Source organism: Triplophysa rosa, linkage group LG9 (assembly GCF_024868665.1).
Source record: "Triplophysa rosa linkage group LG9, Trosa_1v2, whole genome shotgun sequence".
Lineage (NCBI taxonomy): Eukaryota > Metazoa > Chordata > Actinopteri > Cypriniformes > Nemacheilidae > Triplophysa > Triplophysa rosa.
The window spans coordinates 20,682,071-20,742,519 of NC_079898.1; the positions used below are offsets into that span (position 1 = coordinate 20,682,071).

Below are 60,449 nucleotides of genomic sequence, written 5' to 3' on the forward strand. Positions count from 1 at the left end.
TATTATATTCATTCATTACACACAGACTGATATATTTCAAATGTTTATTTATTTTAATTTGATCATTATAACTGACAACTAATGAAAATCCCAAATTCAGTATCTCAGAAAATTAGAATATTACTTAAGACCAATACGAAGAAAGGATTTTTAGAAATCTTGGCCAACTGAAAAGTATGCTTCCTGCTGCTGACCAACTTTATGGAGATGCAGATTTCATTTTCCAACAGGACTTGGCACCTGCACACAGTGCCAAAGCTACCAGTACCTGGTTTAAGGACCATGGTATCCCTGTTCTTAATTGGCCAGCAAACTCGCCTGACCTTAACCCCATAGAAAATCTATGGGTTATTGTGAAGAGGAAGATGCGATATGCCAGATCCAACAATGCAGAAGAGCTGAAGGCCACTATCAGAGCAACCTGGCCTCTCATAACACCTGAGCAGTGCCACAGACTGATCGACTCCATGCCACGCCGCATGCTGCAGTAATTCAGGCAAAAGGAGCCCCAACTAAGTATTGAGTGCTGTACATGCTCATACTTTTCATGTTCATACTTTTCAGTTGGCCATGATTTCTAAAAATCCTTTCTTTGTATTGGTCTTAAGTAATATTCTAATTTTCTGAGATACTGAATTTGGGATTTTCATTAGTTGTCAGTTATAATTATCAAATTAAAAGAAATAAACATTTGAAATATATCAGTCTGTGTGTAATGAATGAATATAATATACAAGTTTCACTTTTTGAATGAAATTAGTGAAATAAATCAACTTTTTGATGATATTCTAATTATATGACCAGCACCTGTATATATATAGATATCAAAAACTGCTCATAAAACATGTCAAAAACCATAGTATCACATAAGTCACATAAGCACTATAAAATGAAAAGAGAACACAAGATCATCATTTTTATTGTTACACTTTATTGTTCCTTTGCAACATCGGCCATGACCCTTTTGTCATATCTGGCGAGAATTCTGTAATGCTTCAATGTAACCTGAGATTCAAAAATGACTCCTCTAAGGAGCGCTTCAATTAATTCTGACATAGGTTTGACAACATGTGAACTGTTATTTTCTATGCAATAATAACAATTCAAGTAGAATAATAATGAACGGCGCTAACGTAAAACTTTGAAACAACTCTAACAGTACAGGATGAGAGCGATTCTCCAGAACTGGTGTTGTGCCGGACTCTCTGGTGAAGCTAATGAATCTCTTCCCCTACTTTGTACATGTACAGTGAAAACCGATCCATTGGAGCAAAAAACGGACTAAATCGAGCTCTTGTATGAAGATGGAGGGTGGACAAGAGGTGGAAAGCACAGGACCGAAAAACAAAAACGTTTAACACTGACCCAAGGCACATCTGCATGGTGTGACATGCGTTGTCTGTTTTGAGGATCTGGTTTGAGATGTGTCAAACCTTGTTGGAGATAAACAGGAGCTTTGCTTCTTGTCGTGTACGGATGGTTTCCTATCTGGGGTAACGGAGGAGATATGGCTGCATTGTGCTCTTTGGGAGGTCTGGGTTGGATGGGAGGAAAGCTAGACGTGGGAGAGAGAGAGATTCAAAACTGCACCTCTGGTGGTTCCTCGATACGGGTGTGCGTCACTAACTAGTGCTCGGCTATTAAACACAGCCGCTCTATGAGGAGGTAAAGTGAGAATAAACAATTTCCTTCTTGTGATTTTATGGAATAGCATTCCCCTTTGAGGCAGTCTGAATGAGGGCATTGAGTCCACGTGAACTAGCATCAAATCAAACATGTACTGCTGTTGCAGGAGATTTCACACACTTCAATATGCTACCACACAGTTTTCGAATACATGTCAAATACAAGCATAAAAAAGTAACGGGATAATAATGGTTAAATAAATACAACAACATAGGAGTAAAGACTTAAATTTGACTACAATAAACGCTTAGCTAAACAAAAAGAAAAACATTTTTGGTATATCCAGTACAGTGGAGGGGGTTAGTGGGTATTGTGTAGCCCTTTGTTAAAAACTGTAACAGTAAGCTTCGAAAGAAAAAAATCCAGTAGCTACTACTACACTTCTCAGGGTGTATATGGACATGGCATGTTGCAGTCTTTTTTCTTATTACTTATTTTTCGGCAAGATTTTTCGGCCTTTTCAGCATTTCTTTTATAGATTATATAAGCAGACTTGCAAAACAAATACTTTTTATTTATTTATTTATTCAAAGTGAATAATAACGTCTTGCTTTTACATCAAGGGCACACCGATGCCTCCTTAAGCCCCCCCGACAACACAAAAACCACCACACATCTGACCTTGCAACACCCAAAACTGCGACTACACTTCTATAGCCTCATCCAAAATGCCTCACGTGGAAAACAGGGGCTGGTAGAAAAAGGAGGATAGAATCTAACACCTGGACCCAGGTACGAATGAGGATCCCAGCTGTAGCAAGCTTCTTATGCCCCTCTATAGAAGAGGCAGGGAATAACAGCACATGGGACAGGATATGATTGGAAACTGGACAGGTGGGAGGGTAAAGGCATATAGGTGAGTATAGAGAAGTGGGCCGGGATTCTGGGGTCTTCTGGGAGGCTCCGCCGCTCCTGGGAGAATTCACCTCAATGAACGACAAGAGCTCCAGCAGCGTAGCTCACCGAGCTGTCCGACCAGTTTCGGCACTGGCTCGACTGTGCATAGTTTAAGAAAGAGAAGTTCATATCTATGCCGCTCTTTTTCAGTTCCGCCACGGCCTGTTTTGGAGAGAAGAGAATCACGGGAAGAGTCACAGAGGGCAATGTTGAAGAGATGCGTTTAGATCATTATAAAAGAATAGCAGACTGAAAATGACTGCAAAGTTGGACTAAAATAAGTTTGACAAAAAGAACAGGCGTTGGTGCTTGTGAAGTGCTAAACTATTCACTAAACGTGCTTAAAAGCGTTTTGAGCTTCGGCTTTAATAATGCAACACCAACGTATTAAAATGACTCTGGGGAAATACACAAAACCATTTCTATAACTCATTCATTATGTACTTACATTTAGAAGAACACCGATGGGATGGCGACCACAAATAGTATTATGATATTTCTTCAAATAATTGCTAAAGGAGATGGGGTCCAGCTGTTCTATAATTCCCATTCCCTAAAAAACAGAAATAAACATGCATGTATTTCATGCACACCAACGGTTTTATGATCTCATTTACAATTTTCACAAAATGATGTAACTGATTTTGTAAACATCTGGTTTAATCTGTGATTGTTTTCCAGAATTATAAATTACCTTACAGAAGCAAAAGCACTTCACCAACTTGTTAAGCCTTTAGCGACGTTGGGTTGCTATGAACATCTGCTATTGGCTAGAGCGTCTTGTGTGGAAAGTATTAAAGCCTGTCTTTGAATCACAGGGTGCCACGTCAAAGTAACCATAACAATGACTCTATAGCTTGGAGAAAAATTCCTCACCTTTTTTTCTTTGAAACGCTCAACAGATTAGCAACAGCAAATGGCACCGCATCCGAAAAGTTAATGGGCCAATTGCACGTGAACCTCATATGTCAGGCATTAAGTTAGTTAAGAGCGAGTGGGTCACAGAAACAGGTTTACCGTTTTGTCAAGGTGCTCGATGGATCTGTAGATCTCTCCTTGACTTTCGTCGTAGTAGGTGTAACGGAATCGTTGACCTGCGGGACGCAACAGATTTTCACAAGAATAAAATACCCACAAAAATAAAAACATGAATAAATGAAACCAGAGCAGGGCTTTAAAAAGATGTTCTGTAAACTCCATCGCACAGTGCTTGCAAATGTTGCTGGATTTAATGCTAACAAGAAGTGCATTTCACATTTCAACTAAGTAGGTGACAAATGAGCTAGATTTTCCAGTAGTGTGACAGTAGCTCAGCTGGGTTTTTTCCAGTCATAAGCTACTTTTTCCAATGATTAGTGCTGTGAAATCTGACAAAACGCTACATTGCATAAACTGAGTCGGGCGACATGAAGAAATAATCACACACTCCTAAAATGCACTTTCTTCTGTGGTGAAATGTGTGAAGTAAGTTTTTTGTTCTGTTGATCACAAAAGAAGATATTTTGTAGAATGTAGGAAAGCAAACAGTTCTGGGGCACTTTTAACTACCATTGTAATTTGTCCTACTATTGAAGTCAATGGGGTCCAAGAACTGTTTGGTTACAAGCATTCGTCCAAATATCTTTTCTCTGTGTTCAACCAAACAAAAATGTATGCAGGTTTGGAACAACTAGAGAGCGAGTAATTCATGACAGAATTTACATTTTTGGCTGAACTATCCCTTTAAGGCATTCCATTAGGGTGTTGTTTTTAGCATTTTAAATGTATCTTCCAAATTTGCTCTCACCCTAACTGAACGGAGATCTTTGATATGTTACTGCGAACATCAACCGATTACAATATTCTCAACTTTCCCAAAGAGCGTGAGCAGACACAAACCCCAGTGGCAGAAGTCAGAGGAGATGATAAAGAGATTGGAAGGGTCGGCCAGGTATTTGCTAAGAAGTTTCCCATATTCCTGTTCTTTAGACTCGCTCAGAGCTCCCACCAGCACAGGCACGATGCTGAACTCATCTTTATGGCTGTAATCGAAAAAAGAAACCCATCACTTGCCATGTTCCAGATGGGAGTTTGACATTTTCATATTTATAAATATTCTTTTGTGACTGCTGCTGACCTTTCGGTGTGTGTTGGAATGCCATGCCAAAATCATCAGAAACATGCTGAATCCACATTACTTTCACATCAAAACACATCTAATCTATAGCTCTATTGAGGGTTTGAGTTACATTTATACATCTGGCAAATGATTTTATCCAAAGCAACATACAGTGCATTCAAGGTCCTGTGCTTTTAATCAGTTTCTGTATTTCCAGGAAATCAAATCAAAATGACTTTGACGTTGCTAACACCATGCTTTACCAGTTAAGCTACGTCAACATTTACCCAGAGATAAGTAGAAGGAATCCAAATGATAAATGCTGAAGACCCTTTGAAACATTTCTACAGATTGTTAAAGGGGTCCTATTAAGCTCAAACAGCAGTGTTGGGTGTAACTAGTTACTAAGTAATTAGTTACTGTAATTTAATTACTTTCCTTAGAAAAAGTAAAGTAAGGGATTACTCTTATTTTTATGTAATTTAATTACAGTTACTTCTGATGTAATTGAACTAAATACTGTGTAATATATTCAATAGTGGAAATGACATAAAAATGATAGTCTAACTTTAAAATGTATGTTTAATGTATCCTTCTCACATTTGTATACTTTGGTCAGTTAATAAGAATAATTTATGAAGTTATTTATTAATTATTTTAATGAATTAAAAGAGCTGTTTCATGTCTATCAATTCTAATCACGGTTGATGAAGGATATAAAGTAATTAGTAATAAGTAATTAAATACTTTTTGGAGAGTAATTTGTACAGTAATCTAATTACACTATTGAATATGTAATTAGTAACTAGTAATTCATTACTTCTTCAGAGTAACTTACCCAACACTGTCAAACAGTAACATAACATTAAATAAATGTGAAAAGCACAATAGGACCCCTTTAAGGTTACAGTATGTGGGCATGGAACAAAAGAGGCGGTCTTGCATTAATAACAGCTCATCCATCACAGCACACTAAATTAAAGGCACTGCACTAGGTAAACACATCCTGACAACATAATTAGTGGATTTGGCAGAGACGTATGAGCATCAGAGGTGGACTGTGGGTCAATAACGCTGCTCTTAGCTCCTGCATAGAGATGAGGCAAAACTTTGATCGATGATTCCCTCTCTTTACATTTATTCTCTACGCAAATTCTTTCCCACAGACAGAAGTGCATATGTTATAAAGAGAGACACCTCAGCAGGGAGTCGTGTATACAAATCAGGAGGAAGCCACGAGGTGCCAAATTGCTAAAAATGTACTGCTTACATAGTTGCTATTCCAGGTTTGTTAGTCACTTAGGATAAAAGCATCTACTAAAATTTTGGCTTTAGTGTAGTGTTGTTCAATTGACTGTTCCAAAAGCTAGTGAGATGCCTAAAAAGGTGCGCTCACGGCTTCTCCAAAAATGAAAATTCTGTCATCATTTACTCACCCTCTTGTCATATCAAGCCTTTATGACTTTCTTCCTTCCGCAGAACACAATAGAAGATATTTTGAAGAAAGTTGGTAACCGAACAGCGCTGGCCCCCATTCACTTATATTGTATGGAACCTACTACAGCAAGCAAGTGAATGGGGGCCAGTTAACAACATTCTTCAAAATATGTTTTCTGCGGAAGATAGAAAGTCAGACAGGTTTGAAATGACAACGGGGTGAGTAAATGATGACAGAATTTTTATTTTTGGGTGAACTATCAATTTAATGTTTGTGACAAAATCATAAAACAAAACAAACCAAGATAAAGCCAGACAAATGTCAACTATAACTATACATATACACATTTCATACTACACAATACATTTTTTAACGTTTTCATGTTAGGGCTGTCAAACTATTAATCATGATTAATCACACCCAGAATAAAAGTTTGTGTTTACATAATATATGTCTGTGTACTGTGCATATTAATTTTGTATTTATAAACACATATATAGAAAATATTGACATATACAGCCCTATTTCATGTATTTGTATGCTTAGAGAAAGCTGTTAGCTTTGAACCATGATGATATGCATTAAAAGATTTTCTACATATGCCATTCCAAGAGGGTCATTTATGGAGTTCTGTTAGGATGCTGCCTATGTAGTCAGTATGGATTAAAGACTCTGGTGCTAATGTTACCTCTCCATGGCTTTAGCTGTATAAGGCAGGTGCATCTCAATACTGTGTTCATCTTCATCTGTCTGCAGACTCATCCTCTCAAACATGCCTGTTTTCCACAGGTCAGCATAAACTGAGAGAGAGAGAGAGAGAGAGAGAGAGAGATCCGTCTTGTGCCATCACATCATTGGTTTACATGAGGGAATTATAAACAGAACAGTCGATCCATGATAATGATACAATGCCACATTCCTATAAAAAGCATAAAAACAACATAGTTCTCATACTTCTATTATCCACATTTGTCACGTTTATGGCTAATGACAGCTATTAGAACACTATTGGCATCTTGGGAATACAATATTGTCATAACAAATAGTCATTTCCGAGGTTGCAAATGGGCACAGAAATCTCGTCGGGTTGAGAACGAATGAGCCAGAAAAACAATCTAGATGAACACCATATGCACTGCCATTCAATCTGCGTTTTATTCTGAGTTTTTCTCAACAGCGAGCAGGGAAATGAGATTCTTTACCCTTCTGGTCGATCCTCAGGTCATACAGTGGTGTTCTGTAGACCTCGGCCGAGGAGAGGGCACAGCGAGATAGCGGCACATGGTGAGAGGGACCGAGAATGAACACTCTGCGACTGCAGGATGAGAGCTGTGATTACCTCTCTCCCCACTGCCAACTCATTAAGACTACTTCAGGAGAATTTAACCAAGAGGAAAGGATGGACACTTACGTGACAGAGGGGTCCACCTGCTTGTAGGCGTGAGCAGCACACGCACCGCAGTAAGTGTAGCCGGCGTGCCTGCGGAGATAGAACTGGGTTTAGAACGGTAACACAAGAAAAAACATTATTTTGACCTTGTTTTATTTCACATACGGTGCTATTATGGCTCTGGCTGGACCCGCTGTAGATTGTGCTTGAGATAACCAGCCCTCAAGTTGTGCGTTAAGCTGGGATCCTAAAAGCAAAGACCGATAAATATGGCATTATTAAGTGCCGACGTTATTTCACAACTTTGAAACAGCACCGGGAAGATAGTTGGAATGGTTCCAAATTTAGCTTTTGCAGTATCTTTTTCATTACTGTAATACGGTACTCTACCAAAAATTGGCATCTAATCTCATACATATATATATATATATATATATATACGTATATATAATTTATATATTCACTAATATCTACTATAATAACATATATGTTAACACGTTTTTATTGTGTTTTAATGTGTTAGTTAGCTGTATTTCTTTATTATGGCTCAAATCAAAACAAACCAACTGCAGTTTGATTGATATTAATTGGACTGCACAATAAAAATACATGATTTTTAAAATATTTAAAAAACATAGTCATCTAATTTTGGAACCAAACTCTTCATATACATGTATATATTAATGTTCTTGACGGGTTTCATAAGATTAATCCATAATAAGATCATTAATTTCTGTCTTCTGGACCCTGTATTTCCTCTTTATGTCTAAAGGCTTCCCTGATCCTAGAGTGATTGCTGTTGTGTCGCCAGTGGACTTCTAAACCAACAAATAATGACTCAATATAAGAAATGGCTAACCTGAACATTGTGTTGACTCCAGCAACATTTCAGCCTCAGACAGAATCATTGTCCAAGTTCTAATGACTTTCTTATCAGAGTCTGACAGGAAGTGATAACACTTTTTAGGACAAATCGACATTTCAACTTTTCAACCGATTCTGTGAAAAACAAGCCAAAGATAGAACCAATTTGTTCAGGCTTTAACAGCCATTACTTAAATCTATAAATGTAATAAATCTTACTACATACTAATGATAATACAAACAGCAGCCAGATCTGAACATGAATAAATGTGTGACTGCAGTCATTTCAAAGTAAGCAAATTTATAAACAAATAAAATGCTGAATTTAACACTTATTTTTACCATTTGACCGATATGGGTTGAAATGTTCATATATGTGTGATAAAAGCTAATACAATTAAAGGGCTAGTTGGCCCAAAAAGAACAATGATGTCATTGTTTATTCACCCCCATGTTGTTTAAAACCTGTTTGACTTTCTTCTTTGAAAAGATTTTTTGAGATCAAGATTTTTTGAGCATTCAACGTTTTGTGTTCTGCAGAAGAATGGCAGTCAAACAGGTTTGGAATGAGGGTGAGTAAAGGATGAAAGAATTTTAATTTCTGGGTGAACTGTCCCTTTAAAGCAATCCATATGTTGATAGGAAAAAAAATCAATCCAAGGCTTACACCTCTGTTGATCTGAGAAAAGACATTATGCATTAGTCCTAGAATAAACATGCAAATGTCTTCTAATGATGGTGACAGCTTGCTGGATCCAGAGGATTGTTTTGTATGTGTGTTTGACAGGGGAATTCAGTGTGTGTATGCTGCACTGGAGCCCTATTGTCATGCATCCTTTGTCGTTACTGCATGAAGGAAAAAATATCACCGGCCCTCTACAGACTCTTATGTGCTGACTGGGCACAGTGAATATACTGGAAGAGAACGGGTCATTTAAATGCTGACAGATGAAAAATAATAAAGATGGATTGACTTCGTTATAAATCAAAATCACGGTTTTATTCTTCATGAAAACACAACTGTCAAGAACAGCAGAGTCATATGAACTTTATCAAATAGCATTAGCCGTTAGCAGGGTAACGTTACATCCAGTCATCTAAAATGCGAGTTTATATACCTGGATTTACCGATCTAGTACAGCAGGGCAGGGAAAAGTTAGTGTGCATGGTATATAAATCTCTGGCCTTACTTTGAGTAATCGGTGTGTATATAATGAGATACAAACATCGACTGTGAGCTAACCGGCTAACTATTGGCCTGGTTTTGTTCTTAAATGCCGATATACACAAAAGAGAACAAAAATAAAACACAAATATGAAAGAAAATGGCAAAAATATAACCTCACTTAAATACATGCACTTTACTGACCCTCGGATTGAGATGTGGTTCGGTTTACTAGTAATTTAAATTAACCAGAAATTATCATTCACAATCTTTATAATCCAAACAAAATACAATAAACTGGTCTATAAAAAATTACTTAAATCAAGACAAAGTAGAACGCATCTTATGATTACACGAATGCGAATACTACGTTAATGCTTTGATTCACAATCATTGGCGTGCAAACAAAGATGATCTTTAAACAAAAAATGTGATTTTTATGAAAAAAAGATGGTGCGTTGTGGTTTGCCAAGTATGACTGTTTTTCTAAAACATACTAGAATGTATAATGTTGAATAAATAATAAAAAGAAATACGTCCTGCGATCTTTAAACCTTTAAGCACAGCTATTTAAAAACCTCCAGCTGATCTCACAGGCTGCGTCTCAAAACCAAGTGAGCTGCCTAACTAGGGAGCATTCATGTCAAGTCACTGACGCATCTGACGGCGTGGGGTGCGTTTATGGTGCCCAGAAACGCTGTCTATGCAGGCAGCTCACTAGGTTTTAAGACACAAACACATACACACTGGCGTGAGCTAAACCGGACCTCGGGCCCGGGCGGCTTTCGGGTCGCTGGCACTACCTGAGGCCGTGTACCAGCTGCCGGCGTGGCTCGCTTCTCTGCACACCATCCGGTTCGACATCTTGGTGCCCGCGCCGCCTATCTTGGTCCAATAAAACCTCGTCGGTGGGGAGAAGAATGAACTAAAACACTGGAAAATATGCTAGAACGAAAAAGTACAAGCCTGTGCTGAAGCCGCGAGCTCAGGAAACTGGTATTTTAATCTTGATATAGGTTAGAAGCATGTAAGTGAAGAATCGCGAAAATATAAATGGCTAGATAGTGAGACTGTAAAGAACAAAGATCCGACCAGTTCATCCGCTCACAGCCAAGTTTGTCTCTGTTATCCGGATGGGTTGGTTTGGCCTAACTCGGCTTCCGTTTCGTCAGACAAACTGGGCGGAGAGACTTGATATACTGGATCATGTGAGTGGATGATTGGTCCGTACATTTAAGAGGTGTGTCTTATGTTATACAGATGAAGATTAAGCTTTACTGATTGCTTGCTTCGGTGTGTTTGGCTGAGAGTTATTGGCGAAAAATGCATGTAGGCAGGAGCTCAGAGCATTCCGCTTGTTAAATGTGTTTATACCGTTAAAACAACAGTGATGTTTGCATCAACGCACAAATTAACGGACACATGTAAAAAAGTTGTTAATACAAAAGAAAACGAATGCGTTTGAATTCATTGAGGAAAATTAAGGGGTTTGTTGATCGAAACAGAAGCACCTGCAAATCCTTGACATTTATTTTATGATATATCGTAGTCATCAGGGAAAACGTATTAGAACCCTAACCCCCTTTTAATAATCTATTTAACTGTTAAAACTATGTTAATCACGATTTATTTATTTGAGTCTACTGCAAAACTGAGGTTGACTTTACTGTTTGTCACAAGAGGGCGTTGTTGCATTGAAGATTCATTTGTAGGATTTGACCGTTCAAACTGTACTTTTAAATCGGTGTCTTTTTTGGGAGGTGAAAGCAAAAACAAACCAGAAACAACAAACAACATTTGATGTAAGGTGGGTGTATAGTAAAATCAATTTAGCGGTGAAGTTAATATTGTAATTATATGTACTTGTTATTATTGTATACTTTATTGACACTTGCAATATGGGAAAAGTGCCAACACAATTGAGCCCAACCAGCTTTCCCATTCCAATTCTGCCATGTCGCCAGGCATTTCCCCCAGGCGCAGGCAAATTGAAAAAGACAAACTCGCTGAGAAATGTCCCTTGTAGCTTCCCATCCCGGAACTGTCCTGTTTCCAAGGCAACGAGGACGCGATGACTGCTGGACGACAAACCAACTACTGAAAACCTCAAATATATTTATAACTTCAGTTATATTCCCCTGTGAGGTAATTTTACGATTACATTAAATAGTTAAATAGCAGCCTATTGTTATTTTCAGGTGAGCATGGAACAAACCTACTTTTATTGCTGGGTCTGTTAGATGTCATCCTGTCCTAAACAGGCTCTGTGTTTTCTCTTAAACTTTCTGTTAGGCTATTTTGAAAAACCTGGCTCTTCAAATGTACAAGTATCCTGTAAGTCGTTTACTGTAAATATCCCTACAGGTATTAAAAGGGACTCCATGGCTGATGTGAGCTCAGTTCAGTATTTCATTGAGCGGTTCTCTGTAATTTGCAACAAGCCAGTGTCCCATGTGCAGCTGGCATGCTGCTCTTCTCATTGTGCTGTTCCATGGCAGGACAAGAACATAAGGGTTTACACCACCGACAACCTGGAGGTCATTTGTGATGCACATATCTGTTCATAACTTTACCATAGAGATTACTTTAGCATATGATATATAGCACATTAATATAAAAAATGGTTGTTTTAATGTTTCCTGTAGCATCCATTGGAACTCACCGGTCACCATGGTGATGTCTCTGCCATGGTGTTTGGAACAGTGAAAGGTCGTTGGATTCTGTGCAGCGCTTCAGAAGAGTATGTGATTGTCTGGGACATTGATAGATGCTACAGACAAGTCAAAGAGGGTAAAAAGCATCCACAGTGTCCAAATATGAGTAGATTTGAGAAATAAGATTTGGTTTGATCTATAGTTGTGCTGGCTTCTGTGAGTAATTTTTTGCGTTGCAGGTGTAATTGCTTCAGGCAGAGTGGTCGGCACGTTGCTCGGCAGGGTTGTGCATCTGTCCCTGTGTCCGCAGACATCTAAAGTGGCAGTATGCTCAGGCTCCAGAGTGTTTGTTTTGAATGCAGAGGTATGAAATAAGATCAACCCCATTTCCGGGGAGTTGCAAAGGTTGCCACTGGGACCCAAAAACGAAACAAATGCCGTTTTTGATCCGTCTCCAGATGAAACACCGTGCAAAGCCTGCATACAGAACATTCCATTGTCCAGACTGTGATTGATAGCTCATAAAGATCAGAGATAAGATTAAAAATACTCGCATGAAAGCAGCAACCCAGCAGTAAAAGGGTGTTGAAAAAATATGAGTAAACCCCTTATAACTATCAATTTATAAGCTTTATTCTACATTTCTTTGTAGATGCATTTTATTCTCCATAACAATTTTGTTAATGTTGTAAAATGTTTTGTTTTGTTTTTTGTACACCACTGTATTTGTTTCCTGTAGAGGGAGGAAGTGCTCGCTGTGTTGAAGGCTCATCTTGGTCCTGTGACTGCCTCCGAGTTCTGTCCATGGGACTTCAATCTTCTCATCTCAGTCTCAGAGGACCGAACATTTAAGGTATAAAAATCATCTTCCGGACGAACTAAGCCTAAGAATACACAAGGACTACAAATACCAGCACTGCATAACAGTATACTTCCTAAAAACCAGGTTTGGGATGTGATGAAGGGTGATGTACTCTTTCAGTCTGCTGTGCTATCAGGTTTGTGTACCAAAATGACACCACAAAAGCTGCTTTTCATTTTAGCCCTTGAATATAGAGAATATGTCTTAAATGTTGTGAACTTTTTGGTTCACAGCATCTCCGCTGCTTAGTCTGTTCTTCGTGGAGCAAAACAGACAGCTCATCACAGGGTCTGGTGATGGACAGGTGAGTCATGCACACGTTTATTTAGCTACCTGTATATTAACAGATCATGCCAGTGGCTTCTATTGTTATACGAAGCCAATTATAAATGCTATACGAACCTTAACACAAACCTCAAATGTACCTATTTTGCAAGTAAAAATAAGCGACCCTCCAAATTTCCCCAAAGAAAGGTTTGTATAATAGTATCTCTTTGTTGTTCTCTGATTCAAGCTTTGGTGCCACACTCTCCCTGCGGACCACAAATGTCGCTTGGTGACAAAACTGGACCTTTCGAAGCTTGAACAGAAGCTGAAAAACCTCAGGAATATTAACACACCTCCAAATGGAAAAGATGGTTCGAAAACGCCTGGCTGCTCTTTTTCACATGCCTACCCGACTGTGGAAACCGATACATCTGCTTAAGGTGAAAGTGATCCTGTTAATCTAAAACTGTGTGCTTTTCTAGGAATAACCCATAATGATGTGAGAGGAACAGTGGAGACGGCAAAGCCTGTTCTGAGAATCTGGGCTCATGGACCACAGTATGGCCATGCTAGCATGCATCAGAGGTATTGTTTTTGGCTAATACTGCTAGATTTGTACGGTATGTACTGTTTGATAACAGTTAGTGTAGTTGCGCTGTTGTCATGACATCCCAGAGTGATGTTAACTGGACACCTGACTTCATTGGTTTGTTGCTTCTTTTCTATAATCATGGCAATTTCATTTTATTATGCACCATTGATAGATCCAGGCTGTCAAAACAGTAGTTACAGCTGTAGCAGGATGGTTGCTAAGAGGGTTTTTAATGTCATGTCAGTTATAGGGCTTTTGGGTGGTGACACGCCTTCAGACGCTGACATTGTTTCTTTATTAAGAATAGAGCACATTCTTCTGGCAGCTCGTGTGTGGACACAACCTGAAAGCTTTCACATGAAAATGAGAGATTATTTTGTGTTATATGCATTAAACGTCTTCAGTGGACGAAGCAAGGTTGAAGTCACAAAATATGTTTTGTGAAACTAAATTCCTACTCATTTGAATTAAACCTCCTACTTTGTTAATATTATTATTTTAGCTTCATCCTTTGCACTTTTGCAAACTTCAACATTTCGCATAAATCATTCAACAACCATATTGGAGAGGTGACCTTAGACCTCTGCCTCTATGATTTGTACCACAGTAAGTAAGATTTCAGTGCGGATGTAAATCAAATCTTTGAGCAATTTTTTTAATTCTTTAGTACTCTTCTGCATAAGAGCAAACCATGAAAACAAAAGCTGAAATACAAATTGTAACTCAAATAAAATATAAGCTTTTCATGCTCCATTGAAATGTTGTGGTATTGTGTGTCTGAATTCCTAGCGTAGGCTTGATGTGCTATTGTATTATAATTTGTATAGTTGGTTACATTTGTGTCTTTTTGAATAATGTCTTTTTGTAATCCATCTCTTGTTTATTTATTTTTCCATAGAGGAAGTTGTGTGTGGATTGGAAGTTCTGATGGGCTGTATCTGCTTGACCTGGATACTTCAGAGCTCCTCATTACCCTTCCGTTCAAAGGTTTCTGTGTGTTTCCTTATATTTTTTCTCAAAGAAAAGCAGAAGTATTCCCTTAATCCCCGGAGACCCACTGCAGAGAAAATTGCAACACATATTTTAACATGACTGATCAAATTTAACAATCTTCCAATAATTTGACCTGCAGTATTTTTCTCCTCAGTTCTGGATACATTTTGGATAGGACAGTTCAAAATAGTGTAAACTAATTTAAATTTGCATCATTTTTGTAAATATTTCATGCAATACTGGACTATACTGGTAAATGATGTTTTATGTTTCATGTTACGCATACAACAGATCCCACGCACTCATTCAAAGATAACTGATTTAAAACATATTCTAATAAAACTAGTGACAGTGTCAGTGAGCTGCTCTGAAATGATCAATTAAAATCTTTTAGCTCTCTGGAAAATCTTTGAGGCACATTTGGGGGGCTCAGTGAGCTGCAGAAATATCCCAGGATCATCATGAAACTTTAGAAGACTGCTCTAAGATGAACATCCAAATTTCAACCTCCCACGGTAGCTTGTTGGAAAGGCTTTTTAGGAAAGTTAGTATTCCAGTGGGGAAATGGACCTAACTAGAAACAGATACACAATAGTTGATCCAAATTTATAGGAAATTGTAGCTTTAGCACAAGCTAATGTAGATGCATAAAGAGATAGTTCACCCAAAAATGAAATGAAAACTACTATGGTAGTCAATGGTGCCCCAGAACCTTTTAAAATTCCCACATTCTTCAAAATGTCTTCTTTTGTGTTGAACATAACAAAAACATTTACACAGTTTTGAAAGAACGGTAACGCTTTAGATTACGGCCCGCAATGTACTGCATAGTTAAACAGAATTTACAGTGTAACTAATTGTAACAATAATGTACGTCTACAGTACATATCTGTAGGTAAAGGGGAATAATATGCAAAGTTTGGGGAAGAAGTCAGAAAATTCAAAAAAACTTTTATACTTTAAGTATTTTAAAACTAAGGGGTAACTATTTTAATATTACATGGTATGCATGACCTGCAGTTTGCTATACATCAATCTTAGCGTGAACACACACTACATTTTTGTAATCGCAATGTACCCATAAATAAGCTACTTTGGATATTAATTAAGTACGAGGTTCTTATTTTATTATTATAGCAAACACGAAATAAGGGAAAATTATGTGTTCAGTTTTTGTGCAAGCAAAACAGCAAGAATGAAGCACGCTGTCTGTCAACTGTAAATTTGACTTTTGAGTTTTGACTTTAGGATTAATTTGAATTTGATTGATTTTAGGATTGTTGGTCACAAATCATTTCTTTTAATTATGAGTTATTATGAGTTATTTTAATGAGTTTTAATGTGTAACGTACAAAATCTATTTTGATATTTTAAGTTAATATGGCATGCAGTTCCCTCATAAATATTTTTTTAATTTTCCCAACTCTTACCCCTTTATTCCCCAAATTTTACTTATTGTTCCCCTTTATCTACAGATATGTACTGTAGAGGTACATTATTGTTACAATTACTTACGCTGTAAATCCTGTTTAATTATGCGGTACATTGCGGGCCGTAATCTAAAGCGTTACCGAAAGAACTTGAGGGTGAGTAAATGATGACAGAATTTTTTCTGTGAACTATCTCTTTAAGGCAAGGCACAATGTTGTCTGTGCATTTGAATAACTAAATGTATAGAATAAGATGAGCATATTTTAAGACCCTGGTCTCATGTAAAGCTGTAGAAAGTTTTTTGCAAGGTGATAGATTGAAGATTGGTGTCAAAACGAATCTGTAAACTGATGCAGATTTTCTCCAACCAACAGGTGACTTGAGCATATCAATGGCAGGGTCACTGGCCATCTCCCATGGATGTGCTGACAATGTAAGCGCCAGGTCTAAATATCTACTGTCAGTTTAACAGTATTCAGTCTTATTTGTCATATCTAGATAACAGTCTGCTGACATATTGTTTCTGTTTTTATAAATATAATAAATCTCAATTTTAAACACTTGAGTAACAAGATCTTATTTACTGAAGCTCCTGCAGTACTAGCTTCTATTTTTAACTTTAAAATCCGCTTTTAATTTCACATGTGTAGCACCTTTAGCTTTTTTTACTAGTCTGTAATAGCAGTTTATGGCTTCAAAAAGCCAGAATTATTTAAGATGTAAAGTTTTACAAGATTTGGCTGTGGTTTGCATTCTGGGAGGAATGTGGGTTTCTTTGCTCTGTGTGAGACACAATTATGTGTTGCAGCAAAACATGACAACTACCCTCAATCTCTCTCTTGCTTTCTCTCTCTATTTCTCTGTAGATATTATGTTTGCTGACCTCTCTGTTCGAGCCTTCAGTCGTTCTGTCGGAGGTTAATAATGCTCAGCTGGATGAACTCTGCTTTGGTCTGTTGAAAGGCTTTTCTGTGGAAGAGCAACTTTCAGTGGTGCCTAGGTACTAAAATCATATGGTGCTTTTTAAAAAGTCTCAGATAAATGTCAGGGTCAGTCGACCATCAGTTCATTTACCCAGTGTTATTAGCAAGAATTATTCTCGGTAGACATTAGAAATTATACGGGTTGCTCAGCTGCCGCTATGGAAAATTAAAGTATTCTATTATTTCCAGCAATGGAGTAGTAGGCTATTTAAGTTGTTCCCCCCAAGATTTTTCTGCCAAAGTTGTTCCTTTATATTCATCCTTTTCAGCTCCCCTCTGGTGCCTGAGTCCCCTCTAAATGCTGAGTTGACAAAACTAGGCCTGAAACCCCAGAGAAAAACAGGTTTGTGTTCACAAAATCACACACACACACACACACACACAAACACGTTTGTTAAATAAGTAAATCACCACCTTTGGAATAACCAGTATTTTATAAAACTAATGTTCTTGTCATCATGGTTGCCTGGCGTAATGTCTGTTCATTTTTAAAAGAACGTTGTGCTAAGATGAATTTGGATTCATGTTAAATATTTTTGAAATACGTGGGAAGGAAACCATGTGAGGAAATGTCATTCTTCGTAAGTCAGTCTGATGCCGAGGTCCAACCCCTGACGCAGCATTTTAATAACCACAGCAGAAACAGACAAGCCAAAACTTAAGTCACAAAAATAATGTTCAGCTCAAAATGAAATGAATATTTAGCCCGTTTACTTTCCTAGTACTTTTGTTTTAATTCAGCATAGCATTTTATAGCAAAAGTAAAATCTTGTCTTTTATAATGTTTCATCAAAATGTAAAAACTTGTTCGACTTCAAAACATGTTTTCACCAATTATTAACTAATAGCACATCTAAAAAATTCATTTGTTAAAAAAAGAATGTTTTTTTTGGGCTTATACGTATGTCTACTTCATGTAACAGCAATCCATCATCACCTTTCTCTCTCTCTCCTTCTCTCTCCCCCTTCAGAGTGGTTTGTCTTCCAACTGTGCGTTATTTCTCTTCCTTCCTAGAGTTACACGTCCTCTGAGGTTTAAATTTATTCCATAGGTTTTTTGGGGGGGGCCTTAAGTCAATACTCTAACTAGGACACTTACTTTCTTTATACTGCTGGCGATCTTTGACATGCACTGTTCGTACATTTTCAACTATTTGTGTGTATGATTGAGGGTCTGATGTCTTAAAGGCTGATCTCAGTACAGTGTAACATCTCTTTGAAGAATGGGTTATGTCAGGAGGTGGTTTTTAGACTACGACCCAAAACCACTAGCTCCCTTTGGTACATTGTTGAAGTACTGTGTTCCAATATAAACTAAAATCGTTTGGGATACCGCAGCAAAAATTATGATCGATGATTAAATGTATTACTTCTTAGCACTTCTTAGTGCTCTTTCTTTCTTTTTAATACAGTGATTCTGATTGTAACAGCTGGGATTTTCTGACGCAGAGGGACTTATTTGCTTTAGTATTATTATGGTACTTACAGTAATGATTGTGCTCAATTATTGATTGGCTTGGATAGTAGGGCTCCAAGCCCAGATCAGTTACTTCAAGAGGTTACTTTGCTTTGTCTGGAAGATGTAACTTTGAGTTTAAACCACGAAAATATTTTCTTTACATGATAACTGATTTCCGTCTGCAGCTATACGATGATGTCTTTACAGTAGTTGCATTAGCTTTTCAGAATAGACAATGACAGGTAATCCACAGAGTGATAAGAGAGACCTGAAACTATAGCACATGTATGCAGGAATTCTGTTTTCTGGGCCAACAGCCAGTTTAGCAGACATTGTACAGAAATAATTCACCGTAGAATGCCGCTCCACTATTGATCAATCAATTTCAAAGAGGTATAATAATGCAAGTTACACTGATCAAAGTAAAGACAATTGATGTTGACAAATGATGATGCGCTTGTTTCAAAACAAAGCAGGACTTACGATGCAGATGTTTAATGTTCATACTGTATACTGGCCAAGCCTCATGAGGTCATCGACCTGGTTGCATTTTATCTTAGGTGGGAGCTGTCAGAAAAGCGTGAAGAATCAGCCATTGGTTTTTCACACGCAAGTGAAATCATCAGGATACAATGCAGCTGCTTGGTAAGTCAGTAGACCACACAGAAGAATGCACACGGGGGTCACCAGTTTTACATATTGCATGGTTTTGAAAATTCTTGAAATAGCCAGACATAATGACTGTCAAGCCAGTTACTACAAACATTTTAATGGTCTTTTAATGTATATAATATGATGCTTTTTATTAACTTTATAAAAGCAAAAGTGCTTATGGAACTTCTTTAGAAGTAAAGCTGTGTTGTGGTAGCTTTAAGAGTGCCATTTAATGACTCAGCCCTATTTTCTCCTGCACCGTTTTACTGGAGCAAAAAAAATATGCCTTCACGTATTTTATTCTGAGGTCACTAGCATAATATTTATTTAAATGCAGTTTTGCACCGTTTCTATAGCACTGTTCACACTCACATTACAGCTTACTTGCCATAACATCATTTGCTTTAACACTATGTTGTAATGCTACATTTAATTTCTTTAAAGTGATTGTTCACCCAAAAATGAAAAATCTGTCATCATTTACTTACCCTCTTGTCATTTCAAACCTTTATATCTTCTTTAGAAGAAAGTTGGTAACCGAAAAGCACTAGCCCCCATTCACTTCTATTGTATGGACACAAAATCATTGCAAGTTAAGGGGGGCCAGTTAACAACATTCTTCAAAATATCTTCTTTTGTGTTCTGCGGAAGAAAGAAAGTATTACAGGTTTGCCTTTTGGGTTTGATTTCCAGGGCATACACATTGGCTACTGATGAAATGCATAGCTTGAATGCATTGTAACTGAATAAAAGGTCACATCTATAAATCCAAATGTTTAGAATTACATCTTAGGTCTATTGGACAAGCATAAACTATGCATCTGTTTATCAAGTGCCTTTAAATGTTTTCATGGATTCCTAAGAAAATTATTTTGTATTTTTGAAGCTTTTGTGTGCTATATACTGTATATATATGTGACCCTGGACTGCAAAACCAGTCTTAAGTCTCGCATTATCTGAAATCTGAATAAATAAGCTTGATGTGTGGTTTGTTAGGATAGGATAATATCTGGCGGAGATACAACCGTTAAAACTCTGGAATCTAAGGGTGCAAAAAATTTAAATATTGAGAAAATGGCCTTTGAAGTTGTTAATCAGAGGCACTGTAGCAGGCCATCCACTCGCAAAAATAAAGTCTTTATAGATTTACAGGAAATTTTCAAAATATCGTCATGGAACTTGATCTTTACTTAATATCCTAATGACTTTTTGTCATAAAAGAAAAATCAATAATTTTGACCCACACAATGTATTTTTGGCTATTACTAAAAATGTTCCCGTGCCACTCAAGACTGGTTTTGCGATCCAGGGTCACATATATAATTTTCTCTTCTGGTGGTTGCCCTGGTTGAGCGATCCACTTTTGAGCTAATATGCATACATGCTTGCTTGTTTTAGAAATGAAACCATATCTCAATGTATCCATTTTATAGCAGGACCATGTTTAAACCACAAACCAACGTTAAGAAAAAAACGAACGCTTCTTCCAAAACTAGCACGAATAAGTAAGTGTTGTATGGCTTTCAGTAAATAGGCACAAGAAAGCAGTAGTGGTAAGACCAGTGTCGATGGTTTTTTTAAGGAACTGTGTGCTGTTCAACAGGAAAAGCCTCATAAGGGAGTATCCATCTCAATCTGCAGCACCGAGTATGTGTTCTATTCGTCTTTCAGTTTCCACAACTCCAACCACAGTCAGCTCTCTGCAGTATTCAGGTAAGTGAAGGTGCAGGACTGTGGGCTTTGTGAAATTACTTTGGTTCCAGTGACAAACATGATCAGCTGTAATTTCACTAGTTCAACGTTCCATAAGCATGCAGTTCCGCTTAACAGCTGTATGCGCAGTCAAGAGCACTAAATGGCACAGGCTTCATAGCACAGACAATCATTTGCATGTTGATTTTTGCATTTTTGGTTCGCTTGTGGTTTCACATAAAGATGTTATATAGCACCGGTAGCAAACCAGAGTAGTCTCCTCGAGGTACAGTAAATTCAATAAAGTCCTTAAGGGTAATGTAGTTATTTTAGGCTTTTACTGTAGGAATGTCAATTTTCAAATAATCATACCTTCATTTCAATTAATCTTATTCTTGTGTCTAGGGGATGGAAAGCACATTTTGTGTGGTCTTGGAGACAGTTCTGTATTATTGTATAACTCTACACTCACCGACGATCCAGCTGTCTACACAGGTAGTGGGAAAGCTTCAAATCTGTAGTGTTTATTTTTGTAAAATTCCTTTGCCTGTCTCCTATGTTCTATGACTGAAGAGCGATTGAGTATTTCATTTTATACATGCTGACAGCCCTTGAAACTTTAGGGAACGTGAAACTTATCTGACTTTCTGAGGCCCTGCTTGACCCTGAAATAGATGTTCTTTTCATTGGACTAAGCTCTTCCTTGTTTACAACAATCCTAAATTCACATAATTTTTGTCTCCCGCATGGCATGAAAAAGATAAATCAATAGCTCCGTTTGGTTAGCGTCCGCTGTGTTTAAATGTGCTTTAAAAATTAATTTGTCTTGCATTGCCTCAGTGGATTTAAGTTGTCAATCTTCACCTTTTTCTCTGATGTTTCTATCTAAAATTGCTTAGGAAAAAGAAACAAATGAGACAAATGGTTAAAAACGCATTAGAAATATGGAGAAATAAAATGTGTGTAGATTTTATATCTTAAAGTACACATATTTAATAATATTGACATTTAATTGCATACTTGGGAAGTATGTTGAGACCTTTTCTAGTGGAGACATGTGTGAGTGTGTGTGTTTTTTGGAGGCTTAAAAAATTGCAAATCTTAAGCTCTCTTTTTAATCGCATTGCTGTCTATGACAATTGAGATATTAAAAATCACAATTGTGATTTTCTTTTATTTATTATGAGAGATTTGTGTGATGAGCAGACCAACATTTAAGTCTCATTTCATATTTGTAAGTTGCTTTGGATGTCTGCTAAATGAATTAATGCAAATTTTTGATGCGAGATCAAACAATGTCATCCTTGAACTTTATCTTTTAGGAGGACACGGTAAGACGGTGAACTGCGTGTGCTGGAGTCATAGTAAGCAGTGGTTTTTGAGTTCTTCTGAGGATCCTACCCTGTGCATCTGGACTCCAAGTGTTGCTGAACCTGTTCTGACCATGGTAACGTATCAACAATTAAGCCAAATACAGTCCTTCCTTTGACACAAGAAATTCACATACAGTATTCTTACTGAGCTTTTGCAGCACCTATAATTATCGTCCAGCGCAGAATAAACGAATGAGCGAATTATGTGATCGCAACCAAAACTTTAAAGAGTTATGAAATTAATTTGCATCTGTCACGAACGCTTTTGACTGTGAACTGTGTGAGAGGCGTTTCTCTTGGCTGTATTTTTCTCTTGGAACGTCGATGACATCTCTGCAGGCCCCTGGTCATGTCCAGCACATTTGTCCGGTAAACGCTTGCAGGCCTCACTAAACCCCAAATCCCCCCTACTGAGGTGCAAACTATCCCAAAACCCCCTGCACAATACTTAAATCTGATTTCTTTTGTCACATCCAAGCTAACAGCCTCGTTGATCTCTTTTTGTGCAATCTCATACCTGTGTGTTTGGCGTCATACCTGTAGTCTATCATGCACTGCGTTGCACGCAACCATCATTGTTATATATCTATTAGTGCTTATATTCCGCTCATCAAAATCTTTCATTTTTCTCATTTTTCAGACAGAAATAACAACATTTCCATTTTCTTTTATCTCCATTTATCTCTTCACACTCCATCTTTGGTAAAAAGGGAGGGGAAAACAAAGAGAGTTTGATATTTCATGCTGATATACTGCTGTATTTGATGTATTTGCACTTCTTTAAATACTATAAATTAACCGCAAAGTTGACTTTGTGTCTGCTGTTCGTTTGACTTGATGGTTTTCCAGGGATGTGACCAGTTTGCAAAGCCCATCAGAGGTGCTCAGTTTTATTATCTTGATAAGTTTTTACTGCTGGCGTCGGGATCAGATCTACTGCTGTACCTTTACCATCTGGACACCACGAAAGATGACATCAAGAGGTGCTGAACACATATATACACAAGCAGTTAATGGACAGTGAGAAATTGGAAATACACAAAAAGTGGTTCAATTGCTATAACTCACATTATACCAGCCTATGGAGAGCTCCATGTGACTACGCTGGTCAAAATATAGCTCTTTTTCTTTTTTTATACTGTAACATGATTATTTAGGTAAATATGTCTGTTGAGCAAAGTACGAGGTTGTTGCAAGCATTTTTTTTTTTCCTAGAGTCAGTCCTCAGTTTATCAAGCCTAAAGGTCTTTGCACATACAGTCCGAAATTTTCGTATGCTTTTTTTCGTATTTGGCGCTCGTGTACGGTGTCTCTGAATTATCAAATGGCCTCTCAAAATGCTTTCTACGGATGTGAAAAACGCAAAAAATCTAATTTTTTATGACGGACGAAAATATTGGAGGCAGTGTGTAAATGTGATTGACACAACGTGAGGTCGTATTTATTTGTTAACGTGCAGAAATTTCGGACGCAAATTTCAGACTCAATGTGCAATGGGCTTAACTGCTGAAAAAAACTAGATTCTTTTTTTTATGCGCTTCATTCAATTGTTTAAGTACAGTAAAAGTCAGATGTCAGTATCTGTACAGTTCTATACAGTAGCGTGAAAATAAATCTTTCCCCAGTTTCTTAGGAAAATAGATGTTGGTCTAATGTGGTCATAATAAATACATAATAATCACACACTTCATGAAGCTGTGTTCTAAGGAAGTGAGCTATAGAGTGTCTGTATATATTTTGGTTATGGTGATGTATGGCTGTCTGCGCTAGAGGGGTGCGCACACACTTATCATTGGAGAAGTTGCTTCTGAAGAATCAAAGCAGCCTTTGTATGTGTTGGGAGTTCCTGGAGCAGAAATGTAGAAGTGTTGGGAGTTCCTGGAGCAGAAATGTAGAAGACATGAGCCAGATATTGCACATCATTTTCTGTTTATGTGTAATCAAAACCTACGTTTAATATCCCTCATCCAGACAATAATCAGTGCACACAACTTTTTTGGCCTTATGTGGAATTGAACAATATCTCTATTAAAGGTATGAAATTTAGCGGTGAGGTTGCGAATTGCAACCAATGGCTCACTCCACCTCTCGGCCCTCCCTTTCGAAGCACTATGGCGGCTGACACAGCACTAAGATGTCGTCACGTTTTTGTTTCTTTGCTGAAGGAGATAACGTATTTATGAAGTGCGCTCTGACTGTAAAACAGTTTGTCTGTTTAGGGCTTCTGTAGAAACAACATGGCAAATTCCATGTTAGAGGTCATACGGTGCATTTAGCTATAGAAATAGCTCATTCTAAGGTATTAAAACATAACGCTTCATTATGTAAGGCCTTTATACACCTCTTAAGACATAGTTATGTATATTATATTGCATTTCTGTCAATATATCCTCCAAAAACATTAGTCGCCTTCAAGTCACAACTCCATTTTTTGGTTGCCTTTAAAACAAAGCAATGGTTGTTTATTGATTCTACATTTACATTTTTAAAAGCTTTAACTCTTTAATTCTGATTTTTTTAAATCTTTTTTCTATTCCCATATATTTCAGGTATAAGCATAGAAGCAAGTCCAAGCTGACAGGAAAATTTAATATGAAGACAGGAACAGACATCACCTCAATATCAGCAATCAATGACTTCTACTCCTGTATCCTAAAAATATCCATCTAACTATGCATTTAGGTTTATATTTCATCTAACTGTGTATTTTGTGGTATCATTGTGTGAGCAATAGGCCCTGAAGGTTAAAGTGATGGTTTACCCAAAAATGAAAATTCTGTCATAATTTGAAGAGTTTGGTTCCAAAATGAAATAAGTCATAATAACTCAAAAAATACAGATAACTAACACAATAAAAACATAATAAAAAACATGGTTTTTGAAACATTTGATCTCATTTTGGAACCAAACTCTTCATTTACTCACCCTCTTGTCATTTCAAACCTATATCACTTTCTTTCTTCTGCAGAACACAAGAGAAGATATTTTGAAGAAAGTTGATAACTGAACAGCACTGGCCCCCGTTCACTTCTATGTATGGACAATGGGGGCCAGTTAACAGCATTCTTCAAAATATCCTCTTTTGTCTTCTGCAGAAGAAAGTCGTACAGGTTTCAAATGACAACAGAGTAAATGATGACAACATTTGTATTTTTGGGTGAACTATCACTTTTAAAATTGTCTTTTGCTATTAACATAGGCTACAGCTTGTGAAAAGTGTATGAATTTTTATATTTCCTTCAATCCTAAATTGTCACTTTCTTTATAATAGCCACTCTTTGTCTACGTAGATTTCAGCTCTTTCCACTCTGGAAATTCTCTCAACCAACTTGGACTTTAAATTTCCACCTGGGGGGTTTTCATGTTTGCTGGACACTTGGCTTCTTTTTCTTCACTATACAGTCCAATTTACCCACAAAAACTTAGTTAGTTTTGTATGCATGAACTACAATATTTGTACACAAAACTAATTTTGAGCATTTATGCATAAAGACCTTTTGGTTTGGCTCAATATCCAGCTCAGGGTGTAATGTTACTGTATATAGGTTGAACTCATGGCCTTTATAGTGCTTTACTATATACAGTATTATTTATGATTTGGTCGGCCATAATGGGTTTTACTTCAAGTAAAAGACACTTTCTGTAGTGTGTTTTTTAAATTGTGTGTATTAGAGCTCTTTAACTATAATACGCCAGATATTGTGTTGGCTGCTGGCGCTGACCGCACCATCCAGGTGTTTGATATGAACCACGGCTGTGTGGCCACTCAGATTCCAGACGCTCACAGTCGGGCTGTCCATCACCTCACCCAAAACAAGGTAAGAGAAGACCACACAGTTTTTAAATGAAGCTTAAAGTCACCATGAAATCAAACAGGAAGTGTTTATTATACATGATTTATCCGTGCACACCATGATTTTTTAATATTCATTTGCACTTGTAATCTTTAATCAAAAACATTAAGCTCCTCTCCCCCTCTCAACAACAACACTTCAACACATGACGTAAGCAACAAAAAAGAGGTAGGACTATACTGACTGTCCAATGGCCAGGCATTTTTAGCCCTCCCCTCCAGGCCCAACTTACAACAAACCAATAAAAAAGGGAAGGGCGCCCTACATTTTTATCTGATTTCAGAAGCTGTTTCACTCGGATGTCACGATACAGAAAAGAAGTCAATCGCAACTTCCGTTTCATGGTGACTTTAAAGGGACAGTTCACCCAAAAATAAAAATTCTGTCAAGATATTTGGAAGAATGTTTGTAACCAAAACAGTTCCTGGCCACCATTGACTGCCATAGAAAAAACATTTTTATCTGAATGGTTCCATTAGATACCTTTTTGTTTTGTAATGGGAAAAGGTTATTTATACTATAAAAAAGAAATAAAGTAAAGAAATAAAGAAATGGTTCTCGGAAGAATCTTTGACTGAATGGTTATTTGTTTTGGTTGCCTCTTATTTATAATAGTCATTGTGAAACGTGTAAGCAACTAATAACTTTCTGCATGTTCTATCTAAAAATACAGACGTATTATGACTAATGTGAACTAGTCTGTACTTTAACCCACTCTCCATTTGAAAAGTGTTCTTTTGTGACTTTCCCCATCCCTTTGATTTAAAGTGACTCCCTTCCTCCAGTCACTCTGCATTTTCTGACCTCTGTGGTCATTTACAAGGTATACAAAGCTCAATGCTGGTAGTGACCCTTAAAGCACAAACGCTAAAACTGGAATTAGAAACCACTTAAACTGTTTGTGGGTAGTGAATGCATTTTTATTGTAAGGCTGTATTGTGCTCTGGTTTAGTTGTAAACTCAAAGTAAGTAAGGCACTTTGCATCTGACTCACTTGTGCTCTTGGGTTGACCTCGTATCCATGACAACCGTGATGAAGTCGCTTACACAAAGAGCCAAAAGGAAACAATGCCAAGGAAATACTGAGTCCACGTCTTAACTATCATCAAAGAACTAAAGTACTCGTGCATTATCCTTTTGTATTCACACGCTAATTCATTGCATATAGATTGCAGAGTTATGTTGATAATTGTACGAATTTGGTTTATTGCTAATAAACCAGATTTTACTTTATTTGGGCTTCCTACGCTAGAGATCAGTACAGTAAGGAAGAAGTAGATGGTGATACCCCGCACATTCAAGCATAACCTCAACCTTAATGTGTGGCATCCTTAAAGAAGCAAGTAAAAGCGAATGATAGGATTCAACGTGAAACCAACTCGTGTTGGATTTACTCGACAAGCTTTCCAAGCCTCAATGGCTGTGCAGTTTGGCAGCTAAATCCTCACATTATATAAGACCTCTCCAAACATTACGCAAGAAATTTGGTCCTTTTCTTTAAAGGATGAAAGTTCAGGGATATCCAAAACCACATTTGTGCTAGGATTTCCAAGGTGGGCCTAAGTTGTAGGTCTCGCGTGTGCGATTCATCTTATTGAGTCTGTGTCTAAATCCCTTCATTTTACTGATTGAGACAGATACTTGAAATAATTTAAGGGAGGATCTGACCGAAGCCTAACGTGTTGTGTAAGCACATTCCATCTGTATGTTGATGTTTTATGAATGTCTGCATACAAGCCTTTTTCCATAGACACTGATACATTTTGAATGTCATATTTGTGGTTCACACTGATGTCATACCAGACATGTGACAAAACAGGATTAAGAAAGCCTAGGGACATCTACTCTCAGGTCTCCTAAGGGTCACACGTTTTTCAAATTCATTGACTCTCTTGACTTTAAAAGGGGAAACTGGGATTATTTGGATGCACAAGTGAACAGTGGACTGGATTAACCAATCTAACCCAGTATATTGGCTTCAGCAAACATGCATTCTCCCACGTTCCATGAGCATCCACTCCATACCAGCCAGCATAACATCATCTAGTCACACTACACATTGTCTGCTGTATTTTTTCTTAAAGGGAACCCCGAGTACAGAGAGGCTTAATATATTAGCAATGGCATTGACTTGTAAAATAAAAAATGTAAATGTAAAATAAAAAACAGTCTTTCTGTGCAGTATTCATAAACTTTGAAAAAATATTTTACTCTGAGGCCTTCATTTTGTATTGCGTCAAAATACTTGACGTCCAATGATTGCAACCTTAACCCGTTCTCTTAACGCTACAGTGAAGCACACACTTTTTCCATTGATGTAAATATATATCAGTAAAATATGAGACGTCAAACATAAAATCAGATATATAAATACACAGGGATAAAATGCGTTTTATAATTGCCAAAAATATCTTGTGTTTATTAAATTCACAATGATTTTTGTTTACTAATATGTATGTTTGTATTGTTTCTGACCAACAACCTGGCTATTCTTTACATGTCGGATTCTCCAGCAAGAGTCCAGCCCACCGTGCAACAGTGACTTCAGTCATTCTGCATTATAGGCCAAGCTTTCCACTTTCTAAGGCAAATTTGGTAAAGAATTTAAGGAAAAGTTTTGCTTGTGAGTAACTGTGCAGGACACATGAAACCATCTGTATTTGTGTTAAGGCTGAAGAGAAAGATGGTCTCCCTGGTCTTCTGCAATGTATGACAAACATTTCCATTCTGTGGATTTCAGGCTTTAGGGAAGAGCTTCAATTCTGGAAAGTCTGCACACTCTCAGATGGCACAGGGTGCCTGTTTGCACTCCCTCATTGGAGTTGTTTCATACCTCTACGTGTTTTTTTTTTTGCCAGTCAGTGACACTAATAATTAAACCAGAGATTCACATAATGTGGTATTTGCTTCTGAATTGAATCATGTAACCCAATTTGCTAAGTTTGTATATTACAATGATATCAGGAAAAACAGCACATGATCATAAGAACCTCTTTTAATTTCTATACTAATAAAGACGTCGCCCTGGATTAGATTTAAGATCAGTATAAATTATTAAAGGATTCTGGAATTATTTACTCATCCTCATTTTGTTCCAACCCCATGCTGTTGTTTTTTTACATGGAACACACAGAAAAAAATATTTTTTAAAGAATGGTCATAATAAGTGAATTTCAGCAACTTTTGATGTGACTCCGGTCTTCTTTCTTGTTTTGCAGGGGTCTCTTTTCTGTTCACAAACCCCAGAATCATACAATCTCTTCCTTAGCAGCGCTGTAACGGACAGTCTGAAAATGTGGGACCTGCGTAGTGCAAGGTAGGCCCTCCCTGGCTATATAATGTGTATTCACGATTTAAGGTTCAAAAACGCTGTATTTTCCACATACCGTGCATGTTTGTGTCTCCTCTTTGCCCCGCCTCTCTGAAAGTGCAGATTTTTTACAAAGCTCATCGCTCTGAAAAGCGTGTGCTATGATTGGCCAGTTATATATTATCGAATACTGAAAGCGTGTGATGGTAATGTAACGCCTCTTACCATATTTGGAACATCAGGTTGTACTGACAGGTACGCCCACCTTACTTGCGTATACATTTGGGCGGTCTTAGTGTTTCAGGCAGGTCTGGGTGAGCATTCGCTTTTAGATAGAATGCATCTTTTGTCCCGACATTTTTTAATTTGTGGAATTTTACATGCAAGGGCAACTTATAACACACCAAAGACACAATAAAACACGTATTCGCGCCATATGAACCCTTTAATGATACAAGTTAAAAAAGGAGAATATGACAGCCACAGTATAGAAGGATTAGACTTTGAGCATGTGTTGAATGTGCTGAAATCATTTTTTCCAGCCTAACAACATCCAGATTCGAGCCTTCACCTCACTAGACAAGCACTAATAACCTGTCAGAGTTTTGTGCAATGCTGTCCTGATCCCAAGGACATTTCCTGAATGTGATTTTTGTTCGGAACAGTGCAGGACGTTCAAAGCCCAGGACGCTCACTGGCTTGCTGGATACTACCATTAAATAACACTCTTAAGAATATTAAGAACAACTTGAAATCCTAGGGATTAGGACAAGTTAGATAAGTACATCTATCATTTCTACAAAAAAACGAAAGATCCAAATCTGCTGGAAGCTGAGCCTTGTCTGTCTTTTTTCTCGAAACTCAGCCAAAAAGCCTTTGGAAGGAATTTTCTCCCTGCAATTTGACCTAACACCAAATGCTCGACAAAAAAGCAGAACTAAATTGAAGTTTATCGCAGTTCTTGTTTAATATGAGAATGATGATTATTTTTATCCATATTTACCACCTTAAAGGTATTTTAATGGTTAACTCGGAAGTTAAAATTGTTGTTTTCTCATTTTTTTTAAAGGTTGACAGATAGTGTAAACTGCCTTTTAATGGAAACAAGTTGCAATCTCTTAACTTTACTCTGTTTGAAACGTGCTTTTCTTTATATGGGTTGAAGTATAGTGATGTCCTTTTCCATGAAATCTCAAATTATATATTATTATATGCTGACTTGCAAATCATGTAAGGAGACCATTTCAACATTGTTTTAATGCACGTGCTTTATTTTAAACCAAAAACTTCTACAGATGCCAGCTTTAAAAAATCTCCTATCTAAAATTTGAGTTTAAACTGAGGAGCAGTAAATAATGATATACGTTTTAATTTTTTGGTGAACCGTTTCTTTAAGAACACTTTGTAAATGCATCAGGGTGGAAAAATCATTTTGGACTCTTCGGCCCTGAAGGGAGAGACAAGACTAGAACAGAGACACAAACCACTGGTGCTAAAACCATACTTTATTTTACTCAGAACTTTGCTGTAATTCATGTCTGTATTGATATACTGCACCTGACCTTCCCCTTCCAGTTTTATTTCGCATAAAAGGGCAGCTAAAGGTATTGAAAGACATCTTGTATTCGTCACTTTGGAGAAATGGTGTGAATTGCCTCTATGCTTTATTGTCCTTCAAACTTTTATGTTTGGACATCTTCCCATACTTGCAAACTTCGGAAAGTGTCGTATCCCTGTTATTTGCCTTGGTAGAAACGTGTGCTTGAGTTTTTAGGTCAGGTTCTGGTTCGGGGGCATTAAACAAACTGGCTCATGCGTACTGAATGGAGCAGCTTCAGAAAGCGCTAATTTGTTGTTGATCCAAACTGGTTGGTTAGTGGAGTTCACCAAAAACTAATTTTACTTTGAAGGCATGAAATTTTGGTTGAAAGTATCGGTGTGCCAACATCTTTTGTCCAATACTGACAAGCATGAACAGTCAGAAATGTTTAAAACAACCTCACGTGACAAAAGATATATTTCTTGAAATGGAAGAGAGAGAGAAAACATTATCAAAGAGAGGAAAGCGAGGAAACCAGATAAATGCAGTTCAAACACGGGAAACGCAGACGGGAGCATATGTGAGAATTGGTGACATCATTTTGCCTGCAGTCATTGACAAACTGAGGTCTGGCAATGAAGTCTTTCGGCACGGGAATCGGGGCCATTTTATGTGTATTTTTCCATTTTTCCAATGGTTGGCTTTTTGACAGCCTTCCGAGTTCAAGCACGTGAAACGGCTTTATCTCCCCCCAGGCTTCATTTAAAGCACAAGTGACATCATTTCAAAGGCCAAGACAAAAGCTTCAGCCAAAAGCCCAGGAACTCTGGAACACTGAAGCTAATGGAACATCTTCTCTACACTTCTCATTGGCTTCTCACCCTTCTCTGCCTGCTCTGGGATTGTTTTCCTTTGTTTTGCATTTCACATTTATGATGCTTTCACAAGTAGTTTATTTCCCTTCAGGCTAAGAATGGTTTTGAATTATGTATGTGAAACACTGGCGAGAGACAAAGTAATGCTTCTTTTTGGCTGCATGGTCATGATGGGACCCTGCTTACGGGATAGTCATAGAAAGAAAGATCAGTCAACATAATCTGTTTCATTTCTCAAAGTTTGTCCACTTAATAGCTATAAACGTTCCACATTATTAATGTAGTTCTTTTGTAAGACGCTTTGGATAAATGTGTCTGCTAAATGTCTTTGTAGTGTCTTTGAAATTGATTTTCCAGATTTTTTATATTCTTTTTAATAGACTACTCTGCAAACTGAATAAATTTCTATTTGAATTTCAATATGGCCAACATGTCATCATTAACATTTGACCTCAGAATTGAAAACACATTTTAGCTGAGGCCAACTGACATGTTGGACTACTGTATATCAAAGTTCCTTTAAGGGAAGTGAGTTCATCGGCCGGCCATTTTGGCAACAACCCCAGGCAGCTATTTATGCAAGTACAGCTTTTATCTACTTGACGGGAAAGACAAAAAATCTGGTTGCTTGGTGAGAGATTTGTATTATACATTACATGATGCACTCATTATAGCAAGAAATAAAGAGAGGAATAACCTCCGGGACCTGCTGTTCATTGCTGCGTTATGCCATCGCAGATGTCGAACAACAGCTTGCTATAAAACAGAACACATTCATTTATCCACACATTGATTGCATTTCATTCAGATTTTTAGAGGTGTCTGTAAGCTCTGGTAGTTCTCCGGCTGGCACACTGTTGGTTTCCGCTCTGGTGGTCAACTTAATACCAAGAAAATATGCGGGCTTTAAACAATAAATTTGTTTATCCTTTCTGTTGTAGTGTAATCTTTTCCCTTAATGAGAAGCAGATTAACCTGGCCTGCAAAGAACATGAATCGAGGCCCTTAAAAGCACACCGCATTCATAAAGCTGATGTTTTGCATTCCATATTCATTTGACCTCCGCATTAATGTGTGTTGGGTTGTCTGTGTCTGGTTTGTTTGTATGGACAGAAACAGCACGCTCTGGCAGTTTAGGAAGTCTTATTAAATGGGTTAATTTATTGTATGGTTATGAGGTTATGATAAAATGAACGTGCGCTATGCCATGGCCAGTATTAATTCATTTTATATGGCTATGCCTGCCTTTGTAAATGGAGTAATGTTCTCCATTAGACACAAATCTTAGGTTTATATTTATAAGGATAAGGTTAAGCACCAGGGGTAATTTTCCCCTCTGTGGGTTTTAAAATAGCACTTGTTAAAATGGTAGTCAAAAGTGCCGCAGAACTTTTTGCTTTCCTACATTCTTCAGAATATCTTCTTTTGTGATCAACAGAACAACATTTTTCATACTATGGTATTCAATGGGGTCCAAGAACTGTTTGGTTATAAGCATTCATGCAAAATCTTTCTCTGTGTGTTCATCAGAACGAATAAATTTATAGAGATTTGGAAGGAATTTTTATTTTGGGGTGAACTATCCCTTTAAGCCCTAGTTACTCCAGGGGGATTGTTCTAATGTACTGTACGTTGTTTCGGATAACAGCATCTGCTTAACGACTGCTTGCATACTACTAGAGGAGATGTCTACAGAGAGCCAAAAGTAGTTCTGGAAACCAAGAGATGATTTTAAACAGATCCACTTTACGCACTGATGCCCCTGGATTGTCTTTTGTTTTTCATGCCAAAGTCTTGACTTCCCCGAGCAGTTTTTCAGATACCTTTTCCTCTGAGTGAAAAGTCAATACAAATGCGTCTTAGGGATTTGGCAACATTGGTAGAAATGATATTTTGTTTAGAGAGCGGATGATTATTAACTTTCCATCTGTTTGATATGCAAAGAACTGCTCCTAGAAATAGATTTGCGCTGCTTATTCCATTTTGTTTCTCGTCTCCTTGCCTTACCATGATTCAAAATTGTTTATAAAAAGCTTATAATGATTTATAAGTTTAGCTGTCAGGTCACATTTGATTGGAAATGTCAGTTTGATGCCATTTGACTTCATCCGATGTAAAGATATAGTACAGTAAGTGCGTAAGAAACCTTTAATTTTATGTTTCAAACCGAGTTGTTGATATAAAGGCAAAAGTTACGAATTGCAGCCTTAACATTATATGTGACTGAATTGTTTAATTGTGTAAAAAAGCAATTTAATGGATTTGAATGGATAAGATTTTGCATAATCAAAGTCTTTTCTCCATCAGATGTGTCCGTCGCTACGAGAGCCACGTGAACCGTTGTCATCAGTGCACCGCTACCTTCTCACCCTGCGGTCGCTTCATAGCTACTGGCTCAGAGGACCATTCTGTAAGTATACCTCAACCTGCTACATTCTTTGCGATGTTCATTTTTCTAGCTTTGCACAGTATGTGAAGTTATAAAAGCAGATGTTCCGGGTCTAGCCTGTTGCGAGTCTGTGTATCTTGACTCGGATTATAAAACTGCCATATAGAAGTGCTGAAGACCACATTTCTTACATCGTATCTAAGGCCAAGGGTGAAACGTTTTGAGGTTTCTGAATTCAGTACGGTTCCTGACACAACCCTCTCCTTTCTTTCATCTCTTAATGGAGTTACATAACTTACATTATCATAAAAATGCTAAATATGTGTCAAATTTATAGTGTTTAACCGTAGTTCAGAAGAATTATTTAGTCCTGGATTTTTAAGGAACTGTTCACACAAAAAGAAATTCTGACTTGATTTACTGAGTTGTTCTAAATCTGTATAATTTTCTTTTTTCTGATGAACATAGAGAAAGGTATTTGGAAGAATGCTTATAACCAAAGAGTTCATGGCCACCATTGACGACCATAGTAGGAAAACTTGCTTTATAATTGTTTTTGTTCTGTTGAACACAAAATAAGAAGAACGGTTCTGAGGCACTTTTGGACACCATTGTAATTTTTCTTAGTATGGTAGTCAATGGTGTCCAAGAACTGTTTGGTTACAAGCATTCTTCCAAATAATTTTCTCTGTGTTCATCAGAACAAAGAATTTATACAGATTTGGAACAATTCAGGGTGAGTAAATGATGACAGAATTTTCATTTTGGGGTGAACTGTCCCTTTAAAGGTGATGGCTATCATTTCTGGACCACTAACAGCTCCAACAAGAATTGTAAAAATAACTGTTAAAAACACAAACATTGTCTTAAATGTTTTATTGTAGATGTTACTTGTGGGATCAGGTTATGGATTTGGAAAAAAAATCCTTTTTCTAGAATAAAAATATAGTTTTTTTACCATGTTTGACATACATTGGCGTTTACTACTTTCTGTGGGATTGGTAGAAGATTGCATTAAACTGTGCATTAAATTAATACCACAAATGCAAGCTAGAGCCGAGAGATTAAGAGCAACCTACAATCATCTCTCTTCTGCTGGACCACTTTTTCCAGTGACCTCTTTAGTTCTCCTCTCTGAGTATGTCTTATCACACTCAGCAGCTGCATCACATTTTCTACTGAGGTTCTCCATGTCTTTTGCCAGAATTGTCAAAACAATTCACTCTTATGAGGACAATAGCGGGATATCCATACTTTCACGGCGCTGTAGTGTTAAAGCAGCTCTGTTTTTCTACCGAACAACTGACCGAATGACCTTCAGCAAAACAGAGAACGTTCCTCAACAATTTAATCAAAAGAAAACAACTCGCAATACTGGGTTTCGGCTCATGTGGATGACCTAGATTTAAGATTTCATAACTCCAAGGCTTCTGTTGAATCTAAATGATGGCGTCGCTTAAAAGCTAACCGGCCATCGTTGTAAATGTAAATTATAATGGTTCGCTCTTGTAGGAAGATTGTTTCTCTGCTGTGATCGTGTACGAGTCTTCGCTCAGGTCCGTGGAATAACACTTGCATGTTGATGGCTGTTATTAATCACCAGCACTGGGCAAAGCAGGAGACGTTTGAGAGGATCTCCACGGCACTGCCCGCTTTCCAGTGTTTCTTGGAAGCTGACAGACAGAACGGTAGTGAGCTACTATGTTGTTGTTTGTGGCTGTCTTGAGAGTTCCATAAGCCAGATGCATTTGTCGACGTCTTTTATATGTTACAGACATTCGCAGTAAGGGTACTCCACCCCTCCACCCCAAAAAATTCCAAGACCAAGTTACATTATTTCCAAGCTGTAAGACCGATTCAATAGATTCAAGTGCGATCAACAAGATGTGATGGATTCTGTGCCCCATTTAAGAGTGATGACATGGTAAACACAGCCAATTGTGATATTTTCCTAAGCTTTTTACCATCAGAGGAAAATGTAGAAACAATGTGAGGAGGTTTCCTACTGGTGAGCGTTTTTGGGGTATAATACAAGCAGTCTTTGTGATCATTTTAAAGGTGCAATCTGCAACTTTTGACTCGCTGTCACCGTTTTTTTTCCATGTAAAATTGCAGGATACTTCATGTACTAAGTCAAATGACTGACATATCCTGCGAAAGCGTACCCGACAGCTCAGATTATAAATCATTATGGAGACAGTTTTTAATAATCCATAACTTTTTTGTTAAAGAGGTTACTAAATACCGCTTTAAATTATGTGGTGACATAAACACTGCCTAAACACTGTCAAGGAGATTTTGGAGTTTCACATGCATCTGTCTCTCGCTATCTGTCAGCTTCATAGTTGCATTATGGGCTTTTCACACTTTGGGGTCATTTTGGGTTTTCTTTGAAACACAGTTTATATGCAATCTTTATACTGCACTTTATTTTTGAATTTGTTCCATGGATTGTGCATTTACCATGTGTGCATGGATAACTAGATTATTACGGCTTTGGTGTTTGAACAGGTTATAAAATGAAAGACTTTCCTTTGAATTTTTTTATGGTTACTTTACAATAGGCATGATCAGACTTTTCCCTTCCACATTATCTGAGACTACATATTAATTTGTCTTTACTGTGACTGACCTTTGACCCTTCTTCCAGGCTTATATATATGATACACGCAGCAGCGGATTTCTTCATAAGCTCCAGAGACACTCCGATACAGTTCTAAATGTTGCGTTCAACCCTGCCAATCCAGAGGTAAGAACTGTTAAGATCATTATGCAATAACGTACTCGGTTACTAACGTAACCTCGGTTCCCAACGTAACCTCGGTTCCCTGAGATACGGGAACGAGTACTGCGTAGCAGGACGCTATGGGAAACTCCTTTTTCTCCGATGACTGAAGCTTTACAATAACGCAGTGAATAATCTATGCTTCGTGACCGGAGACCCTCTGGTGCGGTCGCCAAAGCAGACAAAAAGCTGTTCCGACCGCCTGAATGGGGCGGAACGCTCAATGTAGATCTTAAGCGCTCTGACTGGACAGAGCAGATTCAGCTCCGGCTCCTGCTCGGAGGAGGGGAGCGCAGAAAGTGTCACTACCTGTGCTCTAAATGGAGTAGAGAGCACCTTAGGTAAGTAACCATGTCTAGGTTTGAGGACTACCTTAGAGTTGTCAGGCCCAAACTCAAGACAGGAGGGGCTCACAGAGAGCGCCTGTAGATCGCCCACACGTTTTACCGATGCTAATGCTAGCAGCAGAGTGGTTTTAAGCGTTAAGGGACGGAGGTCCGCAGACTGCAGAGGCTCAAAGGAAGGGCCCTTCAGAGCTCTCAACACGTGGGCAGAGGTGTAAAGAGTACCTGAAAACCATACTTAAGTAAAAGTACAGATACCTTGCAGTGAAAATTACTCCATTACAAGTTACAAGTCACCAATTCCAAAACGACTTGAGTAAAAGTCTTTGAGTATCTGATTTGTAACAGTACTTGAGTATTTTACTCATACTGAATGTAGGCTTCAAAGCAGCACTAGTCCTCAACACTTAAGAGACACATCAGTGAAAAACTAGAAACAGTTGATTTGTGAGGTGAGCAATCGCATTTATTTTCTTAAATCATAATAAGACTGAACACCTCAAAATTGCAACAAATCATGGTCGACACCATAACCTACGTCATTATAAACACCCTAAGTCTCATTTAAGCTCAAGTGCTCATAAGTAAACCAAAGTCCTTCAAAAAGGTCTCTTCAATATAACAGATAAATAAAATAATGTTAAGTAGAATTAAAAAGTCAAAGCCTTTTTGCACTGGACATGCTGGTTTGGGCCTCATCGCCAGCTGCAGTCATGTCCTCATTTCACATACACTGTTAGCCCTTACCTGCCATTTCTACAGTAATATATTGGCAACACTGTTGCCAGCTAGTTACTGTAGGTGTTTTACAGTAAACTACTGCAATGGCTGTTTGAAGATACATTATTAAAGAATCTATTAACGCACTTAAGTCACACAGTCTTAGATGAACAAGTGTAAATAACAGATGAACACAATAAATCTGTCAAGATTTCACCAGCAGGAGAATTAAACACAAACATCAATAACATCTTCACATATTACAGACACCACTTTCACTTTATTTCTGTCATCTGTGTAAGATCTTATTGAGATTTAACTCTAGTTCATAGTGGTTCAATTATGTTTTAAGTCACCTTTATGGGATCAGTGTTTGCTTTGGTTGGACTCTTTGACTTTCTTGTAGCTTTAAAATGTACACTTATACAATAACACTGAAAGGGACTTTACAGGAACCGCAATCTTTATGTTTGCTTAGTAACTGAAGATACATCTGAAAGAATTCAATCATTAAATAATAATAATATAGCATTTAAGATTTATTAAGATATGTTTGGTAAAGTGATTACATGTTTTAATGGAAAGATCTCTGTCAGAAAATCTTTCTTTGCAATTGAGACACAGTTAGACACTTGACATACAAACCTCATCAATGGTGACAAACAATCATGAATGAGTTTTGTACTATGTACCCAGCATGCATTGCAGCATGAAGCTGTTCAGTTGATTGTCACCATTGTTGAGATTCATATGTGAGATTGTTCATTTCTCTGTGTCCGACTCATTCTATAGGTTAATATTTTGTCTATATAGGTGAGAGCACTTTTGAAAATTGAAATACTATACATTCTTTTTACTGGTTTACATCACTTCATGGCAATAGTCCCACCATATGGTCAAATTTTGAGCAAACATGTTTAGAGCACATTTAGGAAGAGTTAGTTTTAAAAATAAGAGCTTTTGTAGATGTGTGACCTACAGTAACTAGCTGGCAACGAGTGTTGCCAATATATTACTGTAGAAATAGCGGGTAAGGGCTAACCATGTATAAACCGCCAGCGATTGACATCTACCTGATACTGCACTCATATTCATATAAAGAAGCCATGTTGACAAGTTTTTGTAAGTTATGGCAAAATCCACAAGATTGTAGTACCTTCATGCCCTGTGAATGGCAATATTAATTATAAGATAGGTGGCATGCAAAATGTAATGTGTAATTGCATTAGTCATTACAAATGTAGTGGAGTAAAGAGTACAATACTTGTTCAAAAATGTAGTTAAGTAGAGAGTAAAAGTTGCTAATATCTTTAATACTCAGTACAACTACAAAGTAGCCAAAAAGATACTTAAGTAAAGTAACTAAGTACATTTACTCCAATACTTTACACCACTGACCGTGGGCAGATCCCATATGGGAACGGTGAGGGGGCGAGGAGGGCGTAGCCGCCTGGAACCCTTCAAGAAGCGAAAGACTAAGTCATTCTTTCCCACTCCTTGGCCCGCTATGGGGGCATGAGAAGCTGCAATTGCTGCCACATAGACCTTGAGCGTGGAAGGGGAGCGGCCCTTATCCAACAGCTCTTGCAGGAAGGACAGAATTAGTGATATGTCACAGGATTCTGGGTCTGCGCCGCGGGTTGTACACCAGGTGGAGAAGACAGACCACTTGAGGGTATAGAGTCGTCTAGTAGACGGAGCTGTAGCCTGTGATATCGTGTTCATGACACTCTCGGGGAGGACCGTAGGCTCCCGTCGAGAGGCCAAAGGTGCAGAGCCCACAGCTCTGGCTGGGGGTGCCAAATCGTGTTGCCTGCCTGAGAGAGGAGGTCCCGTCTCAGGGGAATAGGCCACGGGGCTGCTACAAGCAGCTGAGACAGCTCCGCAACCCAAGGCTGGTTCTTCCAGAGTGGGGCTACGAACAGTGCCTTGTGCGCCTGTTCTCTGATCCTCCTGATCGTTTGTGGTATGAGAGCGATCGGGGGGAAGGCCTAGAGGAGCCGGTTGGGCCAGTTCATCTTCTGAAACGCCCTGAGGGGGGTGACGCTCTGGGCGTAAAAGAGGCCCGAGCTGCTGAATGGCTAGGGCACGTCTGGCGCGATTCTGGCCGTCAGAGGTTCGAATCGAAAACGCCCCCAGGAACGAAATCCGTTGGCTGGGGGACAGAGCGCTTTTGGCAAGGTTGATTCTGACCCCAGGCATTCCAGGTGACTGAGGAGAGAGGGACCTGTGGGACCTTAGCTCTTCCTCTGACTGTGCTAGAACAAGCCAGTCTCGAGGTAGTTCAGAATGCGGATTCCGTCTGCCTGAGAGGGGATAGAGCGGTCCATGCACTTCGTGAAAGTGCGAGGAGCTAGAGACAGTCGAATGGAGGACCATGTATTGATATGCAACCCCTTCTAGGCGAATCTCAAGAATCGTCTGTGATGGGGGCTATCTGGATGTGGAAGTATGCGTCTTTCAGATCCAGGGAGAAGAACCAGTCCCCTGGGTATATTTGCGAGAGGATCTGTTTCAGTGTAATCATTCTGAAACGCCTTTCTATGTAAGGGCGGCCGGTTCAGATGTCTGAGATCGAGGATGGGGCGGAGACCGCCATCCTTTTTGGGTACGAGGAAGTAGCGGCTGTAGAAGCCCGACTCGGTTTGATCTGGAGGAACCGGTTCTATGGCTCCTTTGTCCAGTAAGTTCACCAACTCCGTCCGCAGAACTGTGAACTCGCCTCTGGACTCGGGTGGTGTCATCCCGCGGAAACGCGGGGGTCTGCGAGCGAACTGGAGTGAATATCCTCGAGATATTATTCCCATTACCCAATCCGATATCCCGGGGATGGCCCGCCAGGCCTCGGCCCGTATGGCAAGGGGTTGAATGCATTGGGGAGGTATGCCGCCTTTCGGGGGCTTGACTCCTGTGGAGAGTGGAAGAGGAAGGTTGCTCTTTTTCTGACAATGTTTGTGTTTTATATAAGTGCCCGCTATAACAGCGGTGGGTTGTGCGGGCGTTAGAACAGACCCGGTATTCACATTGTTGAACAAAAACACATTTTCAGCCGGCACCCGGAACAGAACGGGGTGTTTGGGCGAACAAAAGAGCCTTCTTTGAAGGAGGTCCAGCCGCAGCGAGACACGGTCCCTTCCTCTTCCTTTCCTCGGTCTCAGGATGGTGCCTGAGGCGCAGGGTCCAGCGTGATCTTTGGCTCGGGGTCCCTGACCTGAGGGTGGGGGAAACGTCTCCCGGAGCGAGATCGTTGACGCAGTCTCAGCTCCTGTTACCTTCTGGGCAGGGGGGCGTGGCCTTCACCGGCTGCTGAGTCTGGTGCTGGCTTGGGGTCGAGCCGACGCAGGTCTGGACCCGGGTCTCTTGGGCAGGAAGTGCTTCATGGCCTGCGAAGATTTCTGCGCTGCGAGTGAAGCGTTCCGCAAACCCTCCACTGCTGGTCCGAAGAGGCCGGCAGCGGATATTGGAGCATCGAGGAAGGGGACTTGTCTGCTTCCTTGATCTCTGTGAGCGTCAGCCACAGATGGCGCTCGAGCACCACGAGACTGGCCATCGATCTGCGTATCGCCTGGGCCGTGGCCTTGGTGGCGCGTAGGGCGAGATCCGTCGCGCTCCGCAGGTCTCTTTGAAGGGCGCGATATCTGTACCGGACATCGTCCATGCCCTGGAAGGAGTTTGGCCTGGTACACTTGAAGCACTGCCATGGAATGCAAGTGCTGAAGCCGCCTGGCGGCGGACGAGAAATGCGCGTCCAGCAGAGGGCCGAGGTGGTTTTGCATGGCTTGGAGGGATGGGCTCGCTTTTGCCATCCAACCGATGGCCGAGGGCGGACACAGATGTGCGGCCACCGACTCATCCAGGGGAGGAGCTTCTCGATATCCCTTTTTCTGTGCCGTCAACCGAGGTGAGAGCGGAGGAAGAAGAGGGTCGTAGACAGGCTGAGTAGGGAGCGCGCCATGACCTGGTGAGTTCATCATGAACCTCCGGGAAGAACGGTGAAGTTCGCTGACGAGGGGCTTGGCGGCGCCCCGGCAGGAACCATTCGTCCAGGCGGCTGCGAGCGGGTTCTCCGGAGAGGACCACTCTAAGCCCAGCTCCTCCACAGCCTTAGTAAGGACCCGAAAAGCTCGGAATCCAGACCCGGCGCGGGTTCGCTGTGCTCTATAGACGGCAGGGGGGCGGGGTCGAAAACCGAGCCCGACAGCTCCTCCCCGTCTGAAGCCGCTAAGGACATGCTGTCGTCTTCCTCAAATTCGCTTCCGCCAAACGAGACCATGCCGCTGGCAGACGCCGGCGGACGCTGGTCGGCCTGGTAAAAACGAACCGGCGAATTTTGTCTCTGTGGAGAGGGCGAGGCACGCCGAGGGGACATGAGCTCGCGCTTCCCCGAGCGCTTAGTTCCTCTACCCCGCTGCTTCGTCTCCGTAGAGTGAAGCGGGAGGTATCGAGAAGCAGATTCGCTCTCTGAGAAGAAAGCTATCCGCGAGCGCAGAGAGGAGAGACTCATGCTCTCGCAATGAGGGCATTCCGTCTCTCTGAGTGCGTCTTGAGCGTGGGAAACTCCCAAGCATGAGACGCACTCGCCGTGACCATCAGCGGCGTGCAGGGATATACCCCACACGAATGACAGTGACGGCGCGGCATTTGCAACAACGCCGCAGGAAATTTGCTCTGGAAATTTGCGGTATTAGAGCTTGCTGGATGGCGGCAGGGAACAGGAACCAGCGCTGCTGAGAAAACCAGTGAGATCGCTGAGCAGAGAGGTCTAGTCCGCTGCAATGCTTTTCCAACGGCGAAGCTATCAGTCTGAGTAGCGAGGTAGAAGTCGTCGCTGAAGGAGAAAAAATCTGAGGACCCTACGGCGATGTGTCTGCTTATATAGCCGTAAGCCCCGCCCATTTTGGCGGGCACCATCGCCATAGGTCCGTGCAGCTTCTCTGCCATTGGCTCAAAGTTTCACTTTGCACGCACCAATGGCCGTGCAGTATTCACTGCGTTATTGTAAAGCTTCAGTCATTGGAGAAAAAGGAGTTTCCCATAGCGTCCTGCTACGCAGTACGAGTGAAGTATCGATAGGGAACTTGGTGTTATCATGATCTTGGTTTCTGTCGGTTGAATCGACACATAACACACCAACTTTTCAGTAAAAACAAGGATGCTATAAATGAATAAATATATGCGAAAAGTCAAGGCCAATCAGAATGAAACCACAAGAAAGCAAACCAGAAACAAAAAAGCCCTGTAGTACAGTTCAGGTCATATATTATGTCCTCCAAAGTCATAACCTTTTTTTAAACTATTTTTAATGATTGTTAAAACGTGATTTGCTTTTTTGTTTGGGTCTATCTATTCTTTTGTTTGGCAATCTTTTATTCTGTTTTGCTTCCAACTACCCTGCTGAAAAAAACTATAGAAACCATCACAAAAATTCTAATGGATTCCATTAAAATACCATTATGAACCATTAGCTTTTTCCATTAAAACCATTACAAAATTCCTTTTTGTAATGTGTTATGGACATTATTCCAATAGGATTAATCTGCCAGATAACAACCCACCAATACAATCCATCACATACCTGTAGACACCATTATAATTTCCTTTAAAACCAATACAATTCCTATTATAACCATTCAATTCTGTGCAGGGTTCTTTTGGGTTTTTTTCAGCAGGGTGGAAACCGAGTAGAAATGAGAGATGCAGGTTCCCTAGTACCTCCATCCTCTCAAATGATCACGGGATCACGGTGAGACGCAGCACGAGTCTCCACACCCCTCACCCGTCCCAGCGTGTCCTCGCCTCGGTCCCACTTCTCCAGCTCGACTCAACACATCACTCATACAGGCCTGTTACAGCCATCATACTGCTATTTTAATAAACACAGTCCTCATGTTGAACGTTAGTCATACGTAACCAGCGCCTACAAACGTCTTTGTTTCATTCTGATGTTTGTGCAAACGCTTTTGCCAACTGTGCTAAAGTTAGAGGAAGTATTTGTTTTTAGGTAAATAGTTTGAGTGTGGTTGAAGGTATTATTCTGTCTGTTTTTATGTGTATGGAGGGTTGTGAATCAACTACGTATTCGGCCACAGTGCTCAAGAGGGCTCTAAAGAAGTCCTAGATGAAACTTTTTCTCGTGTTGGCATGAAAATCACAACAGATTTCAAGAGCCCTTTGTTTTGTGCCTATGGATTCAGCTTTTAACTTACAAATTAGCCATCCCTCTCTAACTGTTTTTGATCAGCGGTAGGTAGCGCATCCGATGGTGGCGTAACCCTGGACAGAGGAGCGCAGAAAGAGGCAAGTGGTTATTTATAGGGCTGTAAAATGTAAAATGTATTTAGCGCTACAGGACGTTTTTGCGAGGGAAAGTGTGATTCATGCATCGCAAATGTGTGGGATTTATAAAGCGCTTTGGAGCGAGCTCAGCGTGTGTCTCCGGACGAAAGCGATGCCGAGGCTGTGAAAACGAGGCCAGATCTTCCTTGATTCCTGTCATCATCTGGCTGGTATATCAATGAAAGAGCCGAAGTCTGAAGTCTTGCGTTCTCTCTGGCCCTTGAGTGAATGATCCCCCAAAATACTGATGTGATGTGCTATCCATTAAGAGCTTCGGCACATGGAAACCGGAGGAATATGGTGTCTTTGGCAAACAAACTCCAGTGATTTAAAGAGTCAAATAAAATACTTCACCAGCATCTGCTGTATACACACCAACTCACTTTGATTAACTGTTGAAAAGTTTTTGGTTATGAATATCTCAGTGTGATTATAAACTTGAAACTTTATGTGGTTCACCCAAAAATGAAAAATCAGTCATCATTTATTCATCTTGACTCTTGTCATTTCAAACCTGCATGACTTTCTTTCTTCTGCAGAACACAAAAGAAGGTATTTTGAAGAATGTAGGTAACCGAACATAACCGAACCGTATGGGAACCGAATCGTATGGACACAAAGCCAATGAAAGTCAATGGGTTTGTGTGAACTGTCCCTTTAAGCCACATTGGGTTTTTTTTATTAACATTTAACATCTTTTCAGTGGCTAGGATATGAAAAATAACAATGACAAAATTAAAGACAATTAATCCGACAATATTCATCAATTTAATGGATCAAGCTCTCTTTACAGAACTGCATTTTTCTAAGCCGCATGTTTGCATATACTTTAACCCAACTGGTCCCAAGATGATTTTTATTAGATGTATCGTATAAAGTCAGTTCAGGTGTCCTAGCAGAGAAACCACTACTCTGTGGCGCTTTCAAAACTTTGCTGTTTGTTTGAGCATTCCATGTGGCTCGTGTGTTTAGGACGAGACTGTGTGTTGTGACAGGTAGAGTGTTCAGGAAAATTGTTTGAAACCATTATTTTTGTAGTTCAGTTTTGATGAAGCTGTGTACAAATACATAAAACTTCAACTTTACACTTGCCACCTGCTACCATTATTTTGTTATTCAAACATTTATAGGTTTTTATGTGTGGCCTAAGTGTACAGATTTTGGGAACACATTAGCTCAGACTTCCGAGTGAGATTTATGAAGCAGTCTGTCGTCTTACTTCCTGACCCCTTTACGTTAACTCGACTCCTTTTAACACTTCATTTTGTATGGCTTCCAGTTCTCCACTGTCTGACCTTCTGGTTCCCCAGCAGTGGTTGGTCGTGGTGCCAGTACTTCTGTGCCATAACTCATCTATTAGTCATCTGCTTCATTCCTTATCATAGTGGAAAAATTGATTTGGTTGGATAGGTAATAGGAAAGCGTTCCATTTTTCTGAAGACATCAAACTTGAGTTGTTTTTTCTGATGTTACCCGCAAATAGGAAAAACAGATAATATTGGTACACGGCCTCTTTTATGGTTTTAAATCAGTTCTATGAGAGGATTTATGATCAAGGATTTAAAAGTCTCTATGGCATGTTTCTCCTGTTAAACTAATTAAAAGTGAAGCAACACAGAGTGATGAGCCTCAGAGGAGAGAGTTATTGAGAATAAAATATTTAGTCAAATCAGGATCAAAATTCCTCTGTCATTGTGAAAAATGAACATTTTTGTGGGCAATACATCAGTGTGCGACCACACATCGGGTTGACTTGATCTGTTGACACACGGAGAAGTTTATTGAATCGGCCACATCAAAGATGAAGAAACCTTAAGGTTGCATAAATGCAGATATTAGTCACATCAGTTACATTTCTGAGAAGTTTATATAATGTAAATAATTGGTAACACTTTACAATAAGGTTGTTACATTAGTAACATTACAATGTTTGATTTTTTTAACGTGATCTAATATTAATAAATGCTGTGGAAGTATTGTTCATTGTTGGTTCATGTTAGCTAATGCATTAATTAATTGTTACCAAATGCAACCTTATTGTAAAGTGTTAAAAAATAAGATAAATAATGTGTAAATAAATATGGTCTCTTCTTTTAAAAGATTTATGTACATTTTTGAACATATTTTAATATGTTAAATTGGACAATACATGCTGCAAGTGGTCCATTGAAACATAGTCTGTTGTATTATCTGTGTTTATGTTGGACTCTATGTACAAAAGATCAAGCACTTGAACTGAATTACTCATTTGTGACCTGAAATCGATCACAGATCCTGGGCAAGATTACATTTACTGAAAATGGGCTTGACAAACTCTTCTAAGTCCAGCGCCAGTTGCAACAAAACCATTTAGTTACGAAAACTGTACAGTACTGTGCTGTAATTGTCATGAAAAGTTTCGTTAACGCAAGGGGTTTGTTTTAGCCGTCTGCAGTCTCAAGTGTCATGGTTACAGTATTTACAGTAACCATAAATAATCATGCACCTGTTCTGCATTAGATGCTTTTACACCAAATTCTATCCTCCTGCCTGATTTTCATTGATAAGGCTGTGCTTGTTCATGAGACAAAAAAAAGTTGGGGAACACTTAAGTCTTCTCTTATAAGCACACACAGCAGATGTTCAAGTGTAGTCTGTCTGTACTCGAGGAGGAAATGATGTGTTCTCTGGAGAAGGTCACGGGTTTATCACTTAATCTATATTTCAACAATCAGCCTGCTGACACTGTTATGCCATTCCTTTAATGGGCCAAAGTGTTTTAGGAAGAAAAAAATAAAAATGCACATTTGGCTTCCTCTGATCCATTATTCTTTAATCACCTAATCACTTCCAGTCCTATATATTCTGTTTTATATTCCCCAGTGTGAATCGCTCCTGTTGTTTCGAGCTGTTACTGATATGCACATGGCCTTGGGATTTCCAGGCACCATTTGCGTATTTTCTTCTGTGAAGTTTTATTCTAATTTCTGAGGCTGGAAGTGGAAAGTCTTAGTGGTCCCTGTCATTCTGGCTCAGTTACAGAGGCCTATGGAGTTCAATAGTTAAATTCATGATTCAACATGTGTTCTCTTTGTTTCAAGTCTCATGCACAACTAGATCGTTTAGTAGAATGTCGTTACTTATTTGATATCAGAATATATAGACGCAGAAAAAATCAAGAGACCATTCCAAATGTTCATTTAATCGGGATTTCTAGATGTATCGCGGTCATTCCAATTCAGTGTCTGTTGATTTCAACAAAATCAAACCTCAGGAGTGACAAAGTCATCCAACAGCAATGTGAAAGACTGACAGCATGACAAGACTCATGAAAACTGTGATAAAATTGAAAGGTTTTCACATAATTTTTGAACTTATTTAAATGTACAAATATTACTATTCCTAAAAGTGAATATGAACTTTGCAGTATTTGAGGTCTGAAAAAATACAGAGCATTTTTTCTGTTCTTTAAATCTATTTCTCCAGTTTTCATTTTCTGCAAATAAATGCATATAGAATATAATATTTTTATTTGAAATTTGGGAGAAATATTGTTAGTAGTTCACAGAATGAAACAAAAATGATAATTTTGCCTAAACGCATACCTATAAAAAGTGAATTCAGAAAAACTGAAAATATTTTTGAAATGGTCTCTTAATTTTTTCTGCGGCTGTATAATACAATACTCTATCAATACTCATTTCACTTATGCGAATATGTGATGATAAAAACATTGTTGACATTCAGGTATTTGGTAAGTTTTATTATGACCTTGTTTAATCCCATCTATTTTTTCACCACATCCCCTATATAGCATATATTATCTCAGCACATTCAGTTGTAGAATGGATTTTCAGAGCATTGTGTGACGAGAAAGAGTTATATCTTTAGGCAGGGACCAAACTTTATTGCATAAACAGCTGTAGCTGTATCTCTTGGCTGCTTTGTGATGGTAAGTTTGGACATATCCTCTGCTAAGAAAGCCATGTAGCATTCAACTGTTACAAACCCTTGAGGTCATCGTTTATCTCTGCATTCATTTCCAGTGGCGTAATAATCAGATATTTTCCTTGAAATATTTTCACAAGCATTTGTACTTGCATTCAGTATTTATATGTATCCCATTATTTCTGGGGTAATAACCTTCATGCTGTTTATGATAGAATTATTATTGATGATCAATAATTAATGTTTACAGTATATATATTTTTAACTGCATCATGGTTATGCCTACAACAAAATTCGATTTTTATAGATTAGAAATCTATGTTGGATACCACTGTTTTATTTGTTGTGTTTATTGCTCAAGTTTTACAATGTGAACAATATAACTCGAGTCAATATATTTTACCTGAATACTATATTTTATATGTTTTTGCTATTAGAGGGAATTAAAGAGATGCTTCCTACCAAGCAGTGGGCTCTTTAATATTTTTAATAAGAATGTTTAATAACGACAGATGCTTTTTATACCGTTGTAGTGATCTCTTCCAGTGGTGATGTCATCCTCTGTCCATGACACCTAACCCTGTTTTAATGCAATTCAGGGGTAAAAGTCTCCCAGGTTTTGGCACTAGTTTGTTCTTTTCGTCTGATTGAAAAAAACAAAAAGTGACCTGTTTTCCCCTGTGAATGGCATAACATGCCGTACATGCATGTTATATAGTCAGTTAATTATGGTATTGTAATAGTTACTGTCTTACTTAAAATCTTTCATTGTTTACTCACATTCATGTCAATCTAATCCTAAATGACTTTTACATGACTTCAGATATTCACCTTTGGTGTTCAACGGGGAAAAAGAAAGTCATACAGATTTGTAAACGATGACAGAGTTTTCATTTCTGGGTAAACTTTTCCCTACGTTCAATTATTCTGTTCTTCTTTTGAAAACACTGACTTTTTGTGTCATTAGGACATTTAGGGATGAGTCATTTTTGGCAGATGTATGAGGCGAGATTAAAAGTCATTTAAACAGTGGTTTGAGCACATGAAGATGTCTTAGTAGCTGTGTTAGTCAGACGCCAGGGGTGTGAGTCACACACTTTGTTCTGTATACCTCTGAAAGAATAATCTCTATTAGCCGTCCTTGACATCTACAGATGCACACAGCTTGACCACCTAGTGCAAGTGAGAGAGAGACTTTCCAATGTGGAGATTCTCCCCATAAGCCAAGTCTGAGACGTTCCTGTGGAAGTCATACTAAAGTGTGACCCTGCTGTGACATTTACAGCTGTCTTCTATGATATCACAGGTTCTCCTCAACACCATAACAGCTTTATGCAGAACCTTATTTGCCTTTGTCTGCATATTTGCACAGGCATCAGATCATGAGAATTTGTTCTTTGTTTACCTTCTGTAGTGTGGAGGGGTTTCTTTTGTGATCTTTTCTTCAGTCAACGTTATTGCTGTTATTTAAAAGACCTGTCATGAAGCTGCCTTTGAAAGTGTCTTTAAAGTCATTCTTCACAATTTTGAATTTAATTTAGAGATCAAATATGACAGGCAACCATGAGTATCTGCTGCAGGACTATAAGGCAGTCAGACCATGTACATGTGTTGCATGTTACATTACTAAGAAGTCATTTAGTCAATAGTGAATTTTTCTGAGCAACCTAAACATCACTTCAGCAAATGGCTTCTCAGTGAAACGCATTCAAATTCTCTCACCCAGTCTTCAACACATCAAAATTGGTGAATAATAGTAAATCCAGCAAGATGGCATGTTTTCCTCATTGTATAACTCTTGTGGCTTTGGGCACTGTCAGTCTTCTTTGTCTCAGTTTTTCCCTCTTAAGGTCCACAAATCTACACTTTTTTTTGGAGGCTCTTCTATATATTGACATCAGCCGTGAGTCTGGCAGCCAGCTTTCAGTTCTCCTTTCTACCTTTCTTTGCTTTTACATATATCAAATACTTGTTGGTGTATCTTGCACTCGAAACCCAGACTATCTGAAGAGTCCAAATGCTATTGCAAGTCTATAATAAATGATCCTGCTTTGAGCTACAACGTACATGTAAACATGTCTGCAAGTTTAACATTGATACGTTCTTTAACTTTTTTCAAGTCTGGATTTGTATTTGTTCCATATTTGCAGTCAGTTGGTGCACCCGGCAGTAAATCAGGTTATTTTGGATCAAGAATTGCGATTTATTGTCAGGTTGCTTATAAAATAATTTAGGCTAAAGTATACTCGTATGGTAGTATTACGGAATGAAATAAAGATCAAGACAGGAGGATCAGGATACATGGAAAAGAAAATTCCTTTCTAATAATTCATTATTTTTGTAGGTTGAGAGCTTTTATGATGGAAACCGCTTTATGCTTTATTTTTTCAACAAAACATATCTCTTCCAACTTCATTATCTGTTATTTATATCTTCATGAGTATGAAAAGTAATAAAGCCGTGTTTATACTGGATTTGTATTTACACTTAATCTAAGACTGGTATTTTCTGATAAGCTGCAAGAAGTTTGAAGAGAATTTTTCAATTTGTTCGAGACGTTTTACAGACCAGATCATATGTTCCAAGCACTATTTTGCTTTTCAAATGTCTCCAAAATGTCTTTCAAGATATTTTAATGTGTTCATAAAGACAGGTATGCGAGTGTCTTCAGAATCCACTCCATATTGATGCAGAGACAGTTTTATGTCACTCTTTAAAATCTGACTGAACAGTATCCCATCTATGCCAAAGCAGCGAGGTCATTCTTGTTATCTCGGTCTATAACCCTTCCAGGCACCATGTGGCACTTGGTTTCTCTTCTCTGCATCTCACTTGCGAGGCCTTGCTTCTGATTTGTGCTTATCACAAACTCGAAAGACATTCACCGTCAATAGAAATTCCCTGAGCTGACAGGAGTTCCAGTAAACAAACTCCCGATTAAATGGGGTTTCATAACTAAATGGGGTTTCATAACTAAATGGGGTTTCATAACTAAATGGCTAATTCTCTTCAGGAGAGCACAATTCAAAGTGCAAGACATAAAAGTTTCAGAACATTTTTATTAGTGAATATAAATAAATGAAAACCATCAACTCTGTTAGTCCATCATAAGGACAACAGATGTGTCGTTATGAAATGTAACGTTTTTACATTGCGGTTTTACGGCAATACTCAATTAGAAAATTGCCCGAGCCATGCCGTCGATTACATAAACCAACACGGAAGATGCATATTTTAGGAAGTAATGACTGCAAACAAGCACGTATTTGCATTTAAATCATTATTTCATCATCTTTTTATCAACTTTTATCATATGCTGTACGGATACAGGATGTTTTATCAGTGACGTTTTTTTATTCACAGCTGTTGACTGGAACACTAAATGGAAAACTGGCTTTGTTTCATTCGGTTGACTCTTCGCTTCTGTCTTAAGCTTGGGATCTATACACTACAACCCCAAAGGATTGGTGCTTTCTCATGTCTGCTCTCTGCCTAATGAGATTCTTACATCAGCGAGATTACTGTACTGACGTGCCACCTCTGTGGGACCTACAACATGGACAGGATCTGTGATTTCATTGAAAACCTACAGATGTGACACCTTGCTCACGCCCTGAACCGTCGAGCCAAAGACGCACCCTCAGAGAAAAGTTCATGTGAACTTATGTACTGCAGAAACACGTTTGTATGCTGACAAAGACATGTTCATCTATTGATGTGTATAATGTTTTTTGCGCCTTCATCTTGTATAAGCGGATTGATTTGATATAAAATGTTTATATGTTTTATAATGTGCAAGAACTCATCCTGATACTTTTTACCAGCACGTAAAATGAAACAGATTTTCAGCAACATGTGTGGTGCTCTGCTTGATTTACAAACACAAACTAAATAAAAAAATGTCAAATGTGGTGCTTGCAATGCAATGCACTGAATATTATATTTTTAATGTCTATGTTATATTTTCTATGTAATGTTTATAATGGCTTTTAACCAGAATCATATTGAAGAACATCAGCGATCACTGCAATTCAGATTAAAAAAGTTTGCGGTTTTGAGACAAGACACTTGTCAAGACCAAATACATCCATCGTGGCTCCCTGGCGCCAACAGGTCTTATACTGCCTTCATGTAAGGGATAGAGAGGAATGTTAGTGTTTAATGATGGGTGGTGTCCACTACAACAGCTGGCAGCTTTTCTGCACCAATAACTTCTCTGAGATCATTCTGTTCTCTGCCCATTTTTGCAACTAACCATCCCGTAGGGGGTTATCTGTAGCAGACCACTGCAAAGAGAGGGCGTTTCACAGGACTTCATATGACAATATAAAACATGCAATATACAGTATAACTGTATATTTGTCGATTTTATTTATGACTGTAGGTTCCAGGATATGCATCATAGCAGTGGTTCTTTAGAGAATAGTTCACCCAAAAATCGTCCCCATTGACTTTCCATAGTAGGAATAAAAATTACTATGGTCAAGTCAATTGGGACCATTTTTGGGTGAACTGTTCCTATAAATGCATATAAGTACCTCTGAGTCCCGCTGCCAGGCATATGACTTCCTTATATCAGATCTTAATAAAAAAAGTCTAGAGAAAATTACATTTATTAGGTTGTTTATTGTGAAAACATTTGGACACTTACACTCTTAAAAATAAAGGTGGTTCACGATGCCTAGAATAACTTTTTTTGTCGAAATGGTTCCATAGAGAACCTTTAACATCCGAAGAACCTTTCTGTTTCACAAAATGTTCTTTGTGGTGAAAACATTTTCTTCAGATTATAAAAAGGTAAGAAAGAGATGGTTCTTTAAAGAACCTTTGACTGAATGGTTCTTTGTGGACCCAATATTGGTTCTTATATGTCATCGCTGTGAAGAACCTTTTAAGCACCTTTATTTTTTGACACCATTTCTTAGAAGTAACATTTTTGTTGTTACTTTCATTCAGCTGGTCATTTTATGGGATATATGAAGTCATATCTCCTCAAGTTTACACAGATACAGTATGTTTCATCACATAACCATACATAACTATGGATGTGTTGTGTTCTTCTAAATCTGAATAACCAGAATGCTGAAACGTCAGGTTTGAGCTGTACTATATTTAGCTGAAGTCAGTTGTGTCTCATTTGTTTGAGAATGAATCAGTGTTGCTTCTTCTGTTTCCTATTAAAGTGGCAATGTAGGTCACACTTTTCAGTTAACTTTCATGTAACAATATGTGAACCTGGACCACAAAACTAGTCATTCGAAATTGAGATTTATACATCATCTGAAAGCTGAATGAATAAGCTGTCCATTAATGTATGGTTCGTTAGGATAGGACAAGATTTGGCCGAGATAGCAAGCTGTTGCTAGGAAGAAACAGGTTTGTTTTAACGCTCTCTATTTGGTTACCGCTGTAATGACGTTGTGGAGAGTAGATGAACCTGCAAGCAGAAATTGTCATTTCAGTAATTCCCAAACTCCGGGCAGCAGCGAGTAAAGTTTGTAGACATGCATTTCCCGCTATTTTTATTCACGATTTTGCTGCATCCACTCACAAAAATATTTTTTTATATATTTAGGGTTGGAAATTTACAAAATATCTTCATGGAACATGATCTTTACTTAATATCCTAATGATTTTTGGCATAAAAGAAAGATCGATAATCTTGACCCATACAATGTATTGTATTGCTACAAAATTTTCTACTTATGACTGGTTTTGTGTTCAGGGTCACTATGAAATGCCATGATATAAGACTGTATGTTTTGTGTCCTTATGAGTTCTAAATGTGAATGGACACAATTCATCAGTTTTGTTTAGTGTCATGGGTCAATAAAAAGAAAACATTTTCATAAGATGCTGATAGTTTTGGTTGCTTTCTGATGATCTTTACTTTTGGAATAAAAAAATCATTCAAAACAAAACATGTTTCCACTTCTCTATTAATTAGATTTGGCTGCATTTCCTTAAACGCTAAAAAGCTGTTCAGTTATAATGATAACTGGGGAATGTCAAAATATGGATTCACTTAATTACCTCATGATATACTGTAGCCTGTTTCTGTGAACCACAAATGTTGGTGAAGTCTTTGTGTAAACTGCTTTTTAAAAAAACACGTTCCAAGTTTACTACAGGGTGCTGAGAACTTGCTTTGGCGTGTATGAAATGAGCTCTCAATAACAAATGAGACTTCTGGAATTCTGGTCACATGTTTCTTGAGATCTCTTCTTATAAAATAATTAGCCTACAATTAGCATTTTTTATACATTAACCTTTTACACATTCGTTTGTTTAAAGAGCTCAGCTTCATCTTCCTCTGACTTTGGCATTACAGAAGGCAGCATATACAGTATTGAGCATGTTTACATAGAAATTATTTGTTCTAAAAAGCATTAAGGTAACGTATTGTAAGTGCTTGCAATCCAAATTATTATTAGTGCATTATTTCAGTGCATTTACCCACTGGTTAAACTGGATTATGGTTATGCTGGGGGTTTTTTCACCACGTTCCATGAGTTGCTAACTGATTAAGGATAAACTTTCTGTTAGTCTGAGTTTTTTCAGAGGATCTTGCATCCCTCTGTCAGTATAAGATCTAATTCATCAACCTTCATCTCTGAAGGAAATCAAGCAAGCATACACACATTAATGATGAAAGACAGACAGATTTTATGTGTGTTTGAATATGAATGATTCTGCCAAAGACAACCTTTTGATCTTTGACTCATCAGTTAATATTTGTAATGATATATAACAATTGCCAGATCATTTTACTGTACCTCCTCTTCATATAGAGCAAAATATCAGCTTGGGGTGTTTCCATATTGAGTTCATACAGAGTGAGGTTTAGGTCATTACCCAGAGGAAAATGTCATTGCATTCCATTTAGCTTTCAAGATTTTTCATATTCCTCCCAAAATGTCAATACAAATCAGTACAGTACAAATTGATAAAAATGACAATTGTTGAGACAACACTGTAATGCGAATTGTTCAGAATCTCCTGCTTTTTTATTGCGTTGAAAAGCAAGTCTCTTGCTTTATAATTGATTTGACTTTTGATTCTTCAATCTCGTCACAGTTTGGGGCTTTTAAATAACTTGTGAAACCCGTGTAAGCAACTGAGATTTAAGTAAAAGTCATCTGTCATGATCCTGCCTCACCTTGTCATGCTTTTCTAGTCTTGTAGCAGGGTCATGACAGCCCCACGTGTTTTGTGTGAGACACATGGCATTGTTTGTTTTGGCGTGCCATGTGTTCTCCTGTCTCGTCTCCTAACCCCGCCCCCTCGTTTCCTCGTTAGCTTCCCGCCAGTGTCTGATTCCCCACTCCTGTCCATTGTTATTATACCTGGTTAGTTTCCCTATTTTATGCCCTTGTGTTTGCTGTCCTGTGCTGGTTCATTTTGTATTATCAAACGTGTTAGAGGTTTACCTAGTAAGTCAAGTCAAGTCAAGTCAAGTCTAGTATTAATTCTAGTTTATTGTCTTGTCTAGTTAAGTCTGCTTTTTGTTTTTCCTTGTGCCATATAGTTTTCCCCCTCATGAGAAGTTTTGGTTCATGCTTTGTATAGATTTCTGTTGCCCTGTCTTTTCCCCATCATGGGTTTTTGTTTTGATTAAAAGACTTTCATACATTGTCTGCGCTTGGGTTCTGTTATCTGCAATCCCTGACCCTGAATCATCATTCGTTCTCTATTTATTCTCATTGCTGTCTAGTAGAAATAATTAAGACATTTAAGAGATCTCTTTTATAATTTGTCTTGCATATGGCTAGACAGAAAAAGTTGAAAGCACTACAAATAAACTTCTGTTATGATACTGTATAATGCACTAAACAGTACAGTCAGTGTGCACACCGGGCAGCTGTGGGATATTTCTCGTAACTGAAGTCATTTGATTGTACGACCTCTGCCACAAAATATTTTTAAGGTTTGTCAGCATCTTTCCACCAACACACGATAAGTACTGCTTGTGTGTTCTAGCATAATCTAATTCGGTTACTCCCGCGTTATACTGTTTGAACCGCTTTGGACGGGAATTTTAAGAACTCTGTCAACTCCCTGAGGTCCGGATCGTGGGTTAAATTGATAAAATGATCACCAGGCTGCCAAACTGAACACTAGATTAGTCTGTTTCACTTGCTTTCCCTGCAGACAGTGACTGACACTGAAATGAGGAACAGATGGAGGCCGCTCCAGAACACGACGTGTGGGAAGTCAGAACAAAGACATGAGAATGCTGGTCTGTGAATGTGTGTATGTGATGATAATACATAAACTACCAGACAGAAAAGTGGCCTTATCCAATTTTTGTATTCTTTTAATATTTTCCCTTAAGGTCTACTTAAATGTTAGTCTAGGTTTTGTGCATCAAAAGCTGTTTTTAATGACCGTAGTCCGTCTTTAAACCTTAGGAATGGAGTTTTTATAAACACCCTCAGTTGTGGTTGGCTGACCTTTTTGCATGCTAAATCAGAAACAATTTTTGCTCGCAGGTTGTTGGATTGCTGTTAGGTCCATTTCAGTTTCAGTAACAGCCTGCATCACATTGCAACAGGTTCACAAAACAATCTATGCTGAAATATGCCACACAAACGGCTTGTGTTCTTGATCCAGTATTGGGATGGAAACAACTTGTGTTGAACCTAATGATTTTGGAAGGGGTTAGTTTTAATAGATGGTCTATTTACGTTAGACAATGGAGAAGTTGGGCCTATGAAATCTAACATTAATAGCATCAGTGCTTTAACGTAGAAGTGTTAAAAGAGTCAGACCCTTAGATTCTTCTTTGTCCTTTTCATAGCATGTTAGTTTGGGATGGTTTAACATTAAGTTGCATAAATTAGGTTTGATCACAAGCAAATGGATTTTTTATATTTTATTGAAGATCATTTTCATAGATCATTTGCAGTTCAGGCAGCTGTGGCGTGTTTCACGTAGCTGACGTCATTTGATTGGATGACTTCTGCTGCAAAATATTTTTAAGACTTGTCAGATGCTCCCTACCAATATACAACTTTTACTGCTTGTCTGTTCTAACGCAGTCCAAGTCTGATTTGGAAACAACTCATGACCGGCTGACATCTTTTAAATCATTTCACCAGTGTTTGATATCACCATTATGGGTGCTGACATCGGACGTTCGTGTTATTTCTCTTGAACGCTCTTAAAAAAAAGGTGCTTCAAAAGGTTCTTCGATGCCATAGAAGAACCTTTTGGTTCCATAAAGAACCTTTAACATCTGAAGAACCTTTCTGTCCCCCAAAAGGTTCTTTCTGGCGAAAAAAGTAAGAAAGAGATGGTTCTTTACATTTACATTTACATTCAGTAAAATGGTTCTTTAAAGAACCTTTGACTGAATGTTCTTTGTGGAACCAAAAATGGTTCTTTTATGGCATTGCTGTGAAGAACCTTTTAAGTACCTTTATTTGTGTATATTAAAAGGGTCAGTCAACGACATTCTGAAAGCTCACTTGGGTTAAGGGTTAAAAAAACATTCTGGACCTTAAAAAGGAAGACAAAGGCCTGTCTATGACCCGATGTGAATAGTGTTTAGAATCAGGTTTTCTATGAGCAATTACAAAGGTTAAACAAGTTTGATCTCTCATGACTCTTCATTGCACAATATCTTTATAATACTTTAATGAAACAAGCTGGATGATTTCAACTGTTATTAGAAAGAACGAGGGCAGTAACCATCATAGACATTAAGAGGGATGCGTGTGTCACTACGTTCTGTCAATTATTACATTTTTATATTTAGTGTTTTATATTTGAACTTAAACAGAACATGTCGTTAATGCAAAAGTGAATAACATGTCAAGTTGCAACTTGCTAGTTACAAGTCGTTCTCCAAACTACATGAGAAATAACAACAGACCTAATGACAAGCACTCACTTAAATGAATCAACATCATATGAATCATCATATCATCAACAGATTGTAGGTTAAGCAAACTGCTGCTCGATAGCATCTGATGTGATGTACTGTGGAATAGATGAATGGGACTTCTTGCTCTGGAGGTCCAAACTCTGAGAATGAGAATCAGACGTCTGCTTTGTAGACTTGGAGAGGTTTTTAACTGGGGAGAGAGAGAGAGAGAGAGAGAGAGAGAGAGAGAGAGAGAGAGAAGAGGAAATGCAGCTGAGGTGCTTCCTACTCAGACTGTTCATAATGCAGCATTACAGCACCTTCTGTGCCCAGGGACCCAGGGCCAAAGCTCCTCCTTCTCTAAACGCTCTATTCTCTCTCTGACTCTCTCTTTCTTTCTTACTTTGTTTTAGTCTTTGCTTTGAACATTGAGAAGTTTCAGATTCCGGTTGATTTTACTATGCATATCAGCATGCATGCAGCAGTTTGTCTTTTGTTTTCTGTCTGTTATCTGGCTTTGATTTATTTCTGTGCAGAATTAAAAGGAAAGCAACAACTGGATTGAAATGTGTTCGGCATCATGGGTCACAAGTATGACCAATCGTCTTGACTCCTTTGTGTCTCATTCTGTAAATCTGCATATAATTGAAAAATGGTGAACAGCTGTATTTCTTAACCCTTTAAAGGTGGTAACATGTTTAGGGCAGGCAAGAACTGGCCTGGTTATGAAATACAGACGCAAGCTGTTTATTTTGATCTGATAAATAATAGGGGTCACTTAAAATAATAAAGTCTTGGCAAGGCACTGTTCTCTATTCTTTATTTATGCATGCAGACCTCTACATCACATTTCTGCGTATAGAGCATGTTTTCATAGATCTTGTTTTTAAAGCCAGTTTTTCCCTTTTTGTGACTCTTGAAAATAACAATATGCACTCTGAGTCTTTTCTAAACAGTGTCCTCGACCAGACCTGCCATAAATTTTATAATCCAAATTATGTAGTTCGTTGTGACACATTTGGGTCATTGCACGCTGCCTGGGAAAACACCTCGGTTGTTTAGTTTATGGCGTGCCATTAGTCTGATTTTGACAGATGGATATTTAGGAGAGTGAAAGCAGAGGTCTCTTGGTCTGGGTTTCGGTAAAAATCCTCAATATCTAATCTGATGCTCATCTCTCCAGCATCATAATGGAACATTCCATCTTCTAAGGGAGCAGACTTGCGTAACCTGCGATCGAATCCTTAATTTTTTACTGAACGCCGTAGATTCTGAAGGTAGAACTTTTGTAATAAAAAAGATCAAAGGAATCTGTCTTATGCAACCTAAGCGTGCTCTGATTTTAATTAAATCAAATCTGAGTCTGAGTGATGCTATTTTTCTAAAGCAAATCTCTTAAGATGCTTAAGGTTAATTGAATATTTTAATTTAAAATGAGAGTGATATGTTTCAATGAGTCAATCGTCAACAAAGGATGGCACAGATGTCTTACTGCATCTTTTTTTTCTGCAAATATAAGTGTTTTTTTTTCTCCAAATAATTCAAGAATAAGCAGTATAAGATAGTCAACCCAAACTGGTTAATTTAACTGTTCAGTCCCTAAACATCGGGTACAAAGTCTGGATGGACTCTTCTTTGCTATGATGGACAGCAGCCCATCAGTCACCATTTTAAGGCATATGAAAGTGTCAACATATAATAGTTGTACCAAAAAATAGGAGAAAACCAACCTATTTTACATAAAACACCCTCATTTTCATGTAGCCTACAGAGAACAGCGGAACTAATGTCAACAACCACATTTACATTGAATATGTCTGCACAGGTGTGTTGATAGAGTGTATGTTTTCTCTGAATGAAATATGACTCTCTATAGGGCTAAAATGGAACCACAGTGGCAGACAAATTAAGGCATTGTATGTTTCCTCAATAAGTCCTTTCAAAGATGGTACAATATCTAGGACAAACCAATTTGATCACACAATAAGTGTTGTCACGCTACA

General features: G+C 38.5%; 2 protein-coding genes across 5 annotated transcripts; one reads left to right on the plus strand and one right to left on the minus strand.

The window, feature by feature from the left end:
- Positions 1-919: 919 nt before the first annotated feature.
- memo1 (mediator of cell motility 1) lies at positions 920-10,660 on the minus strand. Its single transcript, XM_057341892.1, has 9 exons — positions 10,342-10,660; positions 7,675-7,756; positions 7,531-7,599; positions 7,322-7,434; positions 6,808-6,919; positions 4,462-4,604; positions 3,601-3,677; positions 3,032-3,136; positions 920-2,745 (listed from the first exon to the last, which is right to left on the minus strand). The coding sequence occupies exons 1-9, from the start codon at positions 10,400-10,402 to the stop codon at positions 2,614-2,616; spliced, it is 894 nt and encodes a 297-aa protein (XP_057197875.1). The 5' UTR covers positions 10,403-10,660; the 3' UTR covers positions 920-2,613.
- Positions 10,661-10,697: 37 nt separating this feature from the next.
- On the plus strand, positions 10,698-54,445 carry wdr27 (WD repeat domain 27). Of its 4 annotated transcripts, XM_057341888.1 has the most exons (25): positions 10,698-11,683; positions 11,903-12,075; positions 12,184-12,328; positions 12,432-12,556; positions 12,932-13,045; positions 13,139-13,190; positions 13,288-13,358; positions 13,569-13,692; positions 13,804-13,906; positions 14,812-14,900; positions 16,712-16,770; positions 17,204-17,337; positions 17,590-17,663; positions 19,340-19,424; positions 20,867-20,938; positions 21,016-21,146; positions 21,531-21,620; positions 22,448-22,572; positions 23,348-23,481; positions 25,048-25,145; positions 26,195-26,316; positions 29,571-29,668; positions 34,385-34,487; positions 37,117-37,215; positions 43,960-44,219. In XM_057341888.1, exons 2-25 carry the CDS (start codon positions 11,920-11,922, stop codon positions 44,185-44,187), a joined length of 2,631 nt encoding a protein of 876 aa, XP_057197871.1. In that variant the 5' UTR covers positions 10,698-11,683; positions 11,903-11,919; the 3' UTR covers positions 44,188-44,219. The 4 variants fall into 4 exon arrangements, with proteins under 4 accessions (XP_057197871.1, XP_057197874.1, XP_057197873.1 ...); XM_057341889.1 differs by lacking the exon at positions 43,960-44,219 and adding an exon at positions 51,942-54,445 and having other exon boundaries at positions 10,703-12,075; XM_057341890.1 differs by lacking the exons at positions 37,117-37,215; positions 43,960-44,219 and adding an exon at positions 51,942-54,445 and having other exon boundaries at positions 10,701-12,075.
- Positions 54,446-60,449: the final 6,004 nt, after the last annotated feature.

What these genes read in the sequence shown, in the direction of transcription:
- memo1 (XM_057341892.1), bottom strand. Translation starts at nt 10,402, where the DNA reads ATGTCGAACCGGATGGTGTGCAGAGAAGCGAGCCACGCCGGCAGCTGG. An exon ending in GCCAGAGCCATAATAGCACC is followed by an intron (nt 7,600 to 7,674) that starts GTATGTGAAATA and finishes CTATCTCCGCAG; the next exon opens with GCACGCCGGCTACACTTACT. An exon ending in CCATCGGTGTTCTTCTAAAT is followed by an intron (nt 2,746 to 3,031) that starts GTAAGTACATAA and finishes TCTCCAAAACAG; the next exon opens with GCCGTGGCGGAACTGAAAAA.
- wdr27 (XM_057341888.1), top strand. Translation starts at nt 11,920, where the DNA reads ATGGCTGATGTGAGCTCAGTTCAGTATTTCATTGAGCGGTTCTCTGTA. An exon ending in CATTACCCTTCCGTTCAAAG is followed by an intron (nt 14,901 to 16,711) that starts GTTTCTGTGTGT and finishes TCCAACCAACAG; the next exon opens with GTGACTTGAGCATATCAATG. An exon ending in TGGGACCTGCGTAGTGCAAG is followed by an intron (nt 29,669 to 34,384) that starts GTAGGCCCTCCC and finishes TTTCTCCATCAG; the next exon opens with ATGTGTCCGTCGCTACGAGA.